The 68,346-nt window shown below is 42.9% G+C and overlaps 1 protein-coding gene across 2 annotated transcripts; it reads left to right on the forward strand.

The window, feature by feature from the left end:
- The first annotated feature begins 18,892 nt into the window (after positions 1–18,892).
- On the forward strand, positions 18,893–50,260 carry LOC140730222 (uncharacterized). Of its 2 annotated transcripts, XM_073050386.1 has the most exons (4): positions 18,893–19,225; positions 32,888–33,380; positions 36,057–36,244; positions 45,933–50,260. In XM_073050386.1, the coding sequence occupies exons 2-4, from the start codon at positions 32,906–32,908 to the stop codon at positions 46,005–46,007; spliced, it is 738 nt and encodes a 245-aa protein (XP_072906487.1). In that variant the 5' UTR covers positions 18,893–19,225; positions 32,888–32,905; the 3' UTR covers positions 46,008–50,260. The 2 variants fall into 2 exon arrangements, with proteins under 2 accessions (XP_072906487.1, XP_072906486.1); XM_073050385.1 differs by lacking the exon at positions 45,933–50,260 and having other exon boundaries at positions 36,057–41,292.
- Positions 50,261–68,346: the final 18,086 nt, after the last annotated feature.

Raw genomic sequence — 68,346 nt, forward strand, 5'->3', positions numbered from 1 at the left:
CTCTCGAGTCAAAGGCTCAAATCTCCACTCCTCCATTCACTCACTGGCCACAGGGTGGAATCAGGAAGACATAATGAAGCCATGAGGTTGCCCAGCAGACAAGGTGAAGGAGAATCCTCGGGGAGTCTACAGGTATGGTCAGAGCACAAGAATTGCAGGGGACAAAGTAGGTGCTCTAGAACATATATGTCAAACTCAAGGCCCGCGGTGGAATTATCTTTAGCCTGCGAGATAATATCTAATTACTATTAAAGCTGGCCCCAGTAATCGAAGTGCCTATGGTGTATGATATGGCTAATGCTGAGTTTATTCAGGTACCAGGTTTTCAGGGTTTTTAGTGTTTATTCAGCAGTCTTCTTCATAAGAAATGGAATTTGTAAAGTGAAACACTTTGTAGTTATAGCAGAGACTGAGACACATGAGAGCAGGCTGAAAAAACGGAGGCAACGAAAGCTGCGTTCGCACGCGTCCGACTGATCTGGCCCGCATGAAGCTGCATTTTGCTCAATCCAGCCCGTGACCTAAAATGAGTTTGACACCCCTGCTCTAGAATATCAGAAAGGTAATCCATGAGAGGAGCACAATTTTTATTTATTCAAGAGGTGCACACAGTGTCTATAGAAGAATGGCAAAATGGAATCAACTTCACTTGATGTGCTGAGGCAAATCAGGGTGGATTAATCCCCTGGGCCTGACAAGTGGTTCCTTCAAACCCAACAGGAACCAAGTGCAGAATTGTTGGGACCCGAGCAGAAATATTTCAGTCATTCAGAGAGATACCAGAGTACTGGAGGACAGCCATTTTGTTCCACTGTTTAAGAAAGGATCTAAACATAAACCAGGAAATTATATGCCGGTGATTCAGACATCAGCAGTGGAAAAGTTATTGGAAGGTATTCTAAGGGACTGTATATATAAGTATTTGGGTAGATATGGACATTAAGGATAGCCAGCATGGCTTTGTACATGGTAGATTCTGCCTAACCAATCTCATAGAGATTTTTGAGAAAATTAGCAGGAATGTGGATGAAGTGGATTAAAATGGATGTTGTCTACATGGTCTTTAGCAAGGCATTTGACAAGATCTTGCAGGGAAGATTGGTCAAGAAGTTTCAATTGTTTGATATTCAGGATGAACTAATACATTGGATTAGACCTTGGCTTTGTGAGAGAACCCAAAAAGTGGTAGTAGATGGTTGCCTCTTTGACTGGAGGCCTGTGACTAGTGGAATGCCACAATGATCTGTGCTAAGTCCATTGCTCTTTGTCATCTACATCAAAGAGCTGGATGATAGTGTGGTTAACTAGATCAGCAAATTTCTCAATGACACTGAGATTGGGGGTGTGGTGTAGTTTTTGCCAGGATTCTGACTCAACAGCAGTTGGACCTTCCAGATAATGGTCTATTTTTACTACAATCAGTTCAAACACTTTGACTGCACACAGGTCTCCAAAATTAGCTTTCCATTTAACTAATCATGTGACTTCTAAAACCAATTGGTTGCACCAATGATGATTTAGTGCATTATATTAAAGGGAGTGGGGTGAATACAATCAATTGTGTTGTGTTTTATATTTGTAATTAATTTAGGTCACTTTGTAGAGACTTGTTTACACTTCAACATGAAAGAGTCCTTTTCTATTGATCAGTGCCAAAAAAAGCCAAATTAAGTCCACTGTAATTCAATGTTGTAAAACAATAAAATATGTAAACTTCCGGGGGGGGGGATATTTTTATAGGCACTGTGTGTATGTGTATATATATATATATATATATATATATATATATATATATATATATTTTATAATTAAATTTAAATAAATTAAATTGTGTAAAATGAGAAAAGTAAGTAATGAGTTAGTGTTCATGGCTACAATGTCTATTTAGAAGTCTAATTTCAGAGGGGAACAAGAGGTTCCTGAATCATTGAATTTGTGCCGTCAGGTGCCTGCACCTCCTTCCTACTGGTAGCAATGAGAAGAGGGCATGTCCTGGGTGACAGGGGTCCTTAATTATCAATGCTATCTTTTTGAGGATTCACTCTTTCCAGATATTCTGGATGCTGGGGAGTCTATTGTCCCTGATGGAGCTGACTGTGTTCACAAAATTCTGCAGCTTATTATGATCCTGTATGATGGTCTCCTCATACCAGATGGAGATGCAGCATGTTAGAATGCTCTCCATGGTACATCTGCAGAAAGTGACATACCGAATATTCTCAAACTCCTAGTGAAATATTGCCACCATTGCATCTTCTTTCTAACTGGATCGATATGATGGACCCAGCATAGACCTTCAAAGATGTTGACACCCAGGAACATAGAATTGCTGACTATTTCCACTTCTGATCCCTCGATGAGGACTGGTGTGTCTGTGGTGACTGATCATAAGATCAGAAGATGGAATTAGGTCTTTTGGCCCAAGCAGCTTGCTCCACCATTTCATCAGGTACAGAAGGGACGGTTTGCACCTGATCTGGAGAGGAACTCATTTCCTAGGTGGAAGGTTTGCTTATGCTTCAAGGTGGGTTTTAAACTAGAGTTTCAGGTGGATGGGAACCAAAGTGCCAGAAAAGTGAGCAGAGAGTTTGTGGAGACAGATGTTAGTAAGACCTCAGACAAAGTCAGGAATCAAACAGTTGAGCATGGTGCAACAATTAGTGAGATTTGGATGCAGGGCGGACAGGACTGGCAGATCAGCAGTCTGGGGTTCTGTTATTTTACACATGTCAGAGCAGGAGGGATAAACGGAAGAGGGGTGTCATTACTAGTCAAGGAAAATGTCACGGCAGTGCTCTATCAGACTGATTGGAGAACTCGACTAGTGAATCATTATGGGTGTAGGTGAGTAATAAGAAAGGTACGACCAAGTACATGGTTAATATTACCCAACAGTCCTAGGGATTTAGAGGGAAAAAATTGGAAAGAGATTGCAAGCTGTTGCAATAAACGTATCTTGACTGGGAACCCATACTATGAGATGGGGCAGATGTGTTCAGGAAAGTTTCCTTCATCAGTACATAGAAGTCCCAACAAGAGAGAATGTGATAGTATATCTACTGTTAGGGAATGAGACAGGGCAGGTAACAGAAGTTTGCATAGTGGAATACTTTGCATCTATTGACCACAATGCCATCAGACTTAAAGTAAACATGCTAAAAGATAGGTCTGGTCCGTGGTTTGAGATTCTAAATTGGAGAAAGGCCTATTTGATGGTATCGGAAATGTTCTGGCAAAGGTGTACGTGGAAGGTAGGAGGGTTTCAAAAACAAAATTTTGAGAGTACAAAACTTACATGTGCCTGTCAGAAAAAAAGGTAAAGATAACAAGTGCAGGGAACTTTGGTTTTCAAGAGATATTGAGGCCCTGTTTAAGAGAAAACAAGAAACGGCATGGCAAGTATAGGCAGGTAGGAACAAATGAGGTGCTTATGGATTATAAGAAATGCAAGGAAACATTTAAGAAAGAAATCAGGGTGGCTAAAATAAGGCATGAATTTGATCTAGCAGACAAGGTGATGGAGAATCTTAAGAGATTCTATAGACATGTTAAGAGCAAAAGGATTGCAAGGGACAAAATTAGTCCTCTGGAAGACCAGAATGTTAATCCATGTGCAGAGCCAAAACAGATGAAGGAGATCTTAAATGAATTCTTTGCATCTGTATTTACTTGGGAGACAGATACAGAGCCTTTAGAAGTGAGGCAAAGGTTCATCAGCCTCATGGACTCACAGGAGGAGCTGTTTGTTACCCTGAGGCAAAACAGTATGGATAAATCTCCAGGGCCTGGCAAGGTGTCCTTTTGGACCCTACAGGAGACAAGTGCAGAAATTGCTGTAGTTTAACAGATATTTAAAATATGCTTAGCAACAGGAGAGGTAGCAGAGTATTGAAGGATAGTATGGCTGTTCCATTGTTTGAAAAGGGATATGAGGAGAAACCGGGAAATTATGAGATAGTGAGCTTAACTTTCCCATCAGTTGTGGGAAAGTTATTGGAAAGTATTCTAAGGAACTGGATACATAGATAGTTGGATAGACATGGACTGATTAAGGATATCATCAAGGCTTCATGCGTGGTAGGTCACATCTTGCCAATCTTACAGAGCTTTTTGAGGAAATTACCAGGAAAGTGGATGAAGGTAACAGCCATGGACTTCCGGCATAGGAGGCTGGTCAAGAAGGTTCAGTCACTCAGCATTCAAGATGAGGTAGTAAATTGGATTAGACATTGGCTTTGCTGGAGAAGCCAGAGAGTGGTAGCAGATGGTTGTCTCTTTGGCTGGAGGCCTGTGACTCATGGCATGCCACAGGGATCACTGCTGGGTCCTATGTTGTTTGTAATCTATATCGATGATCTGGATGTTAATGTGGTCAACTGAATCAGCAAATTTGCGGATAACACCAAGTTTGCTGGTGTAGTGGACAGCGAGGAAGGCTATCATAACTTGCAGAGGGATCTGCATCAACTGGAAGAATAGACTGAAAAATGGCAGATGGAATTCAATGCAGGCAAGTGCAAGGTTCTGTACTTCAGTACGGTCAACTAGGGTAGGTCTTACACACTGAATGGTAGGACATGGGGAAGTGCGGTAGAACAAAGGAATATGGGACTATCAAATCCATAAGTTGTTGAAAGCAGCATCACAGATAAATTGGTTTGTAAAGAAATCTTCTGGCACATTGGTCTTCATAAATTTTGCATTAAATACAGAAAATGGGATGGTTTGTTGAACTTGTATAAAACGTTGATTAGACCTAATTTGGAGTATTGTGTGGAATTTTGGTCACCTACCTACAGGAAAGATGTAAACAAGTTTGGAAGAGTGCAGAGAAAGTTTACAAGGATGTTGCTGGGTCTGAAGGACCTGACTCATAAGGAAAGATTGAATAAGTTAGGATTGTATTCCTCAGAATGTAGAAGATTGAGAGAAAATTTGATATTTGATCACAGTGTGATCGCGGGACAATTGCAGCTGGAGGAAGAGCGAGGGGCTCGGGGGAAGCGGCTGAGGAGCTGAGGTGAGTGTGCTTTAAAAGGAGCATGGAGGGCAACTGAAGGGTTAAACAGTGTTGATTAGTTGATTAGAGGGAGTGAGTACTTGAGATAATTGGCAGGGTCAAATAAAAGGAGGGGTGGGTGGCTTAGGGTAGCAGTGGAGTTTTGATGAGCTTGTTCCCAGTGAGGTAAGGCTGGATAAGTTATTTTAATTAACTTAAGAGTAGGTAATGGAGGCAGCAGTTAAGGTAGTTGAGTGTTCTGTATGTGGGAAGTCAGGGGCAACACAATTGAAAGTGGTGTCACAGGTAGATATGGTTGTAAAGAAGGCTTTTGGCATCCTGGCATTCATAAACCAAAGTATTGAGTATAGGAGTTGGGATGTTATGGTGAGGTTGTATAAGACATTGGTGAGGCTAAATTTGGAATATTGTGTGCTGCTCTGGTCATGTAACTATAGGAAGAATATCAGTAAGATTGAAAGAGTGCAGAGAAGATTTACTAGGATGTTGCTGGGTCTTCAGGAGTGAGTTACAGGGAAAGATTGAACAGGTTAGGACTTCATTCCTTAGTGTAGAAGAATGAGGGGAGATTTGATGGTGGTTTTAAAAATTGAGGTGTATAGACATAGTAATGTGAGTAGGCTCTTTCCATGTAGATTAGGAGAGGTAAGTATGAGAGGACATGGCTTTAGTGTGAAAGGAGAATGGTTTAGGGGGAACTTCACAGAGTGGTGGGAGTGTGGAATGAGCTGCCATCTGATGTGGTAAATGTGGGCTCACTCTTATTTTTTAAGAATAAATTGAATAGATACATGGATGGGAGAGGTCTGAAGGGTTATGTACTAGGTGTAAGTCAATGGGACCTGAAATAAAATTTTGGCACAGATGAGAAGGGCTGAATGGCCTGTTGTCTGTGCTGTAGTGTTCTATGATTTGGAATGATCAGGGGTAAACCGATCAAGGGATAGATAGGGTAAATGCAAGCAGGCTTTTCCACTGAGGTTGGGTGGGACTACAACCAGAGGTCATGGCTTGACGATGGAAGTTAAGAAGCTTGAGGAACATTGTGGGAAATTTCTTCATTCAGATAGACCTGAGTGTGGAATAAGCTACCAGCACATGTTGAATGTGAGCTTGATTTAAACACTTAAGAGAAATTCGGATAGGCACATGGATAGTAGGTATGTGGAGGGCTATGGTCCAGGTGCTGGTCAAAGAGAGTAGTCAGCTTAAATGGCTTTGCCATGGACTACAGCTGCCTATGACTATGATTCCACATATTCACCACTCTGGCTAAAGAAATTCCTCCTCAGCTCTATTTCTAAAAGAGGCCCCTCTATTCTAATGCTGTGTCCTTCTCTTCCTAGACTCTCATACTGTAGGAAACATTCTCTCCATGTCCATTCTATCAAGGCCTTTCAATATTCAGTAGCTTTCAATTGCATCACCCCTCATTCTTCTGAATTCTAGTCAATACATGTCCAGAGCCATCAATGCACTTCATATTGTGTAGGCCTCTGTTAGTCTCAATAGACCATGGATTTGCATCTTGGAAAGTTTCCAGGGAGCAAGCCTGGGCAAGGTTTTTTATGGAAGGCTGGCAGTTGCCCAAGCTGCAGGTCTCCACTCTCCACACCACCAGTGTTGCCCAAAGGAAGGGCATTAGGATCCATACAGCTTGGCACCTCTGTCATTGCAGAGCAATGTGTGGTTAAGTGCCTTGCTCAAGGACACACGCAAGCCTCAGCCAAGGCTCAAACTAGTGACCTTCAGATAACTAGATGAATGCCTTAACCACTTGGCCACGCACCAACACAACTCTTCATATTACAAGCCGTTCAATCCTAGAATCATTTTCGTGAACCTCCTTTGAACCGTCTACAGTGTCAGCCTATCATTTGCAAGATAAGGGGCCCAAAACTGCTCAGTACACCAAATGAGGGTTCACCAGTGCTTTATAAAGCCTCAATATTACATCTTACCTTTTGTATTCTTTCCTCTTGAAATGAATGCTAATGTCACATTTACCACCACCTGCACAGACCCAACCTGCAAATTAACATTTACGGAAGCCTGCACAAGACTCCCAAGATTTTTAATTTTCTTGCCATTTAGAAAATAGTCTACCATTTAATTTCTTCTACCAAAGTACATGAGCATGCACTTCCCCACTGTATTCAATATGTCACTTCTTTGCCAATTCTCTTCATGTGTTTAAGTCCTTCTATAGCCTCCATACTTCCTCAAAACTATCTGCCTCTCCACCTAACTTCATATCATCTGCAAACTTTGCAATATGACCAACACTTGTACCATCCAAATCATTCACATATAATGTAAAAAAGAACTGATCCCAACACTGACCACAGTGGAACACCACTAGTCACCAGCAGTTCGTCAGAAAAGGCTCCCTTTATTCTTACTCTTTGCTACCTGCCAATCAGCCACCTGTAATACCACGGGCTCTCAACTTGTTAAGCAGCCTCATGTGTGGCATCTTGTCAAAAGTCTTCTGAAAATTCAAGTACACAACATCAACTGATTTTCCTTTGTCGATCCCATGTGTTATTTCTTCAAAGAATTCCAACAGATTTGTCAGGCAAGAAGGAACTATTCTGACTATTGCTTGCTTTATCACATGCCACGAAGTACTCTGAAACCACATCCTGAACAATCGACTCCTACATCTTCCCAACCAGTGAGGTCAGACTAACTGGCCTATAATTTCCTTTCTTTTGCCTCTTCCTATTTGAAGAGTGATGTGACATTTGCAATTTTCCAGTCTTCCAAAAGCATTGCAGAAACTAGTGATTCTTGAAAGACCAATATTAATGCCTCTACAATCTCTTCAGCCACCTCCTTCAGATGTCTGGGGTGTACAGCATCTGGTCCAAGTGACTTCTCTACCTTCAGATATTTCAGTTTCCCAAGAGCCTTCTCTCGTAGTGGCAATTTCACACGCTTCTGACCCCTAACACTCTGGAACTTCACTGCTGTTTTCTTCCACCGTGAAGAATGATGCAAAATACTTATTCAGGTCAACACGTACAACACGCTGGAGGAACTCAGCAGGTCGGGCAGCATCTGTGGAAATGAGCAGTCAATGTTTCGGGCTGAGACCCTTCATCAGGACAGAAGAGGGAGGGGGCAGGGGCCCTATAAAGAACGTGGGGGGAGGGTGGAAGGTGCCAGGTGAAAAACCAATCAGAAGAAAGATGAAGGGGTGGGGGAGGGGAAACAGGGAGGGGATAGGCAGGAAAGGTGAAGAAGGAATGTAAGGGGAGAGCACTATGGGTTGTGGAAGAAGACAGGATCATGAGAGGTGATAGGCAGGTGGAAGAGGAGGCGGAGTGAAACTGGGATGGGGGAAGGGAGAGGGAGGGAATTACTGGAAGTTGGAGAATTCATTGTTCATGCCAAGGGACTGGAGACTACCCAGACAGTGTATAAGGTGTTGCTCCTCCAACCTGAGTTTGGCCTCCTCATGGCAGTAGAGGAGGCCATGTATGGACATATCCGAATGGAAATGTGAAACAGCGTTGAAGTGGGTGGCAACCAGGAGATCCTGTCTGTTGTGGTGGATGGAGCGACAGAGTGGAGGTGCTCAACGAAGCGGTCTCCAAATCTGCATCGAATCTTGCCGATGTAGAGGAGGCTGCACCAGGAGTACCGGATGCAATAGATGACCCCAATTCCTTCCCTCTCCCTTCACCCTTCCCAGTTTTACTCTGCCTCCTCCTCCTCCAGCTACCTGTCACCTCTCTCATAATTTTGCCTTATTCTACTACCCATAGTGCTTTCCCCCTGCATTCCTTCTAAACCTTTCCTGCCTATCCCCTCTCTGCTTCCCCTCCCCCACCCCTTCATCTTTCCTCTGATTGGTTTTTCACCTTGCACCTACCAACCACCTCCTTCCCACCCTCCCCACCTTCTTTATAGGGCCTCTGCCCCCTCCCTCTTCAGGCCTGATGAAGGGTCTCAACCCAAAATGTTGACTGCTCATTTCCATGGATGCTACCCGACATGCTGAGTTCCTCCAGCTTGTTGTACATCCTGATTTGACCACAGCATCTGCAGTGTACTTCATGTTTACTTATTCAAGTCATCTGCCACTTCTTTGTTTCCCCCATTACTACTCCTCCAGCATTATTTTCCAGTGGTTTAATATCCACTCTATTTCTTTTACACTTTATGTATCTGAAGATACCTTTGGTATCCTCTTTAATATTATTGGCTAGCTTTCTTTTGTATTCCATCTTTTCCTTAATGGCTTTTTTAGCCTTTTCTACACTTTTCTGAGGTCCACCATCAATTCTTTGGTTGAGGTGTCCCAGCTCTTTCACTTAATGCCCTGTCCTAGGAAAGTCAGTGCGTGAAACACTTCAATACTGTCCTGTCTATCTGCATTTTTAGCAACAGAGTTTTGCATATGGAGTGTAGCTCTGCAGGTAGAGGAAAGGAGGATCATCAGCCATGATGTCGCTGAACAACAGCGAGTACAAAGGACTGAATGGACTTCAGCTGCTTCTTTTCTCATGTTCCCCTGCATCTGTAGCACAGGAACCTAGACAGAAAAGCGCTTCACAGGAGGACAGGTACAGGACACATGGTGTAGTGAGAGGTTTGGTTTTCTGTGTTTGAACATTGTTGTCTCAGGGTGTAACCTTTCACACCAGGTGGGGACAGATTTCCCAGCTTCTTTGTCCAACACCTGCTTCCTACAGGACTCTGTGAACATGTCCTGCCTGTAATGTTACAAATTTTGATGTGTTTTGTTGTGGGATATAGGATCTTTTGCAGGGTCAATGCCAATTTATTTAATATCACATTAGGATGATTTTGTCTGTAAGCTCAGCTTTGCCATCAGCATTCTGTGGAGTCTGGATCTGTATTGCTGTTAATGTCCAATTGCAAAGCAGTTGAAATAACTATTTTCATCAGTGCTTTGGTGGGTCGAGTCTTCATTACTTTTGTGCGTAATACTGTTGTGGTTTCTGTTTGGTTTCTAGTAGCTCTTTTGCAACTTCCATGTTTTAGTTGGCTTAACATGTCTAAAGGGATGAAGTTATTTCTTACTATTTGCTATCATTGTGCATTTACTTGCATGGAGGGATATTGCACCATAAACTGTTAAAGTTTCTCTCTCTATCCTGTCTTGTCAGTCTCAAGTTGTTGTTTTTTTCAGTGGTTGTACACGCATTTGGTATGTTCTTTCACTGATTTTATTATGTCTATTGGAAGTTTTGAGTGTGCCCACAAGAAAATGAATCTTGGGGTTGCATATCATAACATATGTTCTTTAGTAATAAATTTACTTTCAACTTTGTTTTTTGAATGTCCACCATGATTGACCACTACTACCCTGAGAGGAATGCACTGACTAATCATTTTATGCCTCTCATCCTCAGACGCTCTGCACTTCCCTAATACAGGCAGCATACTGGTAATCTCCTCTGCACTGTCTAAACTGATTACATTTCCTATAATTCTCTTATTTAGAGAATAGGCCTTTCTGGTCCTTTAGAGCCACACTGTACAGCAACCCCTGACAAACCCATCTTAGCCCTAACCTAAGCATGGGACAATTTGCAATGACCAATTCAGCTGCCCAGTATGTCTTTGGACTATGGGAGGAAACTAGAGTACACAAAGAATACCTTGGAGGATGTATAGAGACTCCTTATGGAGGACACTGGGACTGATATCTGATGCTATTACAGTTCATGGCATTACACTAATGTGATCCTACCCTGACTCTGCTACAGTGCAATGTACCCTTTTGCATCCGAGGATGTACTGGGAAGCCCACAAGTGTCACCACACTTCTGATGCCAGCAAGTTATTAACCAGTATGACTTTGTAACGTGAGCAGAAACCTGAGCACCTAAAGGAAACCCACATGGTCATGGAAAATATATAACCTCCTTACACACAGAGGCAGAATAAAATCCTGATCTTCTAATCACTGTACAGTTAACACCCTGTCTAGTTTGGCTGCAAGTTTAAGGGATCTATGAATGTGGACTCCTAGATACCCCTGTTTCTCCACACTAAATCTTGCAATTTATTATGTACTCTGCCTTAAAGTTTTCACTTCCAAAAGTGAATCATTTCATGTTCTTTGGGTTTGAACTCCATCTGACACTACACAGCTCAACTCTGGATCCTATTAATGTCCTGTCCTAACCTATGATACCCCTCCATACTATCCACAACTACACCAATTTTCATGTCATTGGCAAATGTACTAATCCACCACTCCACTTTCTCATCTAAGTTATTTCACAAAGAAGGCTGCCTGTGGAATATCACCGGTCACCAAGCTCCAGGCAGAATCTGTTTCATCTTCTACCACCCTCTGGCTACTGTGTACAAGACAATTCCAAATGCACACAGCCAAGTTTCCCTCAGTGTTATCCCTCCTGCTTTTCAAAATGAGCCTACCATGGGGGAAGCTTGTCGAATGCCTTGTTAAACTCCATATGCGCCACATCCACTACTCTACCCTCAACAATTTTTTTCTATGTCAGTGCCCATGGGGGATTCCGGGCCCGATTGTCTACTTCCTCTACCTTTCCTTATTGGTACTTGCTATATGCTGCCTGCATATCAGGTGCAACTAACTCATTAAAACGGTTGTCAATGTTCCCGGTATGCCAGGTCATCCTAAGTATGTCCGACACCAGCTCCAGTTCCTTAATGTGGTAAGGCAGCTAACTGCAGCTAGGTTCATTTCCTCCATGTGTGGTCACTGGTTACACAAGAACTCTCATTGATCGCCCACATTCTGCAGGAGGAGAATGCAACTAACATGTCCAGCAGCAGTTCTCCAAGAAAATATTTCCAAGGAAAACCTTACTTCAACTCGGCCTCCTCTCACCAAAGCTCCCTAAACACAAGCCTCAGCATATGCACAAACACAGCACTAAACAGTTCAAACACACATTCCCAAAAATGGCCGCTCTACTAGAGGCTGCTTCCATTTTGTACCTGCAAATCATTCTTAAAATGCTGCTGCTCCAGCTGCTGGAACTTGAAAACTCAACTTCAGCATTTCTTTTTGCAAAACCTTGGACTGCCCTACCGCACTCAGAACCATTCTGCAGTTCTGAACCTGCCGTGTTCAATGTTACCATACTTATTGTTGATCCTGTGAGCTTCTCGTGTGCGAGATGACTGTACTATATGGGGATGGGCAAGTGATTCAACTGGCTGTGGGAGGATATGAGGGTCCTTCATGAAAATGATGAATATCACAGTCGCTGGAAATCTGCAAACCCTCCATTCTGTAGGCTGCCTTAATAAATATCTAGATTGTTCCGATTAATTAAATTCCGAGAAGTACATCCACTTATTCTTTGGATTCCTGCAATTTCCCCAGTGGATGCTACTGAGATCTACGGCACATATTCTGCGATTCTGATTAATTATGGCTATATGCCTTACAGTTTATGCTGTTAGTCTGAGCAACCCCAGTAATATAAATGATAGGGGAGGATCAGAGATAACATCTTATGGCTACCCAGACAGCATGAAACCATCTCCATGTTATCGCAGTCGTGCTCCGTACAGAGCGTTGCAATTATAGGAGCATGCAGGATGCATGCCACAACTCAAACTGTCAGATATGCGGCAGATATTCCAATGTAATCACACAGGTACATACCCACTGAATCAGAGGTATGCACCCGCTGAAACATCACTGAAAAACTGATACTTATGCACAGAAACACAGGTGCATACCTAGAGAATCACACAGATACGTACCCACAGCAGCACACAGGAAAAGAGTCACCGCAAGAAGGTGTTTAGTGCTCATCTTTAGAGACTGGAGCCGCATTTTCCTCAGTTTATGTATCCAGCTGACTCTACTTCCTCATTGTGGCAGTTATTGAGCACACAGAAAGAGGAAGCAAAGACAATAATATCTCAGACTACCTTTTCCTGTAGATTAACATTTTATGTGGTAAGTTCATTATTTCCAATGAACAATACACATAAAACTCAGAAGCAGAGGGGAAAAGCCAGCAGAGCTCAAATTTTGTTTTGCATTAAGAAAGGGAGGTAGCCTACAGTCAAATGGCCATTAAGTAGTTATTTTGAGGTCAAAGTGATGAGGCTTTGACTGTTATAAATTGGAGCTGAACACAGCTAAGAGGCAAGGTCTGCATGGGTATGGTTTTCCCAACACAAGCAGTGGGATGCAGGATTTAAGAGTCCAGGCTCGCTCTAACAGAGACACTGACTACCCCTGGCAAAACGATCCTGACTGTCCTTAATGTTTCTCCAAATGCTTGGAAATCCTGTCCCTAAGAATCTTCTCAATAGTTTTACTCCTGACTGCCCTATGATTCGCTGGTCTATAATTCCCAGGATTATACTTATTATCTTTTCTGAACAATGGAACATTCACTGTCTTGAATTTTTGTCTCAGCTTCCAGCCTCACATCTGCCTAAATCCTGCCCTCAAGGTTTAATGTATTGTCAAGTATGCTTTATGTCACCACATACTACCTTGAGATTCATTTTCTTAACATTCACCAGTAGATACAAAGAAATACAATAGAATTAGTAAAACACCACACAAACAAAACCTGACAAGCAGGCAACATGGAAATGAAGACAAACTGCACAAATACAAGAAGAAGATATAAACAGTTAGACAGTTAGATAGATAAGCAAATAATAGATAAATGAGATGTAGAGTTGGTGAAATTGTGTCCATAGTTTGTAGAATTAGTTCAGTGAGGTTTCAATTCCTCCCATTCTCACCATTTTATACATGGCAGAGGGAGTAATCCAGAGATCATTACCCTCAAAGTTTATTTTGAGTTCTGGCTTCGGGTGTCATCAGTAGTTTTGGATGAGTGAACACAGCAAGTTGGCCCGAAGTGCTGTACTACATCAACATGGCAACTTCAGCAGAAGTCTTGCATACATTTCTACGACTGCAGCAAGCTCAATTTGAGGTGGCCCAGGTGTAGATAATCGAAACTTTGACCAGCAGGTTATTAGTGAGTCCAACAACCTTGGTGTCAAATTTGTATCAGGTGTTGCATCCATTCCCAACTTCCACTTCAAAGCAGCTGCGGGATTTGCATTTGACTCCAGGTTCAAATGTTCTGAAGACATATTCCGGATGGAGTTTGCCAGTAAAGATGACCTGTGGAAGACATTCCACTCTGCTCTGAAAATTGGGTACTGCTGAACATGAGCATTATTTCAACTTCACTCCTGTGTAACCTATCGATTGACAACACATCTGATAGCTGCCATGCAATTTGGAGAGCAGTTATCTCTCTTCAGTGTGTTTTCTACCACTGCCTAAAACTCATTTAAACACGACACAGATAACTTCAACACATGACAGTGTCGTCAATCGTGAATGTGAAAGCTTCAAGCTGGGAAACATGACTGAACTACACTTCAAAGATTCACTATCTAAAGATCCAGTTGTAAGCTGGGGACATGAGTTCAAATCCCACCATGGCAGATGGTGAATTTGAATTCAATAACAATACCTGATGACCATGAAGCCAGGCCAATTGTTGTAAAAACCCAGCTGGTTCACCAATGTCCTTTAGGGGAGCAATCTTGGCATTCTTACCTGATCTGGCTGATGTGTGACTCCAGACCCACAGCAATGTGGTTGATTGTTAATGCCCTCAAATGGCCTAGCGTGCCATTCAGTTGTACCCAACTGCTAAAAAGAAAATAATGAGGAATAAACTCGGATGGACAACCCGGCATCAACCTAGGCATTGGAAACGATAAAGGCAAAACCTGCCCTGTCGACCCTGCAAAGTCCTCCTTTCTAACATCTTGAGACTTGTGCCAAATTTGGGAGTGCTGTCTGACAGGCTAGTCAAGGAACAGCATAGCATAGTTGTACTGAGAATCAGACTTTGTGTAACATGCTGTAAAGTTTCACTGCTAAGGCTAATGTTAATGGCTTCTATGTTAAAGTAATGGTTTCTCTGTAGCAGCAATGTTTGGGTTATGACTAGAGATAATGGGACTTTGAAATTCAGTGGCTATCCAATGGGAGAAACGTTCACTCTTGTGTGTCTGGGAGCTGGGTTTTTCACGGACTTCTGCCAGAGGAAGAGAGAAGACGTGAATGAAGAGATTTGGTAGACTGCCGGATGGGGTGGACTCGGAGCGGGATCCGAATGTCGGTGACGCTCGGAGGAGATCGATGGTGAAAGAAAGACAACTGAGTGAGCTCCAACTTTGTGCACAGACTGTTTATTATTAAATCTTGTGATTTGGGCCCTTTTTCTTTTATATTTTGTTCCTGCAGAGGAAGATCAGCAAACACGGAGCTGGCCCTTCATCTCCCCCTGGAAGAGTCTGATCCACCCCAATCGAACCAACCATCAGCGTGATCACAACCGAAAGCAACATTGTGAAACGAAAGTGATAGCCTGCAACCACCAAGAAGGATGGATTGCCAAACTAAGATAAATAGATACTTAGTTGATTCCAAAGGAAATTACTGTGTCACAGTAGCATTGCAAGTGCATAGATATACAAATATTAACAGATGTGAGAAAAATTTAAAAAATAAGTTGCCTTGAAATAAAATGTACAAGATTAACAGGATGTGCTAAACAGAGCTTTGATAGAGCTCTAGTATACAGAGGTTAATAACAGTCTAACAGGAGGTTGTCATCACTTCCCTGGCTATAGGTTGACTCATTATAGAGCATAATGGCTGAGGGTAACAATGACCTTGTATAGCGTTCTTTGGGGCAGCGCAGTTGTCTTATTCCATTACTGAAAGTGCACCTCTGTTCAGTCACAGTGGTATGTGGAGGTGAGAAATATTGTCCAGAAATGGCAGGATTTTCTGGAGGGTCCTATACTCTACAGTAGCCTCCATTATGTCCAATTTGACTCCTATTACAGAGCCAGACTTTCTAATCCATTTATTGAGCCTATTGGCATCACCCATGTTGATGCCATTGCCCCAGCTCATTACCGCATAGAAGATTGTGCTGGAGGCAACAGACTGGTAGAACATGTGAAGCAGAGGACTGCATACTCCAAGGGACCTCAGTCTCCTCAGGAGGTAGAGGCAATTCTAGCCTTTCTTGTACACAGCTTCTGTATCAGTGGTCCACTCAAGTATGTTGTCCAGGTGCACTCCCAGGTACTTGCAGGTCCTCACCACATCCATGTCCTCACCATCAATAGTAACAGGAAGCAGTGTAGGCTTGGACTTTCTAAATTCCATCAACATTTCCTTGTCTTACTGATGTTGAGCTGTAGATGATTCAGTTTGCACCATTTGACACAGTCCTCCACCAGGGCCCTGTATTTATCCTCCCATCCTTTCTTTATACATCCAACTATTGCTGAGTCATCAGAGAATTTCTACAGAGAACATGATTCCATGTTGTATTTAAAGTCAGGTATACAGGGTAAACAGGAAGGGAGCCAATACAGTCCCCTGTGGAACCACAATGCTGCTTATAATCATGTCTGACACACAGCTCTGAAGTCACACACTCTGGTCTGCCAGTTAGGTAGTCCATAATCCAGGAAGCAATGGAAGTGCCAAACTGCACTGAACAAAGCTTTCTACCCAGCAATGTGGGCTGTATGGTATTGAAGGCACTTGAGAAATCAAAAAAACAGAAACAACAGTGTTGCCCTGTTTACCTAAATGGGAGTAGGCTCTTCAGAGCAATTAGATGACAGCATCGCCCACTCCAATGTGTTCCTTGTAGGCAAACCACAAGGGATCGAGGGCTGATCTGGCCAGGGGTCAGAGGTGAGCTAGGCCCAGCCTCTCTAGGCTCTTCATGATGTGTGATATCAGGGCCACTGAACGGTAGTCATTCAAAGCTTTCAGTTGGCTCTTCTTGGATAGTGGGAACCAAACAATGTTTTCCACACAGTCAGGACTCTTTCCTGGCTAAGACTTAGACTGCGGTTCCAATCCATATCAACCCTCTGCTGAAGTCCTACAGGTAATTGTCTTCTTGAAGGGGGTGCTATGGTGAGCAAAAATAAAAAATCCCAGGCTGACTTTTACTAATTGGTTGTTGTTCCCATCGACGTCTACCGTGTTCTTGGGTAAGCCATTTAAAATAGTCGTGCTTTGGGATGTACTGTGGAGTTCTGAAGTTTTTATAGTTGCATACTTTTACTCAATAAATGTTTATTTCAAGTTCTGGCATGTTCTGTCTCTTGGCTTTGCGTTTCATCGATAGTTATAGGTGAACAAACACAACAACCCCAATTTAACTTTTGGAGGAAGTGACAACGCAAATTGATGAAGGGAGAGAATACAGGGTTAATGGCAGGATTCCTAGCTGTGTGGAGGAACGGGGGGATTTTTGGTTCCATGTCCCCAGAATTGGTTCCATGTCTCAAAGTTGCCACACAAGTTGATAGGGTTGTTAAGCAGGAGTGTGGTACACTGGTGATCATTCGTCATGGGATTGAGCTCAAGAGCCATGAAATAATTTTGCAGCTCTATAAAACTCCATTATAGAATCATAGGTCACTACAAGGTAGAAATAGGCCCTTCAGCCCATCGAGTGCATACCGAACTATTATCTCTAGTCCCGTCAGACTGCACCTGGAACATAGACCTCCTTGCCCCTCTCATTCATATACCGATCCAAACTTCTCTTAATCATTGAAATTCAATCAGCACTTGTTACACACCGGCAACCACGCTCTGTAAGAGGTAGTCTCCCTCTGGTTCACCTTAAATATTCATCCTTACCCCAGACTTCTAGTTCTAACCTCACCCAACCTCAGTGGGAAACGCCTGTTAGCATTTGCATTACCTCTATCAAATTTCTCTTAATTTTCCCACGCTCCAGGCAATAAAATCTTAACTATTCAACGTTTCCCTATAACTCAGGTCATCAAATCCCAGTAACATCCTTTATAAAATGACAAACAAAATGCACGCAGCACCGATCGCTGCGGCACACCGCTCGTCACGGGCATTCAGTCAGCGGTACAGCCATCTGTTACCACTCCCTGGATTCAACCATGAAGCCAACGTCGAAATCAACGTAATACATCTTCCTGAATGCCAAGCGACTGAACCTTCTTGACCAATGTCCCATGCGGGACCTTGGTAAAGGCCTTGCTGAAGTGCATGTAGAAAACTTCCACTGCCATTCATTCACCATTTTCTTAGTCTACAGATAAGAATATAGTATTCAGTTACGGTCATCTCAACAGAGGAAGGAAGTGGATGCCTTAGAGAGCGAATAGAGAGCACAGCTTATGAAGAAAGCTTGAGCGAACGAGGATGAACGTTAAATTGATAGAGGTGCATACAATGATGAGAGGTGTGGATCGAGTGGACAGCCAGCACCTCTTTTTCCCAGGACGACAATAACCAATATCACAGGACATCATTTTAAGGTCATTCGATGAAAGTTTTGGAGAGATGTCAGAAGTATTTTATACAGAGAGTGGAGTGCGTAGAACTCACTGCCGGGTCTTGTGGTAGAGGCTGATATACTAGAGACATATAAGAGACTTTTAGATAGGCACATGGATGAAAGAAAAATGGAGGGCTATGTGGGAGAGAACGACGAGCTTGACCTCGGAGTATGTTAAAATGTCGGTACGACATCCTGGACCAAAATGTTTGTAGTGTGCAGTACTTGATGCAGTTTTCGCGGTTTGTGGATAAATACATGAATATGGAGAGAGATGCATGATTCGCACCACATCTTTCATCGCGTGCTGATCGGCTGTTCAGCTTTCTGTGCTGCTCCATGTTCTGTGTGTTATGGTTGGCTCCTCTACTGCCCTCAGTGGCAGCTCTTATGGAACTCATTATCAATGAGGTTGAAGCTGGTACTCCGCTCGTTCCTTTCCTCCCTGGTTTCTTCATTCTGGCCGGTCCTCTTTTCAGTCGCTCATTCCTCTGGAGTCTCCCACCTCTCTCCGGGATTGTTCCCCACCGCACACTCCGCTGTGATCTGTTTTCCATTAAAGCTTATTTGCTCAAGACCCTGCTCCACCTCTCCAACCCCCACGCCCTCCGAAACAGCATGTAAAGTGTGTTAATGTCGCTCTCAGATCCCTCGCTTTTTTTTCCCACTGTTACCCGTAAACTCCGCCCTCTGCCCTGTGCAACGGACCGGACCAGACAGACTGCTCTACGGAATCTCGACTGTGTTCTTGCTTCTCATCGCTGACCCGCTTCTCGAAACATCATCTACACCAAGTCTTGCAGTGGAGGTAGGAGAGTTCATCCTCCCCTGACCTGTCTCACACCTGACCCCTTCCCTTCCTCAGCACCTGCTTCTGTATTACCCTGCGTCTCCTTCCCCTCTTCGCCTCCCTGTTTATTTCCCAGCTCCCGGGGTTCCTGCCTCTAGAGATTATTGTGATTAGTCCTTGGACCGAGGGGGCGCAGAGAGCGACAGCTGGTCCGGGACGCATAGGGACACAGCTCACCCAGATGTAAAAGGAGATACTCGTGCATCATGCGGACGCTTGAGGAGAAATCCATCCCGGGGAGGAGGGGGGGATTTGCCTGGCGTGGTACATGGTGGGGTACATTTCGGCTGCGGCGGACCTCGACACGTTTCGGTTCAGATAGACAGAGGGGTGTCCACGGGGGACGGACGTAAGCAATGTTCACCGGGGGCAAAGAGCCCGGGGACCGCAGGCCGCCCGTAGCAGTGACAGACTTAGACCGCCCGAGACAGAGAGAAAATCTTTACTCAGGTCCACTCTCAGTCCAGAAGCAGGGTTTGGCCCGAAGTGTCGATAAATCTCCCCAACAGATGCTTCACAAGCTGTTGAGTTCCCCTAGAAGTTTGTCTGTTGTCCCATCGACACACAGATAGGGACAGCACCCTAGACTGCGGGACGGCCCGAGCAGTTCACCCCGCACTGAGAGAAGGAGAAGAACGAGTAATCCGGTGGCATCGAAGAGGGCAGTCAATTGGGAACGAGAGGAGGCATTATACAGAGAGGGAGGGGAGGGAGAAAGAGGGGAGAGGGGTAGTGTGGTGAGAGGGGAAGACACGCAGAGGTGGACTGGGGTAAGAGCGAGTCAGAGAGAAGGGAAGAGGGAGATAGGGAGAAAGAGGCAGAGAGAAAAGAGAGATAGAGATGTCAGAGAGATAGAAAGGGGGAGAGATGGACTTAAGCGAAAAAACAAAAACAAACTTCAGATATGGAAATATAAATCGAAAAAAAAAGTACCCGGAACACGCATAGGTCGGTTATTAGCGAGATAGAGATAAAGGTATGTTTAGCTACCATGTCAAATTGAAGAGCGCTCCTTATCTAGAGATGCTGCTGGACAATTCCGATATTTCCTCCTCCCATTCCGGAAGGGATCGAAGAGGGAATTGTTCCAGGACAGCAAGAAATCCCATTAAGCCGAAGTCACAGAGAAAGTGTTAACCCGCGGCAAGAAAAGAAACAACGGATCCCTGCTCTGTGGCAGGGATGGAGATACTTCACGCTAGACAGTGGGCCCGCGAACAGCGAGGTGCCAAGGAAGGACAAATGACCCAGATTGACTGAGAGTATTGTGCTCGTTCCTGGTCGGCTCATGATAGGAAGCTTTAGAGCAGGTGCAGAGGCGATCTACCAAGATGCTGACTAGATTAGAGAGCTTAATTTATTGGATAAATTGACTGAGCTAGGGCATTTCTCTCTGGAATAAAGGAGGATAAAAGGTGACTTGATGGAGGTGAAAAAAATAATAAGAGGCATAGATCGGTCGTTTAGCCAGAGGCTTTTCCCCCAGGGTGGAAATCACTAATACAAAGAGGCAAGCTTTTGATGTGATTGGAGAAAGTTGAGGGGGGATGTATAATACATATATTATACAGTTGTATAATACAGATGTATATCGGTAGAAAGATCGCTTGCTCTATCGATCGATACATGGATAGTACATTCTCTATGTACTGTATTTGGCTATATATAATTTTTTTAAATGTGTCTTTTTTGCACATTGGCTGATTGTCAGTCTTTATTTGTGTATAGTTTATCAACAATTTACTGTATGTATTTATTTTCCCGTAAATTCCTGCAAGGAAGTTGTATCTCACGGTAGTATGGAGTGACGTAGGTACTTTAGCAATGGATTTGCTTTACATACTTAATGTTTTTTCTTGTTTGGGTGTAGGGATGTGAGTGGGGTGATAGTTTACGAGTGGAAACCAAAGGACACAAAAACTGAAGGGGGCTGATGAAAACTTCGGGAGATATTTGGGTGTTCTGGAGCTGAAAATAATTTCACACCGTGGTGTTTCTGATATTGAACATAGTTTCTGAAAGGTTGTTGGAGGCAGGATGCCTCATCATTGGGAATTACTTCAAGTAACACGGGATATAGCGAGAAGGCGAGAGGAGAAATGTTTAAAAGAGATACATGAGGTAAGATTTTTACACACGGATTGATGGGAGATTGCAACGAGTTGCCAAGGAAAGCGCTACACGCAGATGTGATCATGGTCAAGGTATGTGGACAGTCATATGATCAGGAAGACAATGGAGGGATATGGACTATGAACAGATAGATGGGCATATTAAATTGGAATCATGGTCAGCATAGCTATTGTGGACCGAATGGGCTGTTTCTTTGTTATTGCCCTGTGTTCTGTGGACTTAGCTGTTAATAAGCCGTGACCTGCAGGGCTTCGAGCGCCCTGCTGGGGTGGTGATAGAGGCAGATACATTTGGGATGCACAAGGAATTCTAGGATAGGCCAAGGATGACAGAAAAAAAATGGAGGGCTATGCGGGAGGGAAATGTTAGACTGATTTTAGAGTAGGTTAAAGCGTGAACTCAATATTTTGGAGCGAAGGGCCTGAACTGTGCTGTCCCGTGCTATGTTCCATGTTCCGTGAACTTCTGCTCCTCCCAGTGGTTGCAGGTCTCCCTCCTGTTGTGATCTTATTCCCCGTCTCCAGAAAGATCTTAAATATTAAGAGATTCTGCGGATGCTGGAAATTCAGAGCAACACAAACAAAATGCTGTAGAACTTAGTAGGTCAGGCAGCATGCACGAAGTGGAATAAGCAGTTCTTGTTTGGTGCCGAGACCCTTCGGCAGTCCTGCTGAAGAGTCTGGGCCTGAAACGTCCGAAGTTTCTTTCCCTCCAAGCATGTTGCCTGACCTGCTAAGCTCTTCCAGCATTTTGCGTGTGTTACTCCAGCGATACGTGGATCTGCTTTCATGGCGATGTTACACAGCACAGAATCTGGTTGCTTGGAACACTCTGCCCTTGCCAAAATATCCGGCTGCGTTCTCTGCCCTCTCTGTTTAGGACAGCGTATCCCGTCTTCCCCAAGACTGGCCATTTGCCGACTGCTTCAACCTGCGGCACAGACTGTTTCTGTGCGAAGATCAGCTTTAACTGAAACCCGGAGATGGTTCGAGGTTTGTTAGTTCCAGACAAAAGAAAATGAATGCTTATTGAAGTGTCCCGGAGACTGGAAAATCTCCCTCACTGGCAATCCTTGTTCTACATAAAGTCCCATTCAGAGGGACTGGGACTCGTTACATCTTAGAGGACAGTCGTACAAAGGCGGCATTATGTGGTTCATGAGAGCTGGAGATAGAATGGATGTCTGTCACAAAAGACAAAGTGTGGGTGCAGGATGGATCACGCATTCCCTGCTCAGAGATGATCAGTCAATGCTGAGAACAGCAGTGAATGGCAGAGTACAGAAATATGCCCTTTAAACCACAAAGTCCACGTTACCTCTGATCTCTGCTTTGGGAATTCGATTAAGGAGAGGCTCGACACAATGAGGTTGTCGGTTAAATAGTTATAGTCACATATCCCCACAGCAGAGAAATAGGCCCTACAGCCCATCTAGTCCATGCCAGGCTGTTCCTCCCCTTAATCCCAAAACCCCAACATAGACCATATGCCTCCCATGCATGTATTCATGTAAACTTCAATCAAACCTGGATCCACCAGCTTTACACTTTCCAAGTTCCTCCCACCACTCTTCCATTCACCTCCCACCCTCCAATTCCCCTTTCCACTCCACCATTCTCCCCAACTCTCCGAGTCCCCCACACTGCGAGTATCTGCCATGACCTCCAATTCCTCACACACTCCTTCATTCTCCTTTCACCCAAACCATAAGGGGTGAGCAAAGAAACGGAACCATCAGGCCATCGAATCTGCTCTTCCATTCCACCTTGGTGATCTATTATCCCTCTCCAATCTCCTATTTTCTCCCCTTAACCTTTGACACACTGGCCAATCAAAAATCTTTAAACCTCTGTTTTAAATGTACCCAATGATTTAGAAAAAAACAGAGAAACATAGAAAACTTACAGCACAATACAGGCCCTTTGGCCCACAAAGTTGTGCTGAACATGTCCTTACCATAGAAATTACTAGGCTTTCATATAGCCCTCTATTTTACTAAGCTCCATGTACCTATTTAATAGCATCTTAAAAGACCCTATCGTATCTGCCTCCACCACCATTGCCGGCAGCCCATTCCACGCACTCACCACTGAGTAAAAAACTTACCCCTGACATCTCCTCTGTACCTACTCCCCAGCACCTTAAACCTGTGTCCTCTTGTGGCAACCTTTTCAGCCCTGAGAAAAAGCCTCTGACTACCCACACAATCAATGCCTCTCAACATCTTATACACCTCTATCAGGTAACCTCTCATCCTTCTTCGCTCCAAGGAGAAAAGGCTGAGTTCACTCAACATATTCTTATAAGGCATGCTCCCCAATCCAGGCAATGCCCTTGTAAATCTCATCGGCATCCTTTCTATGGCTTCCACATCCTTCCTGTAGTGTGGCAACCAAAACAATATAGTACTCCAAGTGGGGTCTGACCAGGGTCCGATATATCTGCAACATTACCTCTCGGCTCCTAAATTCATTTCCACAATTGATGAAGGCCAATACACCATATGCCTTCTTAACCACTGAGTCAACCTGCGCAGCTGCTTTAAGCATCCTATGGACTAGGACACCAAGATCCCTCTGATCTTCCACACTGCCAACAGTCTTACCATTATTACTATATTCTGCCATCATATTTGACCTACCAAAAGGAACCACTTCACAGTTATTTGGGTTGAACTCCATCTGCCACTTTTCAGCCCAATTTTGCATCTTATCAATGTCCCGCTTTAACCTCTGACAGCCCTCCACACTAACCACAACACCTCCAACCTTTGTGTCATCAGCAAACTTTCTAATCCATCCCTCCACTTGCTCATCCAGGTCATTTATAAAAATCACAAAAAGTGAGGGTCCCAGAACAGATCCCTGAGGCACCCCACTGGTGACTGACCTCCATGCAGAATATGACCCATCTACAACCACTTTTTGCCTGGATCCACAAAGCAATGTCCCCTTGGATCCCATGCCTCCTTACTTTCTCAATAAGCTTTGCATGGGGTACCTTATCAAATGCCTTGCTGAAATCCATATACACTACATCTGCTACACTTCCTTCATCAATGTGTTTAGTCACATCCTCAAAAAATTCAATCAGGCTCATAAGGCATGATGTGACCTTAACAAAGCCATACTGACTACTCCTATTCATATTATGCCTCTCCAGATGTTCATAATTCCTGCTTCTCAGGATCTTCTCCATCAACTTACCAACCACTGAAGTAAGACTCACTGGTCTATAATTTCCTGGGCTATCTCTTCTCCCTTTCTTGAATAAAGGAACAACATCCGCAACCCTGCAGAACCTCTCCCGCCCCCATTGGTGATGCAAAGATCATCTCCAGAGGCTCAGCCATCTCCTCCCTCACCTCCCACAGTAAACTGGAGTACATCTCTTCTGGTCCTGGAGACTTATCCAACCTGATGCTTTCCAAAAGCTCCAGCACATCCTCTTTCTTAATATCTACGTGCACAAGCTTTTCAGTCTGCTGCAAGTCATCACTATCATCACTAAGATCCTTTTCCATAGTGATCTTCACTGGTCTTCACTCCCATCTGTTGCAATGAATTTCAAATGCAACAAAAAAAATCCTTGTCATCTCTGCTGTAAAGGGACTTCCTTGTAGTTTGAAACTGTGACCTCTGGTCTCAGGCTCCCTGACTATAGGAAACATCTTTTCCATATCCACTCTATCTAGGCCTTCCAATATTTGATAGGTTTCAATGAGATCCCTCCCTCATTTCCTAAATTCCAGTGTGTACAGGCCCAAAGCCATCAAACACTCCTCATACATTAACCCTTTCATCCCTGGTTTCATTCTCATGGGCCTCCTCTGGACCCTCTCCAAGGCCATCACATCCTTTATAAGATGGGGGGCCCAGAGTTGCTCACGATACTCCAAGTGGGATCTGATCAAAGTCTCAGCACCAACACCTCCCCTCCCAAATTCCACCCCTCACTCAGACACTAGGGAGCAATTTACAGTGGCTCGTTAACCCATGACCTGTGGGTCTTTGGGATTTTGAAGGGAACCGGAGCACCCGAAAGTATCCCATACAGACACAGGGAAATCTTGTAAACTCGACACCGACAACACCAGAGGTCGGGATTAAACCAGAATCACTGAAGTTGGGGGCTAGCAACTGCACACATTGTGCAATTTTCCATCCATCAGACTAACAGCATAACTTCTGATGCAGGGCGTTCAGCCCAGGAAATCTATGCCACCTCAGCACAATTCCATCAGTCCATCATTCCACTTATGGTATCTCTCCATAAGCTATTCTTTCTCACATGCACATCAGTTCTTTATCCCCAACCTATTCATTCTCCCCACACTCCCCCATTTCCCCCCACAATGTCTCCCCCATTCACCCCAACTCCCTCATTCTCCCCACCCTCCATCTCCTGACACCCCTATTTTTCCCCACAATCTGAGTCTCCCCATTTTCCCCAACCCTTTATCCTCCCACACTACCCCCTTCTCTCCCCACACTCCCCAACCTCCTTCCCACCACAGTCGGAGTCTCCTCTACTCTCTCCATTCTCCTATCACTGTCCTCCCACAGTCCTTCACTCTCCTCCCACCCTCCAATCCCCCACACTGCCTCTTTTCACACTGACTCTCCGGCATTCACCAGTTCTCACTCAGTACTCCTTTTCTCATCCTTTCCCTCAGTACTGCCCTTTTATCTCACCAGTGGCTCTCCCTACACTCTCCAATTCATCCCACCCTCCAAGCTCTCCATGAAATCTCCCTTTCTTCCCCATCATCTGTTACCCGCACTGCCCCTTTCTCTTTTCACTAACTCTCCCTACATTCCTCCATTCTCTCCAAAAGCCAAGAACACCCTGCACTCTCCCATTCTCCCCCTTCCACCCTCCGACTCTCCTCTCACTCCCACATTCTACCCCGACACTGCAAATCCCCAAACACATTCCCCAAAATAATTTCCCCGCCACAACCTGTGTCCCTCCCCCGCAATTCCCCCATTCCTTATCACCCTCCATGACTCCCCCGCACACTCACTCATTCTTCCCCATCCTCCAAGCTTCCACCTCTCCACCCACCTGCCATATTCTGAGTTTTTCCCTCCACTCCTCCATTCCCTTCCCATTTCATTGTGGCCGATTTTTTTAAATCACCCTCAACCCCATTTTCTTGCCTTTTTTCCATAACCTTTGATGCCCTTACTGATCAAGATTATATGAAACTCCTCTTTAAATATACCCAAAAATTCACCGAATTCAAGCCCAGGGTATGTCTATGTGACAAGACATCTGTACATGCACCCCATGACCGCATGGGTTTCGTCTGGGTGCTCTGGTTTCCTCCCACATTCTAACGGCAGTGAGGTCAGGAAATGGAGGGCATGCTGTTTGTGCCAGAAACATGGCAATAGTTGTGGGCTGCCCCCAGTATATACTCACTGATTCGATTTGACATAAATGATGCATTTTACTGAAAGTTTCAGTGTACATTTGACAAATAAATACTGTTAATCTAAAGCTGATGTAAACTAATGTCCATCTCTGTCCCACTCCCTTACCCTCACACCAGCCGCTCCTCACTTGCTCCCAAATAAAACAAGGAAGCCATTCAGCCCTGGCTCTACCTTTCAACAGGACCCTGCGACATTTCAACTCAGTGCCAATGCCATATCCTTTGATCCCTAAAATATCTCTGCCTACCTTTGATGTACTCAGTATCTGAGCTTCCAGCATATTCTGTGGTCAGGAATTCTAATGGTTTACCATCCTCAAGTGGAAATTCTTCTGAAATCCACCATGAATGGATGACTCCATATTCAGAGATAATAAATCCTGGTTCTAGTGAGACAAATCTGGAATAACATCTAACTTGGAAGTCCTGTACAAATTTGGAGATGAAAGAGATAACAGGTACTGGAATCTGGAGCAACAAAGATGTTGAAAAACACAGTGGTTCAGGCAGCATCTGTAGAGGAAAATGATGAGCTGACATTTTGTGTCTCAGCCTGAAATGTCTGCTGTCCTTCAGTCCCTGTTGAATCTTCCTTTGAACAGAGAACATTACAACATAGTACAGGCCCTTCAACTCACGATGTTGTGTCATTCTGTTCACCTACTACAAGATTAATTTAACCCTTTCCTCTTCCATAGCCCATCTTATTTCTCAGTATAAAAATGTTTTTGTTTTGATGTGTTCATCTCTCATACTCATAAACTCTCTGGAACACAGCCCCAATCTATATATTCTCTCCTGATAGGCTAATAACCCCTACTCTCATTGTGTAGCTGACTTTCCCTCCCAATACCATCCCAGAAATCTTTCTGATGAGCCGCTAAGGTAAGTGTTTCACAGGTCATGGAGCCTGCAATGTTGTGCTGACTTCTTACCCGACTGAAAGTTCAATATGCCTACACAGTCCTCCGTTATTCTTCCATTTGTGTGCCTACCAGAGAGTCTCTTAAATGTCTCATGTATCTGCTTCTACCAGCACCCACATCAACACATTCTACATAAAAAACTTACCTCAGAAACCTCCCCTCTTCTGTCAGCTTAATATTGTCCCCCTTGTGTTAGTCAGATCTGCCTTGGGGAAAAAAGTCCATGATCTATCTTTCTTACAATCTTTTATAACTCTATTGTCACCCCTCATCCTTTTTCAGTGGAGAGAGAAAAGTCCTAGCTTACATAATCTATCCTCATAAGACTTGTTCTCTAGTCCAGGCAGCATCCTGGTAAATCTCCTCTGCATCATCTCAAAAGCATCCATATTCTTCCCAAAGAGACGATCGGAAAGAACGCAATTTATTTAATTATTGATTTATTTGTATGGGTCCATTTTTATAGGTATTATGCATTTTTTCTCTGCATAATGAGCGTTCAATGGTCTTCTTTATGGGTTCTTTTTGGTTTTTATTGTTTTGTGACTGCCTGTTACGAAATTAATCTCAAGATTTTATAATGTATATGTACTTTGATAATAAATGTACTTTGAACTTTGAACGATATTACAAGTGTGAAATGACCATATACAATGTACCTTCCCCTTTACATTAGCCATATTTGCTCTAGGGAAAATGTCTCTGGCTCTCCCCTTGTTCTGTGCCTCTTATCATCTTGTACCCTTGCATGGATCAGGAGACCTGACCACCACAGTGTACAGTGACTCATTGTTTCCCCACCATGGAAATCCCACCTTTTAATTCTTGCACTCAAGCCTTCTTTCCCTTTCTGATGTCAGGCATCATCCTATTTTCTCTCTGGTACCCCATCCGAAGAAGGGGGGCAGTGAGGACGGCGATTGTTGTGATTATTCAAGATATTGGTAGGGTGTGGATTGGTTGTCAGGCACTGCCTTACACTCTTTCTGAAGCTCCATCCTGTGAATGGGGGGGGGGAAGGAACTCAGACTCTATGTCCCACATATTGGCAGCACTTTCAGAAACCTTTGAACAGACGGCTGGCCTCCTAAAAATAACAAGACTGAACAAGGGGCTGCCCTTTTATACTTCCTCATTTCATTTTTACAAATGTCTGTCTGTCTCTCACTGCCGGCCCCCACTCGTCCCCAACTCCAGGGTACCTATGGTCAGCTCCTGTCCCGAGCTCTAATCCTTGGCTCTGTACTGTGGTCAGCGAGGAGGGTGACGAGCGTTGTGGTTTCCTGAGAAAGTGTATGTTGAAGTGTTACGAAGGATGAACAGCTCTGATGGGCAGAAGGATGCAGGGTTGCCCATGTCCCCCTCCCCTGGGAGAATTACAAACTGTTACTGTTGCCAGGCTGCTAATGAGAGAGAAAGAGATGGAACAAAAACATACTGGGACTGGAACATTTGTTTCAGATAAGGGAGAGATAACACAGGGAGAAAGAGATTTGTTGTTCCACCATATTATGACTCCTGTAAGACTTATGGCTCCGGAGAAGGATTGTTTACTTGGTACCATTCTGTTCATTAAAATTCCTCAGTGGACAGCTGCAGTGGGCTGGTTTGATGGACTAAGCCATTCAAAACTGATTGACACCTGAGACCCCGTGAGTAGGGATAAAAGTGAGGTCTGGGGAGACACCCCTCAGACACACCAGGAGACACACTAGTGAGCACTGCTTAAGTGTTGGAACCCACGAGAAGGTGTGGGGGCATCGGAGACCGAACGAAGGATCGGTCAATTTTAACTCACAGTGTTTATAGTGAGGCTGGTGGAGGCTTGTGTGTGTGTCCACCCTTGCCTGGGTGACGAGTCCACCATAGAAGAACGGTCTAGCTAAAGGACAGAGGGGTCATACCTGAATGGCCACAACAACACATCGACGGATCAAGAACGTAAAGGAAGGTTTGACTGGCTGTCACTATTTGCTCACTCTCTCTCTCACCCTCTCCAATAATTACAACACATCAACCAACAACTACCTCAGCCTGTATGAACCGAACTGAACTTTATATTCACATATGATAATTCATTATCCCCTAGACATCAATAGAACTTGTTTATTATTGATTATTATTATACCCACACTTTTAGGTTTAGTATTGCTAACGTGTATTATCTGTATATTTGCATTGTTGATATTGATTTGTATATTTTACTAATAAACACTGTTTTAATAATAGTACCAGACTCCAACGGACATTTCTATCTTTGCTGGTAAGACACCCAGTTACGGGGTACAAACAGTATAAAGGAATGGAGGGTAACAGAAGCGATAACTGAGAGCTGTAATGCTAGTTAGCAGATTTTGCTGCTCTGGTAGTCAAAGTCGAGTTTACTGTTAAATGTACACAGGCACAATGAGAAAACTTACTTACACCATTGCAGACACATAGCACCAGATAAGCAGCATTCAAAAACATAAATTAAAAACTGTTAGTCCACAATGACCACTATAGTGCAAGGTGATCAATGTGGACAAAGATTTCCTAAACTACAGTGATTAGAGTTTTGATGTTTGGTTCAAGAACTGAAAGGTTGTTGGGAAGTACCTGCTCGTGAACCTGGTGGTGTACAGCATTAGGCTTCTGTACCTCCTGCCCAATGGTAGTTGTGAAAAGATGGCATAACCTAGGTGGTGGGGATCTGTGATGGTGGATGTCTACATCCATAGACTCCTCAAAATTCTCACGCAAGTTCATAGGGTGGTTAGATAGATAGATAGATACTTTATTCATCCCCATGGGGAAATTCAACCTTTTTTCCAATGTCCCATACACTTGTTGTAGCAAAAACTAATTACATACAATACTTAACTCAGTAAAAATATGATATGCATCTAAATCACTAACTCAAAAAGCATTAATAATAGCTTTAAAAAAAAGTTCTTAAGTCCTGGCGGTTGAATTGTAAAGCCTAATGGCATTGGGGAGTATTGACCTCTTCATCCTGTCTGAGGAGCATTGCATCGACAGTAACCTGTCGCTGAAACTGCTTCTCTGTCTCTGGATGGTGCTATGTAGAGGATGTTCAGGGTTTTCCATAATTGACCGTAGCCTACTCAGCGCCCTTCGCTCAGCTACCGATGTTAAACTCTCCAGTACTTTGCCCACGACAGAGCTTATTAAGACGTGAGGCGTCCCTCTTCTTAATGCTTCCTCCCCAACACACCACCACAAAGAAGAGGGCGCTCTCCACAACTGACCTATAGAACATCTTCAGCATCTCACTACAGACATTGAATGACGCTAACCTTCTAAGGAAGTACAGTCGACTCTGTGCCTTCCTGCACAAGGCATCTGTGTTGGCAGTCCAGTCTAGCTTCTCGTCTAACTGTACTCCCAGATACTTGTAGGTCTTAACCTGCTCCACACATTCTCCATTAATGATCACTGGCTCCATATGAGGCCTAGATCTCCTAAAGTCCACCACCATCTCCTTGGTCTTGGTGATATTGAGACGCAGGTAGTTTGAGTTGCACCATATCACAAAGTCCTGTATCAGTTTCCTATACTCCTCCTCCTGTCCATTCCTGACACACCCCACTATGGCCGTGTCATCAGCGAACTTCTGCACATGGCAGGACTCCGAGCTATATTGGAAGTCTGATGTGTACAGGGTGAACAGGACCGGAGAGAGTACGGTTCCCTGCGGCGCTCCTGTGCTGCTGACCACCGTGTCAGACCTACAGTCTCCCAACCGCACATACTGAGGTCTATCTGTCAAGTAGTCCACTATCCAATCCACCATGTGAGAGTCTACTCCCATCTCCATTAGTTTGTGCCTTAAGATCTTGGGCTGGATGGTGTTAAAGGCACTAGAGAAGTCAAGGAATGTAATCCTCACAGCACAACTGACCCCATCTAGGTGAGAGAGTGATTTGTGCAGCAAATACGTGATAGCATCCTCCACTCCCACCTTCTCCTTATACGCAAACTGAAGTGGATCCCGGGCGTGCCTGGTTTGTGGCCTCAGATTCTGTATTATCAGCTGCTCCATGGTCTTCATCACGTGTGACGTCAAGGCAACAGGTCTGAAGTCATTCAACTCCTTTGGTTGTGGTTTCTTCGGTACCGGGACAATACAGGATGTTTTCCACTGTCTGGGTACTCTTCTCTGATAAGAAGGTGAATGGTGTATTCACCTTGTTAAGTCGGGGAATTGGGATCAAGAACTGTGAAATAATGTTGGAGCTCTATGAAACTGTGGTTACAAACCATTTGGAGTATTGTATATTGTTCTGGTCACCCCATTATAGGAGCAATGTCAAAACTTTACCGAAGGTGCAGAAGAGATTTACCAGGATGGTGACATGAACATCAATTTCTCAAACTTCCAGTAATGCCCCCTCAACCATTTTTTATCCCCTTTTCCCTCTCTCATTATCTCCTCCCCCTCCCCCACTTTTTATTTCTTCCATGGCCTTCTGTCTCTTTCACCAATCAACTTGCTAGCTCTTTGCTTCATCCCTCTACCCCAATCCCCAAGTTTCACCTCTCCCCTCCCCCCACCTTACAAATCTACCCGTCAGCTTTTTTCCTCCACTCCTGCCAAAGGGTTTCAGCCCAAAATGTCGATTGTGTTTTTTTTCCACAGATGCAGCCTGGCCTGCTGAGTTCCTCCAGTATTTTGTGTGTGTTTCTCAGATCTCCGGCACCTACAGATTTTCTCTTGATTGTGATTTGTTTACCGGGATGCTGTCTGGATTAGAGAGCATGCCTTATAAAGATAGGCTGAGCAAGATGGAGCTTTTCTCTTTGGAGTGAAAGAGAATGAAAGGCAACTTGACAGTGGTGTACAAAATGATGAGGCATAGATCAAGTGGCTAGACAAAGGCCTTTTCCCAGGGCAGAAGTAGCTAATATGAGAATGCATAATTTTAAGCTGACCAGAGCAGAGTATAGGGAAATGTCAGAGGTAAGTTTTTTTTTCCACAGACATTTGGCTGCATGAACACATTGCTGAGGCTGCTGGTGGAGGCAGATACGTTCTGGGCATTTAAGCTGTTGTGTTCTAGGTTCTATATTTGGTGTTGAGTCCTTGCTGAGTGGTGTTAATTGCTTCTCCTTTTCTAGGCTGAACCTGAAGACCCAATGGAGGATTACAAGAGGAAATTTGAAGAGGCCACTCTGCCCCAGTTCTTCAGAGGCATCTCTTCCCTGTTATCCGTGCTGGAACTCGCAGTCAGCGTGCCGTCTGAAGAACTCGACAACTCATTGTGCGAGAAGATCCAGGGTAAGGCCAAGGAGGCACAGAGGGAGATCCTGGCTGCAGAGGAGGCTGCCAGCAACATTGTCGGTCTTATCGATACTGGTTGTGAGGAGCTGACCTCTCAGCAAGGCAAGCTGAGCAGAAGGCAAGAAGAGCTCCAGGCAGGCTTGGAGGCCACACAGGAACAACTGGGCAGCTTGGCCGACAAGCAGAAGCAGCTCAAAGGGCAGGTCCAAAGTGCCAACGTGTCGCTCAGGGAGGCAAAGCAGACCCTGGCAATGGCCAGGGCCAAACTGGGTGAGAAGCGGACTGGGAGAGACATCGGTATTGGGCTGACGTTCGTTATCCCATGTATCGGTAAGTGGGAGCATTTAGCAACGTAAATGTTCATATTTTCAAAAGAGATATGCCATTGAGAGTCTTTGTAAGACACAAAAAATTCAGGAGGAACTCAGCAGGTGAGGAGCATCTATGGAGAGGAATAAACAGTCGATGTTTCAAGACTAGACCCTTCATCAGGACTCTACTATACATTCAGATTGAGTGACAAAAAACAGAAAGCAGCATTTAATTATGGTTGCACTGGATTGATAAGGCAAAATCTGGATTACTGGGTGCAGCTTTTGTGTTCTCTTATGGAGGACATAATTGCAGAGAGGAAAGGAAGGTGCTCCACCTCCTTCCCTTTCTTCCATGGTGCACTCTCCTTCCCATCAGACTCTTTTTCCTTCAGCCCTTTACTTCTTCCACCTATCACCCTCCAGGTTCTCATTTCATCTCACCTCCCCCACACATTCACCTGCCCCCTTATCTGGTGTCACCCACCCCACCTTCTTATTCTGGCCTCTATTCCTTTCCAATCCCAATGAAGGGTCTCAACAAGAAACATCCAATCTTCATTCCCTTCCATAGATGCTGCTGATTCCTCCAGTATTTTGTTTGTGTCACTCTGCTGTTAAGAGTCTTTGCAACACTCAGAGCTCTCCTCTTCCCCACCAAACCCATTCTCCACACATTCCCCAAAACTCCCTGCAGACTGTTGCCTTCACCTTCACACTAGAGGCAAAGAACAATGGACAGTTAACCCTTGGACTTTCATGAATTTGGTCAAATGAGAAATAGAAGACCCTGGAGGAAACCTATTGGTCACATGGAGAATGTGCAAACTCCTCTCTGGCAGTGCCCAAGGAGAAGATGGATTGCTGCAAAGATGCTGACGTACCAGCTACACAAGCCTACGCCCCAAACTCCTGCATGGTGAAGAGTCACTATTCAGGCAGAGTGATTCAGATTCAAATTCAAACTCAGATTCAGTTTATTTATCACATATACATGAAAAGATGCAATTAAATATGACTGTTCCATGTAATCGCACACCATCAGTTCCTCCAGCCTCAATGCAACACATTAGAACATAGACACAGAACAGTATAGCACAGGGACAGATCCTTCAGCCCATCTTGTCTTTACTGACTATGATACCAAATTAAATCAATTTTATTTGCCTGCATGTGATGCATATCCCCCCAATACCTGCATAGTCCTGTAGCATCTAACTAACAGCTTCTTGAATTCCACTGTGGTGCGAGCTTCATTTTCACCCTTCACCCACATATCTGCGTAAAAATAGGCCCCACACATCTCCATTAAACTTCCCCAATCTCATGTTAAAGATATGCTCACTGAGGTTAGGTGAGCTCAGAACTACAAGCTAGGGGTTAAGTGTAAAAGGTAAAAGGAGGGAGACCTTTTTCACTCAGATTGTAGAATGAGACATCAGTGGAAGCGATTTCAGCATTTTAGACACATTTGGTTAATACATTATTGTGTGGTGCATGATGGGCTTTGGACCAGATACAGGGATTAGGCAGAATAACAGTTCAGCACAGACTGGATGGGCCAAAGGGTCTATTTCTGTGCTGCAATTTTCTATGTCTCTATTGGAATTTCTCATCCCTCTTGTACAGGTCACCCCTTTCCAGAGAAGGGTCCAAGATCCAAGAACTTGAAATAGGTGCAATGATGCTTCCTTGCATCGACATTCCTGGCACAAAGCATCACATTTCCAGGAAAAATAACAATTATTTGCAATGTTTCTAAAAATAAAATCAAATGTGATCATCACAACTCCTCATATCACTCTAAACTTTTCCTTTCAGGAAATTTGTCCAAGTGTTTTTCTATGAAGAGAAAGGCACTTTGTACTTCCTCCCTCCCTCTGCCTTGTTATTTCTGGCTTCTTGCCCTTTCCTTTCCAGTCCTGATGGATGTTCTCATCCTGAAATGTCGACGAACCTGAATCTCAATCAGAAACTGTATCTGAACAACACACACAAAACGCTGGAGGAACTCAGCAGCTCAGACAGCTTCAATGAATAGGGAATCGGGTTTGTTTATCACACGTGCATCAAAATGTGCAGTGAGATGCATCACTTGTGTTAATGAACAACACACCCAAGCATGTTCTGGGCCAGCCCGCAAGTGCGGCCACCAATTCCACTGCAGACTAACCATGCTCACCCATGCTCGGCAGAACAACACATAACACAACAAACACCGCAGATATGCCATCCTCCAACCACTGGACAGGCTGTGGTAGGCCTCGGGTGGTCTTGGACTCACAGACATTGGGCCTTTGACCTCCCCTGTGGACTCATTAATCACAGCGCGCTGGGATAGAGAGCTGAAGGATAAAGTTGCTTATAAATCAGGCATGGACTAGGAGGTGGTGAAGACAAGGGGAGACAGTCGTGGGTTCAGTCTGTGTTTGTTAGATATGATGGGTGGGGTTTGTGGGCAGAAGCAGGAAGGGTCTGGTCTGCCTGTTCAATAGATTTCAACGGGTACATTTAATGTCAGAGAAATGTATACAATACACATCCTGAAATTCTTCTTCTTCACAACCATCCATGAAAACAGAGGAGTTCCCCAGAGAATGAATGACAGTTAAATGTTAGAACCCCAAAGACATCCCCCCCCAGCTCCCCCTCCCACGCGTAAGCAGCCTCAATGCTGTTGTGCGTCTTTTTGCAGGGATCCCCATGGCGGTGTCCTTTGAGAAGGAGCGAGTGTACAGGAAGTCGGAAGCGGAGGCGGCCTCGGAGGAGCTCGCGCAGGTGGTGGCGGGCATCAAGAAGGACGAGGAGGAGCTGGCTCGGATCGAGGAGCGAGTACCGGAACTGGAGAGGGAGGCGGAGAAGGCGGCCGAGGCACTGAGCAAGGTGAAGGGGGAGCTGCTAGAGCTTAAGCAGATGCGCACTTCGCTGGCCGAGGCACAGTGCCAACTCAGGAGCTGCACCCAGTACCTGTCCACCCTCCACGGACACGTGAAGGTGCTGGAAACCCAGAGCCAGAACCTGTATAGCCTGGGCCCAGTCATACCCCTGATTGTCAAGGCCTGTGAACAAGTCCAGGAGAGGGTGCCAGGCAACGAGTTCCTGCTGATGGCAACACAAGTCTGCTCTGTCCTTCACACTCTGGGGAACACGCTACCCAGACTGAAGGAAAGGAACAGGGCACAAACGGAGGACCACTTCTGAGACAACGCACCCAGCAGTAACTAACAAGTGCAAACTTCTAAGTCCTCCCTATCCAGATGCTGCTTGGCCCTCTGAGTGGAACACACAGTCCATCGAACATAGGAAAGTACAGCACACTATGTCTCTTAGCCCAGAAGGGTGTACTGACCTTTTAATCTATTCTGAGATCAATCTAATAGTTCAGTTTTATGACCCTTCCATTTTGCTATTGTCATTGTTCTTATTTCACAATATCTAAAATTACCCTAATATATCTGTCTCTATCACCACCTGAGCAGTGTATTTCCGGTACCTACCACTCTCTGTGTGAAGTACCTACCTCTGACGTCACCTTCCTTTCCACCCCCCCCCCCCATGCTTTCTGCCTATCACTTTAAAATTATGCCTTCTCGTATTAGTCATAGAAACATAGAGACATAGAAAACCTACAGCAAAATACAGGCCCTTTGGCCCACAATGCTGTGCCAAACATGTACTTACTTTAGAAATTACCTAGAGTTACCCATAGCCCTTTACTTTTCTAAGCTCCATGTGCCTATCCAGGAGTCTCTTAAAAGACCCCATCATATCCACCTCAACCACTGTCACTGGCAGCCCATTCCACGCACTCACCACTCTCTGCGTAAAAACTTACCCCTGACATCTCCTCTGTACCTACTTCCAAGCACCATAACACTGTGTCCTCTCGTGTTAGTCATTTCAGCCCTGGGGAAAAACTTCTGACCATCCACATGATCAATGCCTCTCATCATTGTTAAACCTCTATCAGGTTACCTTTCATCCTCTGCCGCTCCAAGGAGAAATGGCCAAGTTCAGTCAACCTTTTCTCATAAGCCATGCTCCCCAATCCAAGCAACATCCTTGTAAATTTTCTCTGCACCCTTTCTATAGTTTCCACATCCTTTCTGTAGTGAGATGATCAGAACTGAGCACAGTACTCTAAGTGGGGTCTGACCAGGGTCCTATGTAGCTGCAACATTACCTCATGGCTCTTAAGCTCAATCTCACAGTAGATGAAGTCCTACCAAAATGAACCACCTCATACTTATCTAGGTTGAACTCCATCTGCCACTTCTCAGCCTAGTTTTGCATCCTATCAATATCCCTCTGTAACTTCTCACAGCCTCCACACTATCCAAAAAACCGCCAACTTCTGTGTCATCAGCAAATTTACTAATCCATTCCTCCACTTCCTCAGCCAGGCCATTTCTAAAAATCATGAAAAGAAGGGGTTCCTAGAACAGATCCCTGAGGTACACCACTGGTCACCGACCTCCATGCAAAATATGACCCATCTACAACTAGTCTTTGCCTTCTGTGGGCAAGCCATCTCTGAGCCACAAAGCAGTGTCCCCTTGGATCCCTTGCTGCCTTACTTTCTGAATAAGCTTTGCATGGGGGACCTGATCAAATGCTTGCTACAAGTACACTACATCTACTGCTCTACCCTCATCAACGTGTTTAGTCACATCCTCAAAAAATTCAATCGGGCTCATAAGCACGGCCTGGATTTGACAAAGCCATGCTGATTATTCCTAATCATACCCTAGTCATTTTCATTTTGTGAAGAAGTCTTTGGACGCCCATTCAATCTACGCCTCTTCTAATCTTGTACATTTCAATCAATTCACATTTTATCATCCTTTGCTCCTAAGCAAAAAAGCCCTAGTTTGCTCAATGTATCCTCATAAAACTGCCCCTTAATCCAGGTAGCATCCTGCTAAATCTCCTCTGCACGTTTTCTAAAGCTTCCACATGCCTTGAGAACAAACACAATATTCTATGTGTGCTCGAACTGGAGTTTCAGAGACCTGTAGCATTACCTCACGGCTCTTGAACTTAACTCCCGAATAATGAAGGCTGTCACATCATGTCCATTTTCTCCAGCATTGTCTCTGTTGCAGAACAGTTTGTTGCTGTATTTAAAGAGCAAACATGAGGAAATCTGCAGATGCTGGAAATTCAAACAACAACACACACAAAATGCTGGTAGAACACAGCAGGGTAGGCAGCATCTATAGGGAGAAGCGCTGTCGACGTTTTGGGCTGAGACCCTTCGTCAGGTCTTGTTGCTGTATGCTTGCACACTCATTACTCTGTACACACCCCTCAGAGATCGGCTGAAATTAGCAAGCAATGACTCAGTGACTCCCCCTCCCTCTCAAGTGGACCAACATCATGGACCCTCCTGGACAGCACCCTGTTTCAGACAATCCCTTTGCTGTCCTCCCCCCTCACCAACACACACAGACACACACACACACACACACACACACACACACACACACACACACACACACACACACACACACACACACACACACACACACACACACACACACACACACACACACACACACACACATCTCTTCTCTGTTCTGAAGAAAAGTCTTCGACTAGAAACATTATTGGTTTCCTAACCTGCTGAGTGTTTCCAACAATCTCCATCTTCTGAAGTAAATTGAACTTTTTAAAATGGCAACTGATATTGTAAACTGATATTAAGGAGATGCAGGACAGAGATATGTCTCTGCCCTGCAGGTCGCCCTTGGGCAAGTTATAGCAGCTGCTTTGCCCCGCTCAGGGTCACACAAAGCCGAATGAGCAGGTGATGGATGGATGTATGAACAACTGGTGCATATCACAAGTCCTGGTTATGTGAACACTGACACCAGGCAGACAACCTTAGAAGAGTATTGATAAAGGGATCACCTGTCTTGTAAAGACACTGCCCAGAAGAAAGCAATGGCAAACCACTACTGTAGCAACATTTGTCAAGAGCAATCATGGCCAGTAGATGGAAGACATCATACAACATGGCACATAATGATGATGATTATGAGCTAATGCAGTTATTGGGTAAATCACCAGGTTAACCCCAGTGGTATAAAGAACTGAAGAAGACCATTCATTACATTATGTCTGTGCTGTTAATTGGAATCACTGAAGTTATTTACATATGTGCTCTTCAGCTAGACTTTCCTTTTTGAATACAAAGTTTGTATTTGTCCAATTTCCCCTTGGAAGTCACTCAGCTACACCCTGGGTGAAGCCGGTACTTGTTTATCCTGTACATACCTCCATTATTGAGAACATTCTGTCAGGGGTAGATATCTGGTGTGGTTGAATGAGAGCACAGACAGGATGTGGGAGTATTCACACTTAGTATAGCACATGGAGATTTTAACCCAATTATTACCAGTTAAAACTGATGGAACGGTGAGAACCAGGGGCAAGGATGACCACAAAGAGATTGAGGAGTTTGAGGTCATGATGGGACTGTTGACATCAATGACATCACAAGCACACGTGCACAAAGGTGCAATGCAGCAGCATTACAGGAATGGAGTAGCATGTTAGCAGCATTCATAAGAAAAACAAATGGGGGGATGTCACGTGATGACATAGGATCGAGACATGGAAATCCAGCTCTCATAAAAAATCAGTAAATTAATGTTTAAGTGAAGAAAATTTAGTAAATACTTTCTAAAAGTTACTTATAAACTACTCAGGATTGTTTCAAGCTATGTCTCATAAACAGAAGTAGAAGAAAACTACTACCTTGAAGACAACGCAAGTTGAAACAGAATCAAGGCCTTTCGCCATGAAAGAACCACGGGCTCAAGTACATCTTATCTCCGGCAATACAGAACAGGAAACTGCGGAAACATCAACCATCTCTAAAGAAAAAGACTAACAAGAATTGCGCAAACGCGAAGGAAGGAGCATGCGCAAACGCGAGAAACCTGAACTACAAATCCCAGTTATGATTGAAACCGGAAGTGAAAGTGAATTTGAGCTGGATTCAGATCCTCTGGGTAAATCAGACGAAGATGGAGGTAAAAGTTTTTCTGGCGATATAGGAAAAACTTTGATGCAAATAATGCATAAATTAGAAAAATTAAATGCATTAAAAGCAATAGAAAATATATTTAAAATATGAAGATTATGTTTGACAAAATGATAAAAAGACAGAACAAAATGGATAAGAGAATGTCAGACTTGGAAGAAACAATGGGAGACATCGTTGAAAGAATGAATAAAATGGAAGATAATATTTCTGCCTGGACATCAGAAAAAAAAGTTGTTGGAAAAAGTGGACATGCTTGAAAATTTTAGCAGATTAAATAATATTAAGATTGTTGGACTTAAAGGTATAGAAGGAGAAGATCCAATAATTTTTTTTCAAAAATGGATACCGGAAAACTTGGAAATGGAAAAGGAACTCAGTTAATTGAAACTGAAAGGGCTCACAGAGCCTTAAGATCAAGACCTCAAGTTGATCAAAATCCACAATCAATCTTGATAAAATGCTTAAGATGTCAAGATAAAGAAAAGATCCAGAAGGCGGCTGCCTAATGTGCCAGAAAGAGAAACAGGCCATTGATGATAGAAGGGAAAATAGTTCTTTTCTATCCTCATATAAGTTATAGCCTTTTGAAGAGAAAGAAGGAATTTAACCCAGCGAAAAATGTTTTATGGGAAAAGGGTTATAAATTTATAATGCATCACCCAGCAACACTGATAATTTTTTTGGATGATGGAAGAAGAAGATTTTTTACTGATTATCGAGACGTGGAAGAGTTTGCACAAAAACTCCCAAATATTCACTAACTACACCCAAAGGTTTAAAAGCGAAATGGATTAAAGATGAAGACAGGGACAGTGAATGAAATTGATAGACATTTAAGGACAGAAGAATATTTAAATATATTCTTAATTATATGATACAGGGGAGAAAGGTAAAAATTTGAGAAATATTAATTGAGAGTAGTGATATTATCTTTTTTCTTCTCATATATATACTTTTTATGTTACGGGGGAGCTGGGGGAACTTCGGATCAATTGCTATGGGATTCACGTGTGTAATCATGGTGATTGCTATGACCCGTACAACAGAGGGGGGTAATGTGTTTTTTTTATCCACAACATTAGTAGGGGGGTATTTTGTTTTTTTCTTTATAATCTATTGTACTTCTATCTTTCTTTCTTTGCCTGAATGATCAGTGGGGAGACATATAGCAACATGGAAAATTTTAAAAAGATTCCCCAAGGTACCACGAAAGTTGAAAGATTAGGTATTATTATAGATTGGAGTAACCCTATTAAAAACAATGACTAATTTACTGAATTTTTTTAAGTTTTAATGTTAATGGGCTTAATGGACCGGTGAAAAGAAAAAGAATTTTAACATATATTAAGAAAATGAAAATAGATATAGCTTTTTTACAGAAACACACTTAACAGAGATAGAACATCAGAAATTTAAAAGAGATTGGGTTGGAAATGTTATTGCAGCTTCATTTAACTCAAAGGTGAGAGGAGTTGCAATTTTGGTTAATAAAACTTTACCAATTAAAATACAAAATGTATTAATTGTTTCGGCAGGGAGATATGTAATTATACATTGTCAAATTTTTTCAGAACTATGGACTCTTATGAATATTTATGCACCAAATGAAAATAATGTAAAATTTATACAAGAGGTCTTTCCGAGTTTGGCTGATGCACGTGACAAAATATTAATAGGTGGAGATTTTAACTTTTGTCTAGATCCAGTTTTAGAAAGATCAACAATGGTTGTTACAAAATCAAAAGTAGCAAAATTAACTTTATCATTGATGAAAGATCTAAATTTGATTGATATATGGAGAAGAATTAATCCAAAATAAAGAGATTATTCATTTTATTCAAATAGACACAAAACTTATTCAAGGATAGATTTTTTCCTATTATCAACGAATATTCAAGACAGAGTGAAAAATATGGAATATAAAGCAAGAATATTGTCAGATCATTCTCCTTTGATAATGACAATGATAATGATAGATAAAGAGGAATTGATTTATAGATGGAGATTTAATTCAATATTATTAAAATGTCAAGATTTTTGTGATTTTATGAAAAAGCAGATTCAGTTTTTTTTAGATACAAATTCACATTCAGTTCATGATAAATTTACATTGTGGGAAGCAATGAAGGCATATTTGAGAGGCCAGATAATAAGTAACACCTCTAAAATAAAGAAGGAATATATGATAGAAATAGATCAATTGGAAAAAGAGATTACAAAATTAGAAAAATAACCTCAAAGATATATGACAGAAGAAAAATGAAGAAAACTTGTTAACAAGAGGTTACAATATAATACACTTCAGACATATCGAACAGAAAAAGCAATTATGAGAACTAAACAGAGATATTACGAACTAGGTAAAGATCACATAAGGTTCTTGCTTGGCAGTTAAAAACAGACCAGACGTTCAAAAAGATAAATGCAATTAGAACAAGTGTAAACAAAATTACTTATAAACCTTTAGAAATTAACGAAACTTTTAAGAATCTTTATTCCGAACTGTATCAGTCAGAATCACAAAATGATAATGTCAAGATAGAAAGGTTTTTATCACTACTAACTCTTCCAAAATTGAATTTGGAACAGAAGGGATGAGATACGCCTTTTACATTAAAAGAAGTCGAAGAAGCTCTAGGATCACTTCAGAGTAATAAATCCCCAGGAGAAGATGGTTTTCTGCCCAAATTTTACAAAAAGTTTAAAGATTTACTAATTCCTCCTTTTATGGAGTTAATACATCAACCGGAAAGAACGCATAATCTTCCAGAATCTTTTTCGACAGCTATTTTAATAGTATTGCCAAAAAAAGATAGAGATCTTTTAAAGCCAACATCATATAGACCTATTTCTTTGTTAAACACTGACTATAAAATAATAGCAAAAATTTTATCTAGTAGATTATCTAAATCCCTACCAAAATTAATACATATGGATCAAACAGGAGTTATCAAGAATAGACAATCGGCAGATAATGTAACCCGGTTACTTAGCTTAATTCATTTGGCACAAAAGAGGGAGAAAATAAGTGTGGCAGTTGCTTTAGCTGCAGAAAAAGCATTTGATAGATTGGAATGGGATTTTTTATTTAAGGTATTGGAAAAATATGGATTAAGAGTGTCGTTTATAAAATGGATTAAAACCTTAAATACTAATCCCAAAGCTAAAGTAGTGACAAATGGTCAAATTTCAACACCATTTCAGTTAACAAGATCAACTAGGCAAGGTTGTCCATTATCACCTGCTTTATTTGTGTTGGCGATAGAACCATTAGCTGAATTAATTAGAACGGACCCAGATATTAAGGGTTTCAGAGTTAACCAGGAGGAATACAAGATTAACTTATTTGCTGATGATGTTCTGCTTTATTTAACAAACCCATTGTATTTGCTGCATAAATTATCTTCTAGATTGGAAGAATATGGGAAAATATCAGGCTACAAAATAAATTGGGATAAAAGTGGAATTCTACCTCTTACTAAAGGAGATTATAGTCAATGTCGATTAATAACTCAATTTAGATGGCCGATAAATGGAATAAAATATTTAGGTATAAGAGTTGATAATGATATAAAGAACCTATATAAATTAAATTATTTACCATTATTGAAAAAAATTCAAGATCTTGACAAATGGATGATATTACCAATAACATGAGTAGGCAGAGTAAATGCCGTAAAAATGAATATATTCCCTAGATTACAATACTTATTCCAAACACTACCAATACAACTACCCCAGAAGTTTTTTCAAGAGTTAAATAAATATGTGAGGAAGTTCCTTTGGAAAGGTAAGATGTCAAGAATATTGTTGGAAAAATTGACATGGAAATTTGATCTAGGATGGTTACAACTTCCAAACTTTAAGAATTATTATAAAGCAAATCAATGTAGATTTATTGCATCTTTTTTTGATAAAGATAAGCCGGCATGGATTAGAATAGAACTAGATAAAATAGGAGAAAATACACCAGAAGATTTTATATATAAATGGGAATCTAAATGGATACAGGAAAAGAAAGAATCTCCTATATTAAAACATTTGATTGATCTATGGAATAAAATAAATGTTGACGATGAGATAAGGAAATCTTTATTAGCAAAGTGATCTTTAATTCAAAATAAACATTCCTTTTACAATGGATAATCAACTGTTATACAACTGGTTTCAAAAAGGGATTAGATATATAGGAGATTGGTTTGAAGGAGGTACATTAATGTCATTTGATCAATTAAAGAATAAATACAAAATATCAAACAACACTCTTTTTTGTTATTTCCAATTAAGGGCTTATTTAAGAGATAAATTGGGTCAAACAATTTTATTGCCAAAACCTAATGAAATGGAAACTTTAATTCAAAAAGGAAAAATTTTAAAAATTATTTCTTGTATGTATAGTTTGATTCAAAAACAGGCAATTAAACAAGGAATTCATAAGTCAAGACAAAAATCGGAAACTGACTTGAATATTAAAATTGAAGAAACAAGTTGGTCAAGACTATGTCTTGACAGTATGACAAATACAACAAATGTCTGGTTAAGATTAGTGCAATATAATTTTTTACATCAATTATATATTACACCACAAAAAAAAAAATAAATTAAACCCAAATTTATCTGATCAATGTTTCCAATGTAATCAAGAAATTGGTACTTTATTACACTCTACTTAGTCTTGTTCTAAAATTCAACCTTTTTGGACAAATTTAAGAGTTTTACTGGAACAAATTATTGGAACACAACTTCCGCATAACCCAATATTATTTTTATTAGGTGATATTGAAGGGATAAAACTGAAACCCAAATTGAATAAATATCAGAAAGAATTCATAAAAATTGCATTGGCAGTAGCCAAAAAGGCTATTGCAGTTACTTGGAAATTGGATTCATACTTAAGTATAGATCGTTGGAAGAATGAAATTTTCAGCTGTATTCCACTTGAAAAAATTACTTATAATTTAAGAGATAACTATAAACATTTCTGAAAATTTGGCGCCCTTATTTACAAAAGACAGGATTAAATATATAGGTGCTCCAAAGATAAAATTATTGGTTATTTGGGGAAAGAAATAAATATATATACTAAAGCTATTATGAACTCCTTGGAGCATGTGGGGATCTTCCGATATCCAGGCATTCTTTCTTCCTTTCTTTCTTCTCTTTCTTTTTCTTTCTTTCTATAGGGATATGTTTGGGCGGAGGGGTTAAGGAGAGGGGGGGAAGGGTTGATATTTTTCTTTCTTTCTTTCTGTAATCATTTGAAAACTCAATAAAAAAAATTTAAAAAAAGAAAAACAAATGATACAAATTATGCACTGAGGGAGAACACAATGAGAATAAGGATAGAGCTCATTTTAGTGCAAAGTGTTCAATGTGTTGCTAACCTGTAGTGACTAGGGTTCAACCAAATAGTTAGAAGAAAGTAGCTGGTCAGGACCATGGTCATGTGGGATGTTAGACTTCTGCACCTCTAATGACAATATTTTAAAATTCATTCTGTTCTTTTTTCTGATTCAGCAAGAGACATTCGCGTATGTATTCACAAGCAAAGGATGCATTATACCGGTGTTTAACTGCAAGAAATCACCTTAATGGAATTATCTATACCTGCAATGCAAAAAGAAACCAGATAGTTCATGACGTGGTGATGCACCATCAATAACTCTCTGAGACATGAGGCAAGATATTGGCTTTTATTGACTGGAAGAAAGAACAAGCAGCAATTGACACCGTGCTACATCCTGGAGACTGAGAGGCAGGGCTCAGGCCCCAATCGCCTTTATACCGGGGTCTGTGGGAGGAGCCACATGAGCAGTCAGCAGGGGGGGTGTGTCCAGACAGGTATATGTAGTTCACCACATGTAGCAGTACAGAGAGAAAACTATTCACTGAATGGGCTGATCAGCAGAATGCCCAAGGGATTTGCAGACCCAAAAATGTTCATGCATCTTCCTTTCTCCCTCTCTCCTCTCCCCTTGTCCCTGTCACCAATCCTTTGAGCTATCATTACCTATTAGCCATCCAAAGAGAATATTTCCTTCTGCTTAAAAAATTGTCTCCCTTTATATACCCTGCTAAATGCATACCAGTAGCCCTTTAGCCCTTTCCCATAATAAGGCACCACTTGTTACCAGAGCCTGCAGAGTAATCTCACCTTCCTTAGATAAGCATCATTTGTTTTTGCCTACCCTTAAGATTTATACTCCTCTTACTTTCTCAAAGTAATCTCACTCCAGGCTAATGCTATTTTGCTGAAAAGAGTTCCATCTTAATTTAGCAGGTAGCAAGGAGAAGTAATATTTAAATCTTTATTCAGAGTACCCCTGCCGGATGGTAGCTGCAAGAAGGTATCACAATCGAAGCTATGGGTATCTCGGATGATTTTATTTATTTTATTTAGAGATGTAGTGTGAAACAGGCAAGCCATGGCACCCAGCAACCCACTTATTTATTCCGAGCTGAATCAGAGGACAATTTACAATGACCCTCTAACTGTGGGAGCAAACTGAAGCATCCCGAGGAAACCCATAAGCTCATGGGAAGAACGTATGAGCTTTCTTGCTGTCTGTCCATTCTTCCAATGAGCACAGCTTTGGGGCTGGGTGATGAAGGCACTGAGGCCAGTGAAGGTTGTTGGTGTTGGTCAGTGGGGATGGTGGGTGATTTAGGAGTTGGTGAAGAGTTGGGGAGGGCAGTCTGATGGGGGTGCAGTGAGCTTACTATGGGGGTGGGAGCAGGATGAGGTCAGTGGGATGAAAGAGTGGTTCATGGGAAGGTAATGATGTGGAAGGATGGTTTGTGGGTGAAGGTGAGGTATGAAGGGCTAGGATGGGTTTGGAAAGGAGGATGTTGAGTGTGAGGTCACAGTGGGATAGGGATTGTTATACCCTGTTTCCAAGACTGTCTTACTCCTGGCTCTTGGGCACTCAGAAAATGCCCGTGCCTGGCTGTGGGACTCTTCCACTCCCTTTCCAGTGGGCAGTGTCTGTTGATAAGAACAGGAGTGGTTCATTCGGCCCCTGAACCTGTTCCACTGTTCATCAAAAGCACGGCTGATCTTCCACCTCCTGCAACATTCCCACATTCCCCACTCACTGATAGCCTAAAATAACCAATCAGTGCTCTGATTTGACTCGGTGACTGAATTTACTAATGTCCATCACTTCCTGAATGATGCTATGTAAAACAGAACAATGCAGTGGAGCAATGTGCCTTTCAGCCAACAATGTCAGCTCAGAATTACTTGTAATTTCATTGACATATGGAGTGAAACGTGTTGTTTTGTGACAGTGCAATAGATACAAATATTATAAATTATAATAATAAATATGTATTAGATAAATAAATAGTGAAAAAGAGAACAAAATATTGCAGTAGTGTTCATGCGTTCAGGGATTGTTCAGAAATCTGATGGCAAAGGGAAGAAGATATACAGCACGTGCGTCCGGAGACTCCTGGTAGCAATGATAAGAGGCCATGTTGTGGATGTTGAGGGCCCTTCACGATGGATGCCGCCTTCTCGAGGCTTCGCCTTTTGAAGATGTCCTCGGTGGTGGAGAGTGTTGTGCCCGAGAGGGATTTGGGTGAATCTACAACTCTCTGCAGACATTTAACGATCTGTGCCTCTCCATGACAGACAGTGATGCAACAAGTTCGAATACTCTCCATGATACAGCTGTAGAAGTTTGCTAGAGTCTTTGGGAACGTACTAAATCTCCTTAAAGTCCGAATGAAGTATAGCAGCAGACGTTGGTGCAACATTATGTTAGGCCCCGGATAGATCTGACTGTTTGTAGTGTTATTCACTAAGCTTGGTAACAAGGTCGCAAACATTTAATCAGCAGTCGAGGTGCATAATAGGCTATTGTTTCTGCCGAGTACTACTGTTTATATTGGTTCAACTTTTTGTTCTGATTGGTTGGCTGTCACACAGGCCACCAGCCTCCGTTGTGTCCCTGCCAACCAGACAACCGAGAGATCTCTGCTGACCTGTCTCCCAGGTAGTTGAGAGCGCTACTTCCTAGGATGTTCGCGGTTCAGCTCTGGGCCCCGATCCCGCAAACACATCTGAATGGATTTGAATGTTGATTCCAAAACTTCTTACCCTCTCCATTACTGACCAGTTGACGAAAACTGGTGTGCTCTCCCAACTTTCCTTTGCTGAAGTTCACAATCAGTCCCTTAGTTCCTTGGTCTTACTAATGTTGAATGCAATTCTGTTGTGACATCACTCAACGTGATTGTGTATCATGCTGTGATGCCGAATTAAATTGATTTCCTTCCCCCTTTTCCCTGCGCATGACTCATATCCCTTTATTCCTTGTCTATTTACATATCTAGTTAAGAACCTCTTAAACAGCCGTTCCAAGGTACCCACCACTCAAAAGAATATTTACCCCACAAGTCTCACCATAACACAGTCCATCTAGTATTAGACATTTCACCCTTGGGTGGAAAAGACCCCCACTGTTGGTTTATACTTCTCAATATTTTATAAACCATTATCAGGTCTCACTTCACTCTCTGGCGCTCCTGAGAAAATAACCTATTTATCTAAACTTCCTCTTGCTTAGTGGGTCCTATAATCTTATTAACTTGCCCAAACATTCTAATCCAGGCAGCATTTTGGTAAGCTTTGCCTGAACCCTCTCCAAAGTCATGGGGCAACCAGAAATTACATGATACTTCAAGTACAGCCTATTCAAAGTTTTATACAACTGCAACATGACTTCCTGACTCATATTCAAAGCCCCAGTTAATGAAGGTGATCTATCTCTTGCACAATATGTACACTTTCAGGGAACTATAGACTTAGACTTCTTCATTCTTCTGTATGTTAATGCTGTTCCATTAACAGTATACTTTTCCCATATGCTCAGTGACGAATAAAGTAGCCTCTGAGTGTATGCTCATGGTTTTCTGCTGCTGTAATCCATCATTTCAAGGTTCGACGTGCATTTCTGCATGCCACTGTTATAATTTGTAGTCATTTCAGTTACTGATGCCTTCCTGTCAGCTTGAACCACTCTGGCAATCCTTCTCTGACCTCGCTCATTAACAAAACATTTTCCCACACAGAAATGCCATTCACCATGTAGATTTTTTGTAACATTCTCTGTAAACTCCAGATTGCTGTGCGTGGAAATCCCAGGAGATCAGCTATGTTTGAGGTACTCAAACTACCCCTTCTGGCATCAATTGTCATTCCACATTCAAAGTAACTTAGATCATATTTCTTCCCCAATCTAAAATTCATTCAGCATTATTGCATGTTTTTATAAATTAAGTTCCTGCCACGTGATTGGCTGATTATATATTTGCATTAACAAGCGGGTGTATCGGTGTACCTAATAAAGTAGTCAGTAATTGTATTTCCCATTATTACCTGTATATTTGTGTGCCTATCAACAACCTCTTAAACACAAGCACCATTATCATATTCATCAACATCCCAACAGCCTGTTTCAGACTCCCACCACTAAGTAAAAATAATTTGTCCCATGCATCTCACCTTAAACACAAATGCTCAAATTTAGGCATTTCAGTCTTGGTGCGGGGGTGGCGGGGGGTAAATACCATCTGTCTAGCCGTGGCTCTCTCATACACTTATGAACTTCCACCAGGTCCCCTTAGCCTCTGATGCTCCACCAAAAACAGTGCTAGATTGTTCAACCTCTCCTTATAACTTCAACTCGGGCGGTATCCTGGTAAACCACTTCCGCACTCTCTCCAAAGCAGCTACATCCTTTCTGTCATAGGCTGATGGGAAAAGTACCCGATTCTCCCCGTAGTCCACTCAAAGTTTTGTAGAGCTGCAACATGGCTTTTGGACTCTTATGTTCAATGTTCCAACTAATGATGGCAATCTTTCATCCTTTCTACTTGTGTGTCCACTTTCAGTGAGCTACGCACTTGATCCCCAAGATGTTAACGCTATTAAGGGTCCTGCCATTAACTTTATTATTCCCCAATAAATTAGATTTCTCTAAGTTCAACAGACACAAAATTTTGGAGGAAATCAACAGGTCGGGCAGTCATGGTGAGGGGTCTTGGCCCAAAATGTTTACTGTTTATTCCTTTCCAGGGATGCTGTCTGGCTTGCTGAGTTCCCTGGCTCTCAAGTCCTGAAAGCCTCCACTTTCAAATCTGTCTCCTTTGTTTCCTGATATTTGGACAGTGCTATGGTGCATCCTGGCTTCCTATAAGGGATCGCCACTTTGGAATCAAAATGAAACAAGGGCACAGTCTCTGAATCAGAATAAATATCCTGCATTGTGCTCAGTGAGCTAACTGCACAAGGGAGTCTTTCTCACCCTCCCACCATCTCTGGTCAGACAGCTCATTGATATTCACCCACACTTCACAGCAGACCCATTGTTTACGGTGTTGCTAAGCATAAGTGAACCAATCGGCTCCTGTTTACTCCAAATGCTGAAATGTTTTGGATTTGTGTGAAGGTTGAGGGATGGGAAACAGGAAGCAGGTGCATTAGGGGATATACTGGTATAAATGAGAGGCAGAAAGGTACAAGGAACCATGATGTTCAGCTGACTCTACTTCCCAAAGCCTGTCAGACTATAAGAACATAAGAAATAGGAGTAAAATTAGATCAGTCGAGTCTACTCCACCATTTTGTCATGGCTGATTTATTATCCCTCTCAACTCCATTCATCTGCCTTCTCCATATGAGCTTTGATGCTCTGACTAATCAAGAACCTATCATCCTCCACTTTAATTATACCTAGTGACGTGGCCTCCAAAGCCATCTGTGGCAAAATGGAAGACACAAACAGTATGGTGAAAGTTCCAGAAGTCAGGTGTCATGAAGTGCGTGAAGTTACCATTAATAAGCAGTAGATTCTTGGGAAACAGAAACGTCTGAAGGTAGATGAGTCAGATGGTGTACACCCCAGTTTCTGAAAGAGGTAGCTGAAGAGTATGAGGAGGTATAGGTTATGATCTTTCAAGAATGAATTGATTCTGTAATGGTTGCAGAAGACTGAAAAGTTGCAAATGCCATTCCACTTTTCAAGAAGGGAGAAATTATAGGTCAGTTAGTCTGACCTCAATATTGGGAAGATGTTGGTGTTGCAAAGAATGGGTGAACCCAAACGCAGGACACTGGCATGGAGATAGAGTTAGGATGCAGACGAGGGTGGGAGAGTGGCCGGAGCTGAACGGCGAACAGGAGGGTGAACAGAAAGGCAGGAGGCAGGCAAAACTTTTCTCGACATGGGGCATTGCTGGAGTTGAACAGCAAGCAGGAGGATGAATGGAAAGGGCAGACAGCAGGCAATACTTATCTTGATACGGAGCATTGCTGGAGCTGAATGGCAAACCGAGGAATGAACGGAAAGGCAGGCGGTAGGCAATAATTACCTTGACACACAGGGACAGAGTTACACGGTCAAACCTCGGCGCAGAAGTAAAACTTAAAATACACAATCCTAAGTGGCCGGGAATGTGAATTACCACACTGGCTGAAACAATGATCTGGCTATGAGTGGATGCAAAGCCCGGGTTTTATGAGAATCAGGTGCCACAATCAAGGAACACAGGGAAAAGGGAATTAGGAGAATATGAGGAATTAACGGTCAGGACCGTGGCAGTTGGAGTCAATTGTTATGGATGTGGTTTTGGGGTACTTGAAGGTACATGATAAAATAAGTCGTAGTCAGCATGGCTTCCTCAAGGGAAAATATTGCCTTACAAATCTGTTGCTAGTCCTTGAAGAAATAATAAGCAGGATAGACAAAGGAGAATCAAATGATGTTGTATACTTGGATTTTCAAAAGCCAAGATGCCACACATGAGGCTACATAACAAGCTACGAGCCCACAGTATTGCAGGAAAGATTCTATAGTGGATAAATCAGTGGCTGACTGGCAGGATGCAAAGAATGGGAATAAAAGGAGCCTTTTCTGGTTGGTTGCCAGTGACTAGAGGTGTTACACAGGGGTGTATGCTGGTACCGATTCATTTTATAAAGAAATGGCAGATGGAATTCAGGGTTGGGAAGGGTATAGCCAGGCACTTTGATAGAAGAAATGAAAGGGGTGACTATTTTCTAAATATTGAGAAAATACAAAAAACAAAAGGGCAAAGGGACTTTGGTGTGCTTGTACACAATCCCTAAAAGTTGATTTGCAGGTTGAGTCAGTGGTGAGGAAGGCAAATGTAATAGTATCATTTGTTTCAAGAATATTTAAATATAAAAGCAAGGATGCAATGCTGAGATTTTATAAAGCAGCAGTGAGCACTCTTTTGGAGTATTGTGAACAGACTTGGGCCACTTATCTTTGAAAGGACGTTCTGAAACTAGAGAGGGTTCAAAGGAGATTCAGAAAAATGATTCCTGTTTGAACAGCGTGTCTTATGAAGAATGTTGGATGGCTTTGGGCCTGTATTCTCTCAAATTTTGAAGATTGAAAGGTGACTTGATTGAAACCTATCGAATGGTGAAATGCATTGATAGAGAGGATGCAGAAAGGATGTTTCCTATGGAAGGAGAGTCTAAGCCCAGAGGACACAGCCTCAAAATAGAGGGGTGTCCTTTTAGAATGGAGATGAGGAGGAATTTCTTTAGTCAGAGAGTTGTGAATCTGTGGAATTCTTTGCCACGGGCAGCTGTGGAGTCTACCTATGTATATTAAAGGTAGAGGTTGACAGATTCTTGATTGCTCAGGGCATGAAGCTATGTAGGGGGAAGGCTGGAGTTTGGGGCTGAGAAGAAAAATGGATTGACCATGATGAAATGGTGGATTAGACTCGATAGGACAAATGGCCTAATTCTGCTCCTATATCTTATGGTCTTATGAAATCCGCATATTCACCACCATTTGTACAGTGCCTATAAAAAGTATTCAGTCCAGCTTGGAAGTTTTCAATTTTTATTGCTTTACAATATTGAATCACAGTGGATTTAATTGTTTGACATAGATCAACTGAAAAGTCTCTTCTGCATCAAAGTGGAAACACTTTTCTACAGATTGGTTTAAATTTATTACAATTATTAAACACAAGATAATTGATAACATAATTACTCTCTCCCTTCAAGTCAGTATTTAATAGATGCACCTTTGGCACCAATTTACAGCCTTGAGTCTGTGTGGATATGTCTCCATCAGCTTTGCACATCTGGACAATGCAATTTTTCACCATTCTTCTTTACAAAACTGCTCAAGCTCTGCCAGATTGCATGGGGATTGTGAGTGAACAGTCCTTTATAATCCAGCCACAAATTCTCAGTTGGATTGAGGTCTGGACTCTGTCCACTCCAGGACATTAACTTTGTTGTTTTTTAGCTATTCCTGAGTAGTTTTGGCTGCATGTTTGGGGTCATTGTCTTGCCGGAAAACTCATCTTCTCCCAAGTCACAGTTGTCTTGCCAACTGCAACAGATTTCCCTCCAGGATTTCCTTGTATTTTGTTGCATTTATTTTACCATCTAACTTCACAAGCCTTCCAGGGCCTGCTGCAATAAGGCATGCCTAGAGCATGATGCAGCAACCATCATGCTTCAATAGAGACCTAGTGTGTTTTTGATGATGTGTGGTGTCTGGCTTACACCAAACATAGTGTTTAGTCTGATGGCCAAAAAGCTGAATTGTGGTTTCATCAGACCATAAAACCTTCTTCCAGCTAACTTCAGAGTCTCCCACATGCTTTCTGGTAAACTCTAGCTGAGATTTCATGTGAGTTTTTTGTCAGCAGTGGCTTTCTCTTTGCCACGCTCCCATAAAGCTGTGACTGGTGAAGCACCCGGGCAATAGTTGTTGTATGCGTATCTCTCCCGTCTCAGCCACTGAAGCTTGCAACTCCTCCAGAATTGTCATAGGTCTCTTGGTAGCCTCCCTCACTTGTCCCCATCTAGCATGGTCACTCAGTTTTCTGAGGACAGACTAGGCAGATTTCATGTAAACACGTGACATGTTCTTTCTATTTCTTGATGACTGACCTGACAATATTTCAAGGGATATTCAATGACTTGGAAATAATCTTGTATCCATCCCCTGACTTGTGCTTTTCAATAACTTTTTTCATGGAGTTGGTTGGAGTGTTCCTTTGTCTTCATGATGTAGTTTTTGCCAGGATACTAACTCACCAGCAGCTGGGCCTTCAGGTTCAGGTGTATTTTTACTACAATCAATTCAAACACCTTGATTGCACATGGGTGATCTCTATTTAACTAATTATATTACTTTAAAACCAATTGGCTGTACTGGTGGTGATCTGGTTTCTCATATTATGCTGAGTACTTATGCAATCAATTATTTTGCATTTTATATTTGCAATTAATTTAGATCACTTTGTAGAGATCTGTTTTCACTTTGACACAAAAGCTCTTTTCTGTTGATCAGTGTCAAAAAAATCCACTGTGATTCAATGTGGTAAAATGATAAAACATGAAAAGTTCCAAGGGAGAGGTGAATACTTAGTGTAGACACTGTACATGACAAAATAGGCCATTGTCAGCATAGCTTCCTTAAGGGAAAATATTGTCTTGCAAATCTGTTGGAATTCTTTGAAGAAGTAACAAGCAGGATAGACAAAGGAGAATCAGTTGATGTTGTGTACTTGGATTTTCAGAAAGCCTTTGAAAGATGCCGCACATGAGGCTGCTTAACAAGTTACGAGCCCTTGGTATTACAGGAAAGATTCTAGCATGGATAAAGCAGGAGGCAAGTGGCATGAATAAAGGGAGATGTTTCTGACTGGCTGCCAGTTACAAATGGATCAGCCAGGATCAGCCGCGATGAAATGGTGGAGCTGACTCGATAGGCCAAAATTGACTAATTCTGCTCCTATATCTTATGGTCTTATTTGGCTGAAGAACTTCCTCCTCATCTGTTTTCTAAAGTGGTATCCTTCTGTTCTAAGGCTGCGTCCCCACCTGCACTCTATCCAGGCGCTTTAATATTCACTTGGCTTCAATGAATTCCCCCCCCCCAAACATTCATTCTTCAAAACTGCAGTGAGTATCGAAGGACAGCCATCAAACACTCCTTATGCTTTAACTCTTTCATTCCCAGAATTATTCTTGTGATCCTCCTCTTTTCTAGACTTGCTGACATAAAGTGGCTTCCCCAACAACCAGGTTCATCTTTCCATACAGATCCCTCTATATCAAGGGATCCCAACAATTTCATTGTCATGGACCCCCTTCATTAACTGAGGGGTCTGCAGACTCCAGGCTGGGAACCCCAGTACCACACTCTCAATCACCACCCCCTCCACCTGCCCCCAGTCAAGATATTTTCTCTTAATGTCATTTTTGTTTGCATTTCTGGATTGGGACATGTATATAAGGAGGATGGAAGTACAAGGACATGGTGTAGGTAGGAAGTAGGGGAACAGTAAGTCCTGGACTGGATGTCCTGCTCACTCAAGGATGGTGAAGCTTCTCTCATAGCCTTTCCTTTCCTGGTGTAGTGATCACCACAGGACTACTGTTCGGCATGCCATGGAGGGGTCACTCACATATGGCCTCTCCAACACTTGGGTGCCCATAGAAACGCTTTCACATGGCGTCCTTGTTCTTCCTGAATCAAGCCATTATCGAGTGTCCAGCGGCATAACTGTGCAGGCGGGTATATTCATTGGCATTGGTTGGCAACCAGTATCGGAGAAGGATAATTCCAATTTCAAACCGGGTCAGTGGAACTCATTGCCTTGCCAAGGAGTCTGTCTAGGAGAAGGAAAACTCCAATGCTCAACCAATAGCCTTGTGGTCGCTGCAGGATTCACAGCTCGCTGTGCCATTGTATAACATCCCCATGGTCTATAAAGAGTGGAATCAGTCCATGCACTCTGCTCCTCACTATAAACCTATGCAGCGCAGATGGGAAAAAATGATTGTGCCATTTCTCCTGAGAACTCTTCTTCCCTCTTAATTCTTGCAATCGAAGAATCAAATATCATCATCAGGTAGGAGGGATAAGTGAATGGCTGTTTATCATTTGCATTTCAGGTGGTTCAGCACAACATTGTGGGCTGAATTGCCTATTACTGTGCTATACTCTCCTATATTCTCGGTTGTATTACTGTGTCACCCTATGTTAACATGTCGCCCCTTATGTTACCCTATCACCCTCAAGTTACCATGTTGCCCCCTCCCAAGTTACTGTGTCATCACCCGCCAGCTACTGTGAATAAAGGGATCCTTTTCTAGCTGGCTGCCAGTGACTAGTGGTGTTCTACAGGGGTCTGTGTTAGGACTGATTTGTGCATTATATTTTAACAATTTGGCTTTGTTGCAAGGTTGGAGATGAATTCAAGGTAGGTGGAGAAGGAGGTAGTTTTGAGGAAATGGGGAAGCTACAGAAGGACTTGGACAGATTGGGAGAATGGGCAAAGCAGTGGCAGATGAAATACAGTGTCGGGAAGTGTATGGTTATGCACTTTGGTAGAAATGAAAGGGTTGACTATTTCATGACATGGTGTTCAGGGTTCCTGAACATGTGTTCCTGTGCTTCAGTATATTGCCAATTATATAATAAGCAAATAAATAAATAAATACATTTATGGCAAATAGATACATAGATATATGCACACATATACTCCATCAAAGTAGTTTAATCACAAACCTTACTACGGGAAATTGGACCTTTCTGGATCTGGATGTAACCCTTTCCTTTTGAAAATGTGAGCTCTGCCCCAGAAAAGATGTTAAATAGTCCAAAAGCAGAAACACTACCACAAACACTAGTTCTTCAAACCATTATAGTGCCAACCAGTTCTGGAGTGATTTAAACAAATGCTGTGTCATATTTTACCTCAAAAGGACCCAAGGACACCACACCTAAAACTATACACTTTAATCACAAACATCTCTCCCACCCTGCAGCTTGCCAATCCTGTTTGCAGTTGCCTAGCAACCAGTTTCTTAAATTCCAGATATTACTTATTCTCGAAATGCACATGACTTCAGAATGCACTCACATTGCCAACCACCCATTATTCGGCATTTGACTCTTTTCAAGGTATCCTTTGCACCACTTTGTCCTGTAGATGCCTTTCTGTCTGCCCAAATATTGTATAGTTAGAGTATAATTCGAAGTTCAAATTAAATTTATTACCTAACTTGATATATGTCAACATATCTCCCTGAGATTCATTCTCATCCAGGCTTTCACAGTCAAACAAAGAGCATAGAACCAATGAAAAACTACACACAAGCAAGACTGGAAAACAACCAATGTGAAAAAGAAGACAAATTGGGTACATAAAATTAATACATAATTATAACTAAATAAATCAGCAAACAAATAAATAAACAAACAAACAAACAAACAAATAAATAAGCAAAATGATTGTTCTGTGAAGATGGGTTTTAGAATCCCTTAGCTGGGTTAAGGAATAAGACAATAAGACATAGGAGCTGAATTGATCCATTCAGCCCATCGAAAATGGCCTGCTGTTCCATCATGGCTGATTTATTATCCTGCTCAGCCCCATTCACTTGCCTTCTCCCCATAACCTTTGATGCTTTGAGTAATCAAGAACCTATTAACTTCTTCCTTAAATTTACCGAATGACTTGGCCTTTACTCCCCCACGTTGGGGACTTCCTCTCCACATCCACTCTATCAAGGACTTTCAATATTCAATAGGTTTCACTGAGATTCCTCTTCATTTTTCAGAACACCAGGAAGTACAGCCCAAAGCCATCAAATGCTCTTTATATGTTAACACTTCAATTCCTGGGACCATTATCATGAACATCGTCTGGATCCTCTCCAATGCAAGCACATATTTTCTTACATAAAGGGCCCAAAACTGCTCTCAATACTGCAAGACAGACTGAACAATGACTTATAAATCACCACCGTACTCTAGTCCTCCCAAAATGAATGATAACATTGCATTTGCATTGCTTACCACCTTGTTAACATGCAATTTATCTTCTGGGGAATCCTGTACAAGGACTCCCAAGTCCATTTGCACTTCTGCTTTTTAAAATTTCTCCCCATTTATTCCTTTTACAAAACTGCATGACAATGCATTTGCCAACATTATATTCCATCTGCCACTTCTTTGCCAATTCACCCGATCTGCATAAGTCCTTCTGCAGACACCTTGATTCTTCAACAGTACCTGCCCCTCCACCTATTATCATATCATCTGAAAACATGGCCACAAAGCCATCAATTCCTTCAGCCAAATCATTGACATACATCTTCAAATGAACTGTCCTGACTATAAAACTGTAGTAACCACTAGTCTCCGGAAGTAAACTTGAAAAGGACTCTTTGCCTCCCGCCTGTCAGCCAATCTTCTATCAATGCTAGTAATTTTTGTAGTACTATAGGGCCTTGTTAATCCGCCTCATGTGGAGCACCTTGTCAAAGGTCTACTGAAAATCCAAATAAACAATGTTCACTTCGTCACCTTTGTCTTATTTCCTCGAAGTATTCTTCCTACAGATATGTCAGGCAAGATTTCTCCTTAAGGAAACCATGCAGACGTTGGTCTTTTGTATAACATGCATCCAAGTATTCTGAAACCTCATTATTTGCAAAAGACTCCAATATCTTTCCAGTCACTCACTGAAGTCAGACCAACTGGCTGATAATTTTCTTTCTTCAGCATCCCTGCATTCTTAACGGAAGGAGTGAAATTTGCAATTTTCCATTCTTGCAGTACCATTCCAGAATCTAGCGATTCTTTAAGATCATTACTGATGCCTCCACAATCTCTTCCTCTACTTCTTTCAGGACACTGGAAAGTAGTTGATCTAGTCCAGATGACTTATCTACCTTCTGACTTTGCAGCTTCCCAAGCATCTTTGCTTCAGTTATAGCTTCGGCCCTCTAGCACCCTTGCATTTCTGCATTCTGCCTGATCCTTCCATAGTGAAGACAGATGCAAAGCAGTTATTAAGTTTGTCTGCTACTTCTTACCCCATTACTACATCTATACCCATAATTTTCCTGTGATCTGATCTCCCCACTCATCTGTTTTACCCATTATACATTTAAAATATGCTCTACATCCTCTTTTATATTATTGGATAGTATACTTTCATAATTTATTTTCTTTCTCTTTATGGTTTATTAAATTGTTTTCTGTTAGTTTTTAGAAGCTTCCCAGTCCTCTACCTTCCCACTATGTTTGTAACGTTATATGCCCTCTCTTCAGCCTTTATGTTGTCTTGGACTTCCTTAGTCAGCCAAAGTTGCCTCATTTTCTCGTTAGAATAGCTCCTCATCTCTGAAATGTATCTCCTCTGCTTCTTCTGAATATCCTCCAGAATCACCAGCCATTGCTGTTCTGCCATCATCCACGCTAAAGCCCCCTTCCACACAACTTTGGAGAGTTCATTTATCATGCTTCTGTAATTTCCTTTACTCCTCTGTAGACCTGATACATCCGATTTTAGCGTCTCCTTCTCACATTGCAGGTAGTATTATATCATATTATGATCACTACTTCCTAGGGGTTCCTTCATCTTCAGATTCTTAATCAGATTCAGGTAACCATATTGCACTCAATCCAGAATTCCCATTCCTCTCATGGGCTCAACCACAAGCTGCAATAGACATTCTACAAATACCTGCTCTTGGGGTCCAGCACCAAATTGATTTTCCCAATCTACCTGCATATTGAAATCCCTTATGATTATCACAACATTGTCCTTTTAACATGACTTTTCTATCTCCCATTGTCATTTGTAGCCTAATACTGGCTATTGTTTGGATCCCACAACGATTCTACACCTTACGGTCCTATGTCACCTCTTTCTATTCATTTGATTTATATATTTACCAACACCTCTGCCTTCCCCGACTGCCCTTTCAATACAGTGTGTATCTTTGAATGTTACGCTCCAAATATGATTTTATTTCTGGTTTCTGCTCCTCTAATTATGGAATCCCCTATCCCCTCTCCTTTTTCAGTGCCTAGCTCTGGTCGCTGAGACTTCCTGTTTTAATTTGTCCCATTTCTCCACGGTAGTATACAAAGCGTTGTACGGGAACAACCGCAGGGGTACACTGCGCCGGCTGTCCATTGCTGGTACTCACATAAGTATCTGCCTCTTGCATCTTAGTTCAGAAGATGCAGCTCGATGCATTTCGCGAAGGTTTAGTTATCAGGGAGACTGGGGGTCTCCCAGAGTTCCTACATCTCAGACAAAGAAGATACCACTTAATCTGAACCGATTCCATTCCGGTGTCGCCGACTGATTCATCACGGGAGAACGGGACATCGGGATGAAAGCGACGCGCTGGACTGTAACAGCGAAGTTTGTTTGGTTAGTCTCCCCTCTCGCTGTGGAAGGAGGTGACACCTCTCTGTCCCTTGTTTGTGTGTGTGTGTGTGTGTGTGTGTGTGTGTGTGTGTGTGTGTGTGTGTGTGTGTGAGAGAGAGAGAGAGAGAGAGAGAGAGAGAGAGAGCGAGAGAGAGAGAGAGAGAGAGAGAGAGTGATAGATTGACAGATTCTTGCTCTTCGCAGACATCCACGGGAACAGAAGAGAGCCCCAAAGAATGAATGACAGAATAAACTTTACAACAAAGATGGAAAACCTATAAATGTATAATTTAATTTTTCAACTAATATTCACACGTACAAGCATACTTTGAGGTCTGCGTTGTTCGTCACATTCTTCCTTTTACTTGTACGACCGCCAGTTAATTTATTGACATTGTCACAGAACAGATGACTTGTCGAAAAATGTGTTGTTTAAATAAGGAATGGCTTTAGGATTCCCTTCCGGTTTCAGCCTATTTAAGAACGTCTGTCCTGGTACTGGGACCTCACATAATCATTCACATAGGAATTTCCGGCAAACTTTTAGGTATTTTTGGTTCACGATGAGGCAAATATATTCATGTCGAAGGCATTTGACTACAGTGTACTCTACACCTAGGGCATTCACTATATATGGTTATGGCCCAAGGGAGTATTCAAGAAGAGAGGGGACCCTGTTTTCAAGTCCAAGGATCTCCAAAAGTAGCAACGGAGTTAGATAGGATGGAGAAGGCAAGTGGAATATTTGTCCTCGTTAGCCAAAAAGCCTTAGTGTGACTGCAGGGAAAGTTTGTAAAACATTGAGCAAGCCACAGCTGGAGTATTGTAAGCATTTCTCATCTTCATTTAAGAGGGGAGATGTGATTGCACTGGGGATGATCAGTAGCGTTTGTCTACGATAGAGATTTTCATTTACGAAGACACACTGGATAGATCGGAATTACTTTTATTGGAAGAGAGGAGGCTTAAGAGAGACTGCATAGACATGAGCAGAAGATGGAGAGGCATCGGTAAGTTCCATTTAACCGGGTAGTAAACGATCAGAGGGCACAGGTTTAAAGTTGGAGGGGATTCGAAGAAAAACTTTATCAACTAGAGAATCAGGAAGCTATCTCCTGTGCGGTTGGTAGACAAAACGCACGTATAACATGTAATCAATATTCAAATCAGGACTTGGGGTACAGCACTGCTGGAATCAGGGGTCAGTGTGATGGGTATCGAGTGTCGGGCATGGACATACGGGGCCGAAGAGGCCCAATCTCTAGTACTGGAGTGTCAGAATGCATTATCCTTTTCTTAGTGGTGAACGTCGCCTGTAACCGTGTCCCACTATTGCGATATCCTCGGTAGGATAACTCCCTGTTTCATCCGAATCAACAACAGATTATCCCGTATGTGGCGAAAGCACCCATGCAGACCCTACGTTGCGCGCTTGAAACTCCTGTATACTGTTTCTTTCTACAGCATTGTGGCTCCTGAAGACAGGCATGCCTGTCATTCGGATTCTAATTTAGATCTGTTTACTTTGTGTGTGAAAACTATGATGAATCTCTTCAGTGATGATGATGAATCTCCGATTAATCTCTTCGGTGTTAGGTCGGTGGCTTCTGGATACAGTGACAGACCAACACTTGCCAGGTCTCTTTTTGCCCCCCCCCCCCCACACTGCTCTGCGCCCCACTATGCACACCGAGTTAATTGCACTTTGTCCAATATCGCCGCTCTCTGCTTCGCTCTTCTGGTCGGAACCGCGAACTGAGCTATATTTCAATTTAGTTCAGGCAGCGGGCGAATCTCCGTTGTGTGTCCCTGTGTAACGAAGGGGTGCGGTTCCTGGAGCTTTCCCGGAACTCCTGTTTATTTGATGCGTCTCGGCAATCGAATATGACGAGAATGTGGTTGAGTCAGTTGGAGGATGACTGCACCCATCGAACAGGGGCGTATCCAGTGATAATTTGATTCCTATTCAGAGGAGTGCCCAAAATCCGTTTCATTCCCAATTGACAGCGGATGAACAGCGCTTTATTACCCTTTAAAAAAAAAATGTGACACAGCAGGAAACATCTCACAAGAAATTGTTCATCTAATTTTAGAGCACTTTACTGACTAGTCCCAAACTTTCTCCGAGGTTTTAAACTGACTGGGTATCTCTACCCCAGCTCTGTGCTCCGTCACATTCACAGGGCTCTTCCCCAAGGGAGATTTTGGCCAATGTCTAGATCTCCGCGACGGCCCCTTTCAGCCCAATTTGGATTTCTCCTGCCTGTTCTGAATGTGGCTTTCCCATTTACTACACACCCCAGTGGCCCAGATTCCCTTCGTTAATTATTCCAAATTATTATCAAGATTCGCCATTCAGTGCCACGCTCTGACATGGTCGTCGTCGCCAAATGTGGACGCCGTGTTATGTGCCCCTGTTGGAGGTACAGGCACACTACTGAGGTGACATTCCCAAGAACCGAATTCCTCCCATGTATGGGACAACGTTAGCGTCAGCGCCGGGGAAAGGAGTTAAATTTTCGCCGTTGCCTATAAGGAGTTTGTACGATTTCCCGCTTGCCACGTTTGCTCCGGTTTCGTCCTTCACTCTAAATACGTATTGACAAGGGTTACACCATAACACCATAAGGTATAGGAGCAGCCATAGGCCATTTGGCCCATCGAGTCTGCTCCGTCATTCAATCATTGGCTGATTCAGTTCTTCCAGTCATCCCCACTCTCCTGCCGTCTCCCCATACCCTTTGATGCCCTGGCTGATCAAGAACCTATCTATCTCCGCTTTAAAAACACCCAATGACTTGGCCTCCACAGCCACTTGTGGCAACAAATTCTGCATATTTACCACCCTCTGATTAAAGTAATTTCTCCGCATTTCTTTTCCTAAATGGACGTCCTTCAATCCTGGAGTCGTGCCCTCTTGTCCTAGACTCCCAGGTTAGTAAGTTGTACCAATGCTACTTTGGCGTTGGGACGGTTACAGTCTGCCCCTAGCACACCCTCAGCGGTGCTGGGCGTTGACGCAAACGACAGATTGCACTGTACGCGCGATAGGTAAAGCAACATTTTAACCTTTATCCTTATTTCATCTTGCCTATGTCAGAGGCAATTGCAGGGTAGAATTTTGTTAACTGCATTATTGTCCTGGAAGACATAGATACATTAGGGATATTGAAGAGTCTGTTGGGCAGGCTTGTGGATGTTAGAAAATGGAAGACTGTTGGTCGGAGCCACGAGCCGAGATATTAGGTATAACCATATAACAATTACAGCACGGAAACAGGCCATCTCGGCCCTTCTAGTCCGTGCCGACGCTTACACTCACCTAGTCCCACTGACCCGCACTCAGCCCATAACCCCCCATTCCTTTCCTGTCCATATACCTATGCAATTTTACTTTAAATGACAATACCGAACCTGCCTCTACCCACTTCTACAGGAAGCTCATTCCACACAGCTACCACTCTCTGAGTAAAGAAATTCACCCTCGTGTTACCCTTAAACTTTTGCCCCCTAACTGTCAAATCATGTCCTCTTGTTTGAATCTCCCCTACTCTCTTAGCTACATGGAGCTTAGGAAAATAGAAGGCTATTGGTAAACCTAGGTAACTTCTAAGGTAAGTAGACAGACAGCCAGACATACTTTATTGATCCCGAGGGAAATTCGGTTTCGTTACAGTCGCACCAACCAAGTATATAAAACCATAAACAATTAAATAATAATAAGTAAATTATGCCAAGTGGAAATAAGTCCAGGACCAGCCTATTGGCTCACGGTGTCTGACACTCCGAGGGAGGAGTTGTAAAGTTTGATGGCCACAGGTAGGAATGACTTCCTATGACGCTCAGTGTTACATCTCAGTGGAATGAGTCTCTGGCTGAATGTACTCCTGTGCCTAACCAGTACATTATGGAGTGGATGGGAGTCATTGTCCAAGATGGTATGCAACTTGGACAGCATCCTCTTTTCAGACACCACCGTCAGAGAGACCAGTTCCACCCCCACAACATCACTGGCCTTGTGAATGAATTTGTTGATTCTGTTGGTGTCTGTTACCCTCAGTCTGCTGCCCCAGCACACAACAGCAAACATGATAGCACTGACCACCACAGACTCGTAGAACATCCTCAGCATCGTCCGGCAGATGTTAAAGGACCTCAGTCTCGTCAGGAAGTAGAGACGGCTCTGACCCTTCTTGTAGACAGCCTCAGTGTTCTTTGACCAGTCCAGTTTATTGTCAATTCGTATCACCAGGTATTTGTAATCCTCCACCATGTCCACACTGACCCCTTTGGATGGAAACAGGGGTCACCCGGGCCTTAGCCCTCCTCAGGTCCACCACCAGCTCCTTAGTCTTTTTCACATTAAGCTGCAGATGATTCTGCTCACACCATGTGACAAAGTTTCCCACCGTAGCCCTGTACTCCGCCTCATCTCCCTTGCTGATGCATCCAACTATGGCAGCGTCATCAGAAAACTTCTGAAGATGGCAAGACTCTGTGCAGTAGTTGAAGTCTGAGGTGTAGATGGTGAAGAGAAAGGGAGACAGGACAGTCCCCTGTGGAGCCCCAGTGCTGCTTACCACTCTGTCTGACACACAGTGTTGCAAGCGCACGTACTGTGGTCTGCCAGTCAAGTACATGTTCGGTACAGCATTGTGGGCCGAAGGGCCTGTATTGTGCTGTAGGCTTTCTTTGTTTCTATGTTCTGTATTTCAAGGTAGACCAGGCAGTGGGTGAATGGTTGTTGCTATGGCTGTTCTCCCGAAGAGCATTTTCGCTGTACGGAGTCGCCCACTGTCGACCTCTCCCAGTGTTGGAAGATCCCTTGTCATTTCTGTTTTTCATTCCATTTGTTCCAGATCCCTTCCCTCAGAACAGATGTGTTCTGACTCCCTTGCTAGTCGGAGCCTCGAACTGAGATTCATACCAATTTATTATCGTCAGTGGACTCAGCTGCCGTCACTGCAGTGACACTTCCTCCCTTGTAAGTTGTTGGTGCCGGTACCGGTCTGGAGAAGTTTTCATTTTTCCCAATATGACTGTCGTTTGCGCGAGTTCAATAAAACACCTAGTTATTTAGACCACCCGTGTCGACTCACCCTGTACAGGATCGCACACTGAAATTCTCCTGAAATAAAACTTTCCTTGCCGTTTCTGTTCTCGTTCCCCGCTGTTTAGACGCCTTAGATTAGTCTCATTTTTCTCAGTACAGTCCTGACCCCTGACCCCGCTGGTCGAAGCTCCGAGGTAAGATGTATTTCAATTTTGCCTGGCCACTGACCGTTTTCCCAGTGCGGGCCACTGCTGTACCATGAAGCGGTTGAGGGTTCCAGGACTTCTCCGGGACACCACGGTGAGACCATTCGTTGAGGTGATTAAGTTTGGGAGGAGAGGGAGCAATTACAGCCTATCAGAAGAGCGGTGTGAGCGTTTTCTTGGATAATTACTCTCTAATTCAGGGAGTACCTAGAATCGGTTTTATTACGGATTGTGGAGTACCAGAAAACATTTCTGCTTCATTCTGTTAACAGTCGTGATGCTGAAGAAACTCCTTCCTGGTGAGCTGCTGACAGAATCATAGAGTCATAGAGAAGTACAGCAAAGTAACAGGATCTTAGGCTTATCTTATCCATGCCGAAACCAATTAAACTGCCTACCTCCCATCGACCTGCTCCGGGGCCATAGCCTTCCATACCCCTACTGTCCATGTCCGTATCCAAACTTCTCTGAAACGTTGAAATCAATCTCGCATGCACCACTTGTGCTGTCAGCTCACTGAACACCCTCACGGCACTCTGAGTGAAGAGGTTTCCCCTCATATTCTCACCTTTCACCCGTAACCCATGACCTCTGAATGTAGTCCCACCCAACCTCAGTGGGAAAACTGCCCTTCATAATTTTGTATACCTCTACCAAATCTCCTCCGAATCTTCTACGTTCCATAAAACACAGTCCCAAACCTCTTTAATCTTTCTCTAGAACGCAGATCCTCCCAGACATGCCACCATCCTTTCATTTTTTTTCTCTACTCTTTCAACCTTATTTAACTTTTTTCTATAGATGGGTTTTCTAAAACCTGCACATTTCGCAGATTCGCCCTAGTTTCACGTCACCTGATTATTTCAAAACTTTGTCCGAAGTTTCAAACTGACAGAAAATCTGTGACCAATCCTGTTGACCGCTCTTAATGCGCTGATATTTCTCCTACAGACTCCTCTATCAAGGGCGTGAGATCTATACTGACCCATTCGCCATTTTTGTAGGAGCTCTGTGTCGATTCAGTCTTTGTACTCGATGGTCTGCACCCCCCAATGTCGCAATTGCCCTTGGATTGTTGAAATTATAGATTAGCCGCATATTGTCTCGGTGGCATTTTCTCCGCAATTCTACTCTCCACTGTCTTCTCCCACATTTACCGTATCGCCCCTTACGATAACGTATGGCGTCTTAAGCTATTGTGGTGCCCTGTGATGCAGAGCTGACATTAAATCAGATCAGCCATTATATTGTACGCCAGGATCAACGACAAAATGTCCTCTTCCTTCCCAGAGGACACCAGTCTACATTGAGTATTTATATTCAAACAATGCTTTGAACCACTGTTACATACACACAACCCTGTAAAAGTATGAGCAGCAACAGAACACACCTAGAGTCTGGTTTTGCTGTCAACAATCGCTATTTTATTAGTAACTACCAAAATATAGAAATTTAAACCAGGTAAACCAAGAGTTAGCAGTGTTATGCATATATAGGTGTAAATATAAAGTTCCTAAACGCATGCAAGCTCAGGTTGCAAGAGTTACAGTCTTACGGTGGTATGTAAGAAAGTTCCATTCAGTCTACAGAGAGAGAGGTATTTGTAATCTGTATAAACAGCAGTCGTCGATTTTTCCGCTTGTCCTCGAATCCTTCAAGTTAGCTAAATGTGACTCACTAAGGTTACCGTCTTCAAGTGGTAACTACTAACCCAGGCAAGGGTTAAACACACCAGTAGTTCCCACAGGGTCACCCTTACACGCTCTGTGACAGCCACTAATCCATCACTCTTGACCGAACCTCTGCCCACCCCATCACTCTTGACCGAACCTCTGCCCACCCTTGTGGGCACTCGAAGAGCTCCACTCTTTCGTGACTCTTTCGTCACCAGCCTCCGTGCGTCTCCTCTGTGTGTCTGCCTGGAAGGCAGTTGAACTTGTTTAAATCCACACACGCTGAACGCCAGCTGTCCATCATGTAACTCCTCCCCCTCTCTCTCTCTCTCTCTCTCTCTCCTCTCTCTCTCTCTCTCTCTCTCTCCTCTCTCTCTCTCTCTCTCTCTCTCTCTCTCTCTCTCTCTCTCTCATCTCTCTCCTCTCTCTCTCTCTCTCTCTCTCCTCTCCTCTCTCCTCTCCTCTCTCTCTCTCTCTCTCTCCCTCCCTCCTCTTAAAGGCATGGTCCATAACGAATGAAACTTAAGATGTCGTCACACCAGCAACAAGCAAAAATGCTGGAGTAACTCTGTAATGTTTCGGCTCGCGATCCGGATCCTGATCCACTCGCCATCAAGGATGTGATTAGATAAAGGATCCATAAGAATGCCAGTAACATCATGTAGGATCCCACACACCCTGTTCATGGACTGTTTGTCCTACTTCAGTCGGGAAGTGGCATCCAGGCCAGTTCTACCAAACTTAAAAAG

This window comes from Hemitrygon akajei, chromosome 7 (assembly GCF_048418815.1).
Source record: "Hemitrygon akajei chromosome 7, sHemAka1.3, whole genome shotgun sequence".
Lineage (NCBI taxonomy): Eukaryota > Metazoa > Chordata > Chondrichthyes > Myliobatiformes > Dasyatidae > Hemitrygon > Hemitrygon akajei.

Coding starts and splice junctions, on each gene's coding strand:
- LOC140730222 (XM_073050385.1), top strand. CDS start 32,906: ATGGAGGATTACAAGAGGAAATTTGAAGAGGCCACTCTGCCCCAGTTC. Junction 33,381..36,056: donor GTTCGTTATCCCATGTATCG/GTAAGTGGGAGC, acceptor GTCTTTTTGCAG/GGATCCCCATGGCGGTGTCC.